Raw genomic sequence first — 72089 nt, 5'->3', positions numbered from 1 at the left:
CAAAATTATATTGATTCCCAGTTAGCTTTGAACGGGCCCCTAATTGGCGATTATCTTGTTTACCAATTTTCCTTTGGCTAGATTTACTCCCCTGGAATTTCTCCTGGTAACTACCTATTACATTAGGCTGGTCCCTTCCGTATCCCCCATGACGTCTGGATTGATTCGCCCGTGGTTCACGGGTTTCGTCATCCGCGTCAGGGCGACCCACTGGGACCTCTAATGTGCCACGTGTTTGGTCTTCCTTTTGTTCTTGAGTATTATCTATTTGCCCTGATTGATCTTCAGTTTGCGTGGAACTGGGTTCATTTAGCTCTAAGGGCTTACTTACAGGAATTTCAACAGGATCCTGCGCATTAATATCTAAAGGTTCAGTTTGGTTGGGATTTATGACATTATCTACATCTTCCTGAAAGCTTATTAATTCCTCTTCTTCAGCAATTTTTGGGAGTGTAGGTTCAACATTTTGCGCCATAATTTCAATAGGGTCAGTTGAGAAATCAAATAGAGAACTATTTACCCTTGGTGCTATCTTTTTTAAATAATCAGGTTCAATAGTGTATTTTCGCCTATAAGTCAAAATTTTATTGGCTATTTTGTTTCCAATAAATGGTATTCTCAATAAATCTGATCTTGTAGCTCTGTGTATGTTAAGTTTCGGTTGATCAGACATAAGTTTTAACAAAAATAGCTCCTAAACCTTAAGATTAGAACGAGCAGGTTTCGTTGTTAAATATATCCTGAAGACTCTTAATAGATATACAATATCCAGTATAGCTGGATTAAACACGTGGTCCTATATGTGAATATATCCAGTGATATCAGTATTTTCATGTAAAGCATGAAAACCAACAATCTGGAATTTCACTTCTGTTCGGTTTTATCACCGATAATTGGGCTGAATCCCTTTGCCAGGGGGATTCAGAGACAAACTATGACCAAATATTCTCCCCAAAATTTGAAGGAGTAATATCTAAGGTCACAACCTACTTGGTTTCAAGTTGTCTTCTCTACCCTTGATATGTGCGGCTTGAGCCTTGCTACACAGGTAAATCGTACAGCTGGCCTTTGCTGAGTGTTGAACAGTATCAGCGCCTATAAATAAAAAAGTATTGGCAGTAAAATGTGCCCAGTGAATTTATAAATTCATAGACTGAATAATTTTTATTCAAAGTGTTCTTTTCTGAATAATGTGGTTAATATGTATTAAACAACTACTTTAGGCCGAAATGTTTCGAGATTATTTACCCGGCATATCTAACCAATAACTATTCAAGATGAATTCCGGAATGAATTACAGTCCATATTAATCAAGTAAAAATACCAAGAATGTACAAAGAATATCTCACACATAAGTCCCAAGTAAGAGACATAAAATATTTATCTAGCGAGACTGGTGAATACTGTAACAAGTATGCCCATTGCAAATCCTGTGGTAAAAATACAAAAATTTAACACCAAGAACTCACCAGTGCTCAGGGCTCCTACAGGGATCTATTATAACTCCTAAGCCTGTCGGGAGTTTTATTTAAAAAACATTTACCACTTTGAGTTCCGATCAAAAATTAAAAATTATAACCACATATATAGGCAATGGAATCTTTAACAGCAACACCGTTGTCGATTTACATCAATAGATTAAATCTATATGCCATTTCCCCCTTAGAAAATTCAAGATGTGTGAAACAAACCTGATAAAATTCAAAAATTAATATGGCTGAACAAGTATTTCCGGTTTCTTGAAATTGGAAAATGAAAGCTCTCAAAAGTAGAATTTATATCTGAAAACATCCGAGCTCCACAGCAAAAATTTAATTGAAATACATAAGAACCTATTATAATAGCGAGCATAGCTCGCGAGCAATTGCGCGAAGCGCAATTGCGAGCGCGTAGCTCGCCTTACGGCAATGTGTAGGCGAATATAACAAAGGTGTGCCGAATGGGGCAAAGTGATGTAGCTGAAAAATTTTCCTCTCGTCTGGGCGCCGCCATTTTGGGTGCCGCCATTTTGTTCTACTTCCGTCAAAGTCGGGAAAATTGCTTTTTTTTTTTATTTTATATTTGAGTTACAGTCTCTATGTTCATTAGGTGTCTTTATTTTTAAAAAAAGTTATGTTACGGAAATAATTTCAATTTTGCATTTATTTTACTAAGTGCGTGTCCCTAGAGGACAGGTGCTCACAGGAAATGCTTTGTTGGCAGTGAATACAGAACTTCATTTGATTGCTGAATATTATCCATCACTCAAAAATAATGCAAGAAAGATTTCCAGTTGGTAGAAAAAAATATGATTTTCTTTTAAAAGTTCAAGCATTGGCCAGACAATGGGATAAAATGTCATAAATAAGCATAAAGCCATAAGAACGCCACAAACAGGTAATGACGTCACCGTGACACCGGCTTTCCATAAATTTTGCAACGTATGATATTCACTGTTACAGGTATAATGACACTAAATTTTTGTTTCTTTTCAAGTGAATAGGTTCTCGGAATTGTTTTAAGAAGTGAATAGTTTCTTTGCCGTTTAAGCTACGCTCGCTCAGAGGTTTTGCCTTTTTCATATTAATTAATTGAAAAAATATTTCTAACAAAATTTTTCAACTACAAGGTGACATTCACCTCAAATTGATGGCCGCCATATATGCACATATCCTTTTGAATGGATATTTCCATTCCTGGCAAAATGACCGCTACAGGCCGCGTAGCAGCGCCAGTAAAGTAGCTGTAGCTAGCTACTTGTATTTATCAATCATAAAGTTGTATTAAATACGACTTACCTGTTCGTAGTCGACTAAAGTCGGTAGAAGTAGAAGTTTTAGTAGTTTACTCGAGGAAAGCTGGTGAAAGAGTGGGGTTTGACAACTTCTCGCGCCCACGTACGTCAGTTCCGGTATGCTTGATTTAAATATAAAATATTCTGGGCTCATTGCTCACAGTATCTCGTATTGAAAAAATCCTAAATGAAAACGATAATGGGGCATGATTCGAAAACTCATTAAAATCTTGCACACAGAAATCTGTGAAATCTTCAAAATTCGGTTGTGCCGTTAATAAATAGTCCACCACGCTTTCTCCGTTATATGTCGTGCATGTAATTTTACCTATGCCTTTGTCCTTATACAATCTACCGTTAACAACAGGTATATTTGTAGACTTACAAAGATCAAGTAAACATTCACCGTAGCGGTTTGAACCAAAATCACATGACGCCCGGGGCAATCGTGCGTCAACGGTATAAATATCAGAATGTCCTAAATTTCTGTCATGATCAATAAAATCGGCTTTACAAGCAATTCGTGAATTTGTATCACCAGTAATGAAAATTTTTCCCTTATTACTAAAGAAATTTATATCATTTTCTAATTGGCTGTAAATATCTATATCGTACCTATCGTGGATTGGAGAGTTTTCGGGTGCAATATAGACCGCCGCTAAATAAATTGGCACGCCTGTGCTGAAACCGCCTATATGAATGAATAGGTTTATCATATCCACTCAGATCGATTTGAGAAGTTCTGTTTGTCCAAGTTTCACTCAGGCAAACAATGTCATTTTCACTAATAATATTAAGAAAGTCATCTGAAGATCGTTTTGCAATGGAAAGTCCCTCTACGTTCCACGATAAACATTTGAGGACCCTCTCCTGTGAGTCCTATGTATTGACGCTGTATAACTGCTTATTAATGTAAAGCTTATCCATTTTAAGGTATGCTTCTTTACCCTCATCCCTAACCTTTTTCATAATTGGCACGAGCTTCCGTCTGGTTTCAACCACCTCTTTCGGGAATTGCTCTCCGACGCCATACGGTGTTCCCGAGAGCGATTTCGACGCCGTTCTTACTTTCTCCCTGTCCGGAAAGTAAGCGAATTTTACAGACTTACCAAAAATCTTAAAACAATTCTGATAAATAGTTTCAGATAACATTTCTATATTCGAATCAATATTTTCATTATCATTCACAATATTATTCGTTAATCGATCAAAAACCTCTCGATTTTCTTCCAGTGATGCTAATAAATCCATAGACCTTCCAGAATCCCAATATATCTTATCAAATTTAATATGTTCCCTGCTATTCGAGAAAGCTGTTTTCTGACACATGATATTATATGCTATTGGACAATGATAAGAGTATTCCGTCAATTCCATAGTTGTCATTTCAGAAATATATTCAAAATTTCTTATATTTGTTAATAAATAATCGACTAGACTAGCCCCGTATCTCTTATTATTTAGACAATAGTAAGTGCATTTTCCCGGCTCCAGACGCCCATTTACAATAAGCAGATCGTGTTCTTTACACAATGCAATCAATCTGTGCCCAAAAGAGTTAATATCTTTATCTTGTGAATTTCTAACGGGTATATCAATATCATTGTTTAGCGGTATGTTTACAAATCTGTCTAACCGTAAGTTTTCAACATAATCTTTTAATTCTGCTGTTCGACAGTTCAAGTCCCCAGCAAGAAAGATTTCCCCTTGGGAACTATATTGTAAAATATCTTCACTCAAACATTCAAAGAAGTCATATTCAAACAGACACGATTGTGGAGTTTTATATACAGACGAGTCCTCCGACGGAATGTACGCAACACCGAAATAAATTACTTTGTCACTATTAGATTGCACACAATTCAACCTAAACCACAAAATACCGTTATTATTAATCTTGACTAATTCAATTTTACCGATCAGTGATTCCTTATAATATACTATGACTCCACCACTACAACGTTTCGCCTTTTTATTTGTTCTCGGCCGTGGACAACTGAAATACTCGAAACCTTTAATTTCAATGTTAGTAACTTTTGAGTGCCAGGTTTCCGTGAAAATTAATATTTCGAACTTAGAAATAAATTGCAAAAAATCACTGTCATTTAATTTGTTCGCTAAACCTTGTATATTCCACTGGAGTAAAGAAATGAACTGTTCATTTTCAGCCTATCCGTCACCATTCACTGTACCGGATGCGATTTCTGTATCTATGACTGCAGCCCCGTTTCCGGCGCGCTCTGCAAATATACCATCACTTCCGGTGCGTTGCTGATTGAGTCGTCTGCTCTTGATAATGATCTTGTCATATGACAGTATAGCATCCATGCCTTCCCGCCTAGCCTTAATGAGTTCCGGTACTAATTTGCGGCGTCTCTCTTGTATAGCTTTAGGGTACTGGTCACAATGCGATATTCGATGTTTTTAAGCTTTTCTGATGCAGCGTTTCTTATCATTATCTTATTTTGAAAGTAGTGAAATTTGCAACTACGGGCCTAGTTTTCTCCGACGAGAATTTTCCGATACGATGAGCGCGGTCGATTTTTATTCCATATGTATTTTCCAAACCTAGCGTGTTATTACAGAATTCTTGTATTGCATTTTACACAGTTCTCATTTTTGCGAGCCTCAGGAGACATTTCTTCTTTAAATCCGAAAAACAGTAAGTTATCACGCATTGACCTGGCTTGAAGATCTATTACATCTTCTGTTAATCTTTCATTATCCTGTTTCAACTGCTCATAGTCGAGCGAAATTTTCTCTCTCTGTTTTCTTTCATTTAATATAACTTTATCAATCTCTTTCTGCCTGTTTCCTAGCTCCTCACAAAACTGCGAGTCAAAATTTCTACTGGCTTTAATGTCATTCATTTTTCTTCCTTGATCATGCGACTTTGATTCAAGTTCCAGTATACGAATATCAAGCCCTGCAATTCTCTCATTAATTCTCATCACCTGTTCTTCTATTGTGTCTAGTTTTGATAACCTTTTATCCATTATTTCAAGTTTATCTAAAATCATTTGATTATAACTTGGCGGCTGAGGTAATTGCGGCCCTTGTTGCGTTATCGGTGCCTGTGTATTTTGAGGTATTTGTGGACCCATATATTGCTGTGGAGTCTGGTAGCAATGATTTGAATTCATATTGTTCATATTATTCATATTAGAGTTCTGCAACAGTGTGTATTGACTAGACATATTGGGTGCATTATAGTATACATATGATCTTTGAACACAATTGGGTGACGAAAATCCCTGACTCGGAGATTTATCGCTCATGGCAAATCTTTTTTCTACCTGAATTTCGCTCACCAAATTTGGAGAAGCCTCAGATTTGGTCCTTTTTTGTGATGTTGAGCGTCCCGTACTGGACTTATCTGATTTATTTTTACCCATTTAGTTTCTAGAAACATATCACAGAGTTAATCAATCCATAAGTGCACATTTTACGCCAAAACTGACTGTATATATCCGTATAAATCCGTTATTTCACTCCTAAAATTATCCTGATACACATTTCTCTTATATGAGTTTGCAATAGAAAATTATGTGTTTTATATACATAAGTAAAAATAGATAAACATTTTTCTTTTTAAAAACAGTTTCATTTTCCATTTTAGTATGATAATAAAATATTATTAACAAGAGTAATAAATTGAAACATAGTTTTATCTACAATTGAAATGATTTATAAAGATATTTTTACTACAAAACAATTGGTTAATGCATATATAAAAAAAAACTTATTCTTAAGCATGAAATGCATGAATAGTTAATATATGGTGACACATTTCTTTTAAAAATGAAAATGATAAGAATTTCTGATAAGAACTTATTTCAATTGCTAAAAGTAAGATATGTGAACTGTGTATGACATCGATATATACATATAAAATATTACAAATTCTAAACATCCGTTGCCTTTCATAAATATTAAACATTATTTCACAGATAAACACACTAACAGAATACAAAAGTGAACAGGGCATTTCAAATTTAAAGTGCGTAAATAATTGTTTAACATTTATTTTTAGTCATTCATATATATTTGATGAAATAATGTAATGATATCAGTTAAAGAAAGCAGGGTATAACTATAAATGCTGTTGGTTTTTATGTCTTTATGTATGATTTATACATAAAATATTTAATAGATCTTCTAACATATTATTTTGCTATATCCTGAAAACAGCTAAATAAGTTCCGTGAAGCGTATTACAATATTTTCTAATTATTCTCCAGTAAAAGGAATTAAAGTGATGTACTTTATGATGTATTTTAGGATGGATATTTACAAACTCAATACAGTGTGTGCATTTTAAATAATGTACAATTAATAATGCCACTCGTTGGATACATTACGAGAATACTGGATTCATTTACAACCTCTTCTTAGAATACAAAATAATAAACAAGGAAAGATGAACAAGAATAGTCAAATGCATTGCAGAATTTTACTGTCTGACAAGGGTACAGTTCTATTTCTGAGCTATTTTTTTCAGCATTTTTTTTTCAAAACTTAGTAAAACCTGATAATTAGTGTCAGGATATTACACCACTCCTTCAGGGATTAGGGGTATCCTCCAGGCACATGTCATAACATGTTTGATTAATCTCTGCATATCTTGTTAATATTATTTAACTGCTATGACATTTACTGCTACGACATCAGATCAAAATACACAAGTTTATTTAATTATCTATATATTCTAGATAATCAAATTAAAATGATAATTATGTGGGATGAAAAATTAAGATGACTATGATAAAAATATATCTTGTCACTTTGCAATAATTTTAAAATAATCTTTCAAATTCAAAATTATTTATATATAAAAAGTTTTGACCCTGTTTTTTATATATAAAATCTAATCTTTTTCATTTCGCTGATTGTGGTTATTGATACATTTTTTACTAAAACTTTTTATACTTATAAAAGTTAGTATGAAATTCTTAAATATTTTAGCTACATGTACTTGTGAATAGATTATAGTCTCTCATATTTCTGATTAGAAAGGTTTGCATGTTTTAATGTAGTCTGATGTTATTTTAACATGTATATGTGTATAATTATCATGCAAAGTGAGACTTAAACAAGTGAATGAAGTATTGCCATGCAATACAAAGTCCCCTACTGGAAGGCACCTAATTTTCTCTACTGCAGTATAACATCATGAACTGATATCTGTCAATGATATATAAACAAAATTGTACTATTATATACAATATGTTATAACAACACACCTGGATTAAAATGTGCATATATAAAAACCCACAGTTGTTTTCATATTGAAATGTTTTTGCCGATTATAAAAAAGTTATCATATAAGTTATTTATAGTACCAACAAAGGGAAATTAATCTTAAAAAAAAAAAAAAAAAAAAAAAAAAATCTATATAATATAAGTCCACAAGAAACTCATTACCAGGTAGAGATAGGTCAAAATACACCTAAAAAATGGATGTAACATGCATGTTGTACCACAGAAAAATGGTCTCGATTTTTCTCTTCGGCCAATAATAAAAAAGTTACAATAAAATCTATTTATAGTAATAACAAAGGGGCGTTATTCTAAAAACAAGGGTGCCTCATGGTGGTGAACATTTGGTCCAAGTTACATCAAAATCCCTCAATGCATGAAGAAGAAATGCTCCGGACAAAGTCATTCTTGAATTTGACCTTTGACCTCTAAATATGACCTTGACCTTAGACCTAGGGACCTGGTTTTTGCGCATGACAATCCATCTTATGTTGGTGAACATTTGTGCCAAGTTACATCAAAATCCCTCCATGCATGAAGAAGAAATGCTCCAGACAAAGTCATTCTTGTGTCTGACCTTTGGTCTCTAAGTGTGACCTTGACATTAGACCCTGGGCTTGGGTTTTGCGCATAACATGTTGTCTCATCCAGGGATAATTTGTGCCAACTGATATCTAAATCCTGTTTTGCATGAAAGTTTTAGACTGGACAGGAAAAAATCCTACTGACCTTTGATCTCAAAGTGTGACCTTGACCTTTAAGCTAGGGTACTGGGTGTTGCGCATGACATGTCATCTCATCATGGGGAACAATTATGCCAAGTGATATTGTAATCCCTTGATGGATGACAGAGTTCTGGATCGGACAGGAAAAAAAAATATTGACCTTTGACCTCCAATTGTGACCTTGACCTTTGAGCTAAGGGTCCGGGATTTGCGCACGACACGTCGTCACATCATGGGGAACATTTGTGCCAAGCAATATTAAAATCCCTTAATGAATGTCAGAGTTATGGACCGGACACGAAACAGACCCTGTTCATGCTATGTTAACATTTGACTGCTAAGTGTGACCTTGACCTTTGAGCTAGGGGTCTGAAAGTTGTGCATGACATATCGTCTTATTATGAGGTACATTTGTGCCAAGTAATATTAAAATCCCTTCATGGACCGCAGAGTTATGGACCGGACAGGAAAAAAGCCCTGTTGACCTTTGACCTCAAATTGTGACCTTGACCTTTAAGCTAGGTGTCCAGGTTTTGCGCATGACACGTCGTCTCATCACGGGGAACATTTGTGCCAAGTAATATTAAAATCCCTTCATGGATGGGAGAGTTATGGACCGGACAGGAAAAAAGCCCTGTTGACCTTTGACCTCCAACTGTGACCTTGACCTTTGAGCTAGGGGTCCGGGTTTTGCGCATGACACGTCGTCTCATCATGGGGAATATTTGTGCCAAGTAATATTAAAATCCCTTCATGGATGGGAGAGTTATGGACCGGACAGGAAAAAAGCCCTGTTGACCTTTGACCTCCAATTGTGACCTTGACCTTTGAGCTAGGGGTCCGGGTTTTGCGCATGACACGTCGTCTCATCATGGGGAACATTTGTGCCAAGTAATATTAAAATCCCTTCATGGATGACAGAGTTATGGACCGGACACGAAATTGCGGACGGACGGACGGACGGACGGACAGACGGACTGACGGAAAAGCGCATTCCTATAGTCCCCGAAACTGGTTTTCAACCAGTAGGGGACTAATAAACATCTCTTATCTTATCTTATCTTACATACACAGAATGAAAGGCAGCCTGTACAAATAATGTAATAACATAAGATAAGAATAATTAGTATAGTTGCAGTGGTGCTGACTTTATAATCAAGCTAGCAATCATATGCCCTCAGTAAGAACCTAATTAACACCTTCGTGTGAGAAGAAAAGAAATTTTGTAGTATTTTTGCTTTTCCTGGGCTTGTTCCATGGACCCAACATTAGTTTTAAAGATGAACACGTAGATACTTACATACTTAACGAAAAATACCGAAAACCACGATCTGAAAAACAACAGCATTACTTTTAAAGATGATGCTTACCAAATGAAAAATACCAAAATCCGAGATCTGAAAAACAACAGCATTAGTTTTAAAGATGACACAATCTGAAAAAAGAGCAAAGAAATATAAAAAAAAACGCGATTTGAAAATCAACAGAAAATAACAGGATTAGTTTTAAAGATGATACAATCTGAAAAACAAGAAAACAACAACACTAGTTTTAAAGATGATACAATCTGAAGAAAAAAAAACAGAAAACAACAGCATTAATTTTAAAGATGATAAAATCTGAAAAACAACAGAAAACAACCGCATTTTAAAGATGATACAATCTGAAATACAACAGAAAACAACAGCATTAGTTTTAAAGATAATACAATAGGAAAAACAACAGAAAACAACAGTTATGTATTAGTTTTAGAGATGATACAATAGGAAAAAAAATGGAAAACAACACTATTAGTTTTAGAGATGATACAATCTGAAAAACAACAGAAAACAACAGCATTACTTTTAACGATGATACTAAGTCTTACCTAATGAAAAATACCAATAACCGCGATCTGAAAAACAACAGAAAACAACAGGATTGATTTTAAAGATGATACTTACCTAACAAAAATATCGATAACCGCGATATGAAAAACAACAGAAAACAACAGCATTAGTTTTAAAGATGATATGTCTAACAGAAAATAACGAAAACTGCGATCTGAAAAACAGAAAACAACAACATTAGTTTTAAAGATGATACTTACCTGAGGATAAATATTGAGGATAAATATTGATAACCGCAATCTGACAAACAACAGAAAATAACAGCATTAGTTTTAAAGCTGATACTTGCCTAACTGCGATCTGAAAAACAACGGAAAACAACAGCATTAATTTTAAAGATGATACTTACCTAACGAAAATTACCGGAAACCGCGATCTGAAAAACAACAGAAAACAACAGCATAGGTCTAAAGATGATACAATAGGAAAAACAACAGAAATTAAAAGCATAGGGCTAAAGATGATGCAATAGAAAAAACAACAGAAAGCAACAGTATTGGTTTTAGAGATGATAAAATAGGAAAAACAACAGTATTAGTTTTAGAGATGATACAATCTGAAAAAAAAAACAGAAAACAACAGCATTACTTTAAAATATGATAAATCTGAAAAACAATATAAAACAACAGCATTAGTTTTAAAGATGATACTTACCTAACGAAAAATACCGAAAACCGCGATCTGAAAAACAACAGAAAACAACAGCATAGGTCAAAAGATGATAAAATAGGAAAAACAACAGAAAACAAAAGCATAGGGCTAAAGATGATGCAGTTGGAAGAACAACAGAAAACAACAGTATTGGTTTTAGAGATGATACAATAGGAAAAACAACTGTATTAGTTTTAGAGATGATACAATCTAAAAACTAACAGAAAACAACAGCATTACTTTAAAAGATGATAAATCTGTGAAACAACAGAAAAGAAAAGCGTTAGTTTTAAAGATGATACTTACCTAACTGCGATCTGAAAAACAACAGCATTAGTTTTAAAGATGATACTTACCTAACGAAAAATACTAAAAACCGCGATCTGAAAAACAACAGAAAACAACAGCATAGGTCTAAAGATGATACAATAGGAAAAACAACAGAAAACAAAAGCATTGGGCTAAATATGATACAATAGGAAAAACAACAGAAAACAACATTATTGGTTTTAGAGATGATATAATAGGAAAAACAACAGAAAACAACAGCATTACTTTTAAAGATGATAAATATGAAAAACAACAGTAAACAAGAGCGTTAGTTTTAAAGATGATACTTACCCAACTGTCTTCTGAAAAACAACAGAAAACAACAGCATTAGTTTTAAAGATGATACTTACCTACCGAAATATACCGAAAACCGCGATCTGAAAAACAACAGCATAGGTCTAAAGATGATACAATAGGAACAATAGGAAAACAACAGAAAACAACAGCATTACTTTTAAAGATGATCAATCTGAAAAACAACAGAAAACAACAGCATTAGTTTTAAAGATGATACTTACCTAACTGCCTTCTGAAAAACAACAGCATTAGTTTTAAAGATGATACTTACCTAACGAAAAATACTGAAAACCGCGATCTGAAAACAACAGAAAACAACAGCATATGTCTAAATATGATACAATAGGAAAAACAACAGAAAAAAAGGCATAGGGCTAAAAATGATGCAATAGGAAAAACAACAGAAAACAACAGTATTAGTTTTAGAGATGATAAATCTCAAAAACAACAGAAAACAACAGCATTACTTTTAAAGATGATCAATCTGAAAAACAACAGAAAACAAGAGCGTTAGTTTTAAAGATGATACTTACCTAACTGCCATCTGAAAAACAACAGAAAACAACAGCATTTGTTTTAAAGATGATACTTACCTAACGAAAAATAACGAAAACCGCGATCTGAAAAACAACAGAAAATAGCATAGGTCTAAAGATGATAAAATAGGAAAAACAACAGAAAACAAAAGCATAGGGCTAAAGATAATGCAATAGGAAAAACAACTGAAAACAACAGTATTGGTTTTAGAGATGATACAATAGGAAAAACAACAGAAAACAACAGTATTAGTTTTAGAGATAATACAATCTGAAAAACGACAGAAAACAACAGCATTAGTTTTAAAGATGATACTTACCTAACGACAAAATACCGAAAACCGCGATCTGAAAAACAACAAAAAAAAAACAGCATAGGTCTAAAGATGATACAAGAGGAAAAACAACAGAAAACAAAAGCATAGGGCTAAAAATGATGCAATTGGAAAAACAACAGAAAACAACAGTATTGGTTTTAGAGATGATACAATAGCAAAAACAACAGAAAACAACAGTATTAGTTTTAGAGATGATACAATCTGAAAAACAACAGAAAACAACAGCATTACTTTTAAAGATGATCAATCTGAAAAACAAAAGAAAACAACAGCATGAGTTTTAAAGATGATACTTACCTAACTGCCTTCTGAAAAACAACAGAAGACAACAGCATTAGTTTTAATGATACTTACCTAACGAAAAACACTGAAAACCGCGATCTGAAGAACAACAGAAAGCAACAGCATAGGTCTAAAGATGGTACAATAGGAAAAACAACAGAAAATAAAAGCATAGGGCTAAAGATGATGCAATAGGAAAAACAGCAGAAAACAACAGTATTGGTTTTAGAGATGATACAATAGGAAAAACAACAGAAAACAACAGTATTAATTTACAGATGATACAATCTGAAAAACAACAGAAAACAACAGCATTACTTTTAAAGATGATCAATCTGAAAAACAACAGAAAACAACAGCATTACTTTTAAAGATGATAAATCTGAAAAACAACAGAAAACAACAGCATTACTTTTAAAGATGATCAATCTGAAAAACAACAGAAAACAACAGCGTTAGTTTTAAAGATGAAACTTACCTAACTGTCATCTGAAAAAAACAAACAGAAAACAACAGTATTAGTTTCAAAGATGATACTTACCTAACGACAAAATACCGAAAACCGCGATCTGAAAAACAACAGCATAGGTCTAAAGATGATACAATAGGAAAAACAACAGAAAACAAAAGCATAGGGCTTAAGATGATGAAATAGGAAAAACAACAGAAAACAACAGTATTGGTTTTAGAGATGATACAATAGGAAAAACAACAGAAACTAACAGTATTAGTTTTAGAGATAATACAATCTGAAAAACAACAGAAAACAACAGCATTACTTTTAAAGATGATCAATCTGAAAAACAAAAGAAAACAACAGTATTACTTATGAAGATGATACTTACCTAACTGCCTTCTGAAAAACAACAGAAATAACAGCATTAGTTTTAAAGATGATACTTACCTAACGAAAAATAACGAAAACTGCGATCTGAAAAACAACAGAAAACAACAGCATAGGTCTAAAGATGATACAATAGGAAAAACAACAGAAAATAAAAGCATAGGGCTAAAGATGATGCAACAGGAAAAGCAGCAGAAAACAACAGTATTGGTTTTAGAGATGATACAACAGGAAAAACAACAGAAAACAACAGCATTACTTTTAAAGATGATAAATCTCATGAAAAACAACAGAAAACAACAGCTTTGATTTTAAAGATGATACTTACCTAACAAAAAATACCGAAAACCACGATCTGAAAAACAACAGAAAACAACAGCATAGGTCTAAAGATGATACAATAGGAAAAACAACAGAAAATAAAAGCATAGGACTAAAGATGATGCAATAGGAAAAACAGCAGAAAACAACAGTATTGGTTTTAAAGATGATACAATAGGAAAAACAACAGAAAACAACAGTATTAGTTTTAGTGATGATACAATCTGAAAAACAACAGAAAACAACAGCATTACTTTTAAAGATGATCAATCTGAAAAACAACAGAAAACAACAGCATTAGTCTTAAAAATGATTCTTACCTAACTGCCATCTGAAAAACAACAGAAAACAACAGCACTGGTTTTAAAGATGATACTTACCTTACCTAACGACAAAATACCGAAAACCGCGATCTGAAAAACAACAGAAAACAACAGCATAGGTCTAAAGATGATACAATAGGAAAAAGAACAGAAAACAACAGTATTGGTTTTAGAGATGATACAATAGGAAAAACAACAGAAAACAACTGTATTAGTTTGAGAGATGATACAATCTGAAAAACAACAGAAAACAACAGTATTACTTTTAAAGATGATCAATCTGAAAAAAAAAACAAAAGAAAACAACAGCATGAGTTTTAAAGATGATACTTACCTAACTGCCATCTGAAAAACAACAGAAAACAACAGCATTACTTTTAAAGATGATACTTACCTAACGAAAAACACCGAAAACCGCGATCTGAAAAACAACAGAAAACAACAGCATAGGTCTAAAGATGATACAATAGGAAAAACAACAGAAAATAAAAGCATAGGGCTAAAGATGATGCAATAGGAAAAACAACAGTATTGGTTTTAGAGATGATACAATAGTAAAAACAACAGAAAACAACAGTATTAGTTTTAGAGATGAAACAATCTGAAAAACAACAGAAAACAACAGCATTATTTTTAAAGATGATCAATCTGAAAAACAACAGAAAACAACAGCGTTAGTTTTAAAGATGAAACTTACCTAACTGCCATCTGAAAAACAACATAAAACAACAGTATTAGTTTCAAAGATGATACTTACCTAACGACAAAATACCGGAAACCGCGATCTGAAAAACAACAGCATAGGTCTAAAGATGATACAATAGGAAAAACAACAGAAAACAAAAGCATAGGGCTAAAGATGATGAAATAGGAAAAACAACAGAAAACAACGGTATTGGTTTTAGAGATGATACAATAGGAAAAACAACAGAAACTAACAGTATTAGTTTTAGAGATAATACAATCTGAAAAACAACAGAAAACAACAGCATTATTTTTAAAGATGATCAATGTGATAAACAACAGAAAGCAACAGTATTACTTTTGAAGATGATACTTACCTAACTGCCTTCTGAAAAAAACACAGAAATAACAGCATTAGTTTAAAAGATGATACTTACCTAACGAAAAATACCGAAAACAGCGATCTGAAAAACAACAGAAAACAACAGCATAGGTCTAAAGATGATACAATAGGAAAAACAACAGAAAATAAAAGCATAGGGCTAAAGATGATGCAATAGGAAAAGCAGCAGAAAACCACAATATTGGTTTTAGAGATGATACAATAGGAAAAACAACAGGAAACAACAGTATTAATTTTAGAGATGATACAATCTGAAAAACAACAGAAAACAACAGCATTACTTTTAAAGATGATCAATCTGAAAAACAACAGAAAACAACAGCATTACATTTAAAGATGATAAATCTGAAAAACAACAGAAAACAACAGCGTTAGTTTTAAAGATGAAACTTACCTAACTGCCATCTGAAAAACAACAGAAAACACCAGCATTAGTTTCAAAGATGATACTTACCTAACGACAAAATACCGGAAACCGCGATCTGAAAAACAACAGAAAACAACAGCATAGGTCTAAAAATGATACAATAGGAAAAACAACAGAAAATAAAAGCATAGGGCTAAAGATGATGCAATAGGAAAAACAACAGAAAACAACAGTATTGGTTTTAGAGATGATACAATAGGAAAAACAACAGAAAAATCGGTTACATTTGCTCCCTATTTAGCATTTGAATGGCCAAATATAAGTTCCTATAAGACACCACGTAGAACAGAGAACAACACTGCACCTTATCCTCTAATTTTCGCATACTGTTCCTTACCATCGGGCAAAAATTGTGTTTTTTTTGAAAATACGAACTGTGATCTGCATAAAACGAACAGTATTAGATAAGTATGTGGAAATATTCCTTCCAGTCAGAAAAATAGCTTACAAACTGCGGTATATTAGGTAAAAAAGACCATTTTTGCAAGTCGCACTATTCCTTATCCCGTGTTAAACGTAGGGTTTTTCATCGATTCGAATCTCATGACCAGCATTCCAGACAAATTACAGTACTGTTTCCAAAGTGAAAGGTACCGGTTGATAGAGAAAACAGTGGAGCAGGTTGATAGACATGTGTTATTGTCTAGATATCATTGAAAAAGAAAAAAAGTAAGAAAAACTCACATTTTCAGTTTTGGCCGCCATTTTGTTTCGGTGGTAAGGAGTAGATCGAATACCCACCCTTGTAGGCATTAGGTAGTTCTGCACATATGGATCATTTTTTTCTACAATGTAGATTAAACACAGCTTTCTCTAAACTTCAGAATATACTTAGAAAATTTCAATAAAAAAAAAACAGGATTATGTGCTTGACTTTTTGCTACACATATTTGAAAAAGTTGAACCTCACACAAGTTTTCATAATGGCAGTCTATGTGAAAATATTAAATTTGCTAACATTTTCCTGTGTAGAAAATTTAGTACAATGTATATATATTTCATTGAAATTTCCACAGTTGTAAAAAATACACAGTCTATAATATGATGAATGTTTTTTTTTTTTTAGATATTTTTCCATACCTAAAGAAATTCACATATTTTTAGCTATTTATAAGGCATTATTTGGAACAATTTAAGGTGTAAACCTTTTTTTATATCATATCTTATCTCCAGAAAGATACCAACATTGCCATTTTAACAGATTTACTGATAGTTTGCCATTATTTCATAAAATGATGTTTTGTTCCTGTGTGTCTGATCAGGTTTTACATTTTCTGTTTTACTGATAAATTACTAAGCTAAGGTATGTTTTTATTACCGCCTTAGCACAAAAGAAAACAGCATCCTTGGATGTGACCACGACTTGCATTTTATTTGCCGTTTTCCTTCCTTAAAATTTCGTCATGATTTGAAATTCGCCAGACGTTTCCGTTCTGTTTTTGACAATGTAATTCCAAATTTTTCAACATAAAACAAAGAGCTATAAAAATAAATCAAAGTAAATCAAAGAGCTATAAAAATATTATTATTACTTCTTTGCATAAAAATAACTTTTTTCAGAACATACAATGATAAACACCACGTGAGTAACAATGTGTAGCAACTTTAACGCCGGGACCATATTGCCGCATCGCTCGTCTTTTAACATGTGCTTGTACCATAGAAAAAAAAACAACATTTGCGTGCACAGTCTTTTTCAAATTGCATTACCAATGAAATCGCATTTTGTGATTAACTCCTTTCCAACGAACTAGTTTTGAAAATTGTATAAACTTTTAATAATTTCTGTTGTATATTTTATTTTAATGATGTATGTGCCTACAGGCGTCTATATCTATATAATGCTTCCAAAGTGGTTTTCATACTTTCTGGTATCGCTGTAACTAATATAGATTTCCAGAACAAAGGGAGGGAATCAGCACTTTTGACATGTAATGTATAGTGTTCTGTTCAAACGTATTGCAACACAAGCATGTGCACGGCAATGCAAACATACTTTTCTAGTTTCTGCCATCCGTTTGAGTGTAAGTGGAACTGACTACTCAATGAATATAGTTCAATGTTATTGATTAGATATGGTATAAAGAATCACAAATATAAGGGTGTAACCATCATATATTGGGTTAGATTTATCAGTAAATGTTTTTAATAAATGATTTAATCACTTTTGTTGTCAATGTGGGTCTAATAAGTTTACTGTTATTCATTGAGTTGCTTCTGTATTCAAATTTTATTCCGAAATACGATTCTCGTATAGACGGGCCTCCAAGGTGAAATATACCACCTGGACACGCATCAGACAGCAATACAACATGATTGCGTTGAATACAGTTAGAACTGTGATTATGATTTCAAATTATAATAATTTAATAGATCCTTGATTGAATGAACAGTTTAGCCCGCGGTCAAAATTGACAATTATGCTATATTTGTCACACACATTGTTGTATTCTATTACTTTACAGGTAATGACTTCTGCGAACGATATATTTTCGATATGAAAATGATCCAGCATGCAAACATAAGAGATAAAATAAAAAACTGAGATTTATATTAGGTATTTTCCTCCTGTATGTGGTTATAGTCCTTGATTTGATTCATATCTTACGAATTTAGATTTTTTTTGCAACTACACTTTCATCGTTTTAAAAGGAAATGTCCATTAAAGTTCCAAAGTATATTCCTATAGATTTCAGAATACTAGATATCACGTGAAATGAATCATTGAATGTTTTGCACTTGTATGTAAAAACATAACGGCATTCAGAATTCCATACGATCTCAAACCTTGTCTACTAGCAATATACTCTGTAAGCAATGCAGAGGTGCTCTGCCAGTGTGATAGCTATACATGAAAGAAAGTATCTTGAACTCAATTCTTGCTTTCACCGACAGCCAATGTAAGTGATATAATCATAGGGGTACATCACATAAAGGTTTTGGGGTGGTCTCGGGTATAGTAACCCCTATTTATCCGTGCAGTCTGGTCAAGATCCATGCTGGTCGCAAAAGATTGTCCTGGAACTCATATCTCAAATAGTACCCTTTGCTATAAAATTTCAAAGTACTCTGACTAGTAAAACCAAATCCCGCCGACAAAATAAGTGAACATTTGCGTGGAGCAGATAACCATGGTAACTAATCTTATTGTGATATGTTACTACGCTGGAGAATTAAGAAACGAAATAGTAAAAATGTATGACATTGGGATGTCCGGGCGTGCGTGCGTATGTGCTTAGTGGGATTAGGGATAATATCAAGAAAAACAAGAACCAATTAAGCTGTACTCTCGTTTGGGGGGGGGGGGGGGGGGGGGGGAAAGGGAGGGGAACTTAAAAATTTATGAAATTGCTGTATAATACTGATCTATGATACTTTACTACAATAAGTATGTTTTAACTTTTTGTTTCAAATATGAAATCTCCGAACTATCTACACAATTGCATATGTATGCATTCTTCATTTTAACAGTATTACAACGGAAAAGTTGTTAAAACGTATTTTGAATAAGAAAAAAGATGAAAGAATAATCATTATTATATAGAAAATATATTTAAAGCGATTTTCAAAATGGCTGAATTATGATGTCTTGGACGTATCTGCAGACGTCGAATTATGGTACAAAATTTACGCATCCACGGGCGTGGGGGGAATAAAATCACATGTACCGAAAAAGCTAAGTCGGTGACCCCCAGTTTTATTTGTCATTTGGACTCGGTGTACATTTTAAACACCGTTTATTGAAAAAAAAATCAAAAATTTAATTCAGGGATTTTGTAATAAGCCTAGAGAGAAAATGTTTTCTGAGAAAATATCAGTGTCAGTGTGAAGAAATTGATACCATTACAGATTATTTGATCTCAACAGACTTTGTAAGTCTATTTCCTAACAAACTAGTGATGTATTTTTCATAGAATTGTGGAGCTTATACCTTAAGTGCATACAGTATATCTGAAGAAGTTGGCAATTGCAGTTTATGAAGAACAATGTAATACCGGTAATGGTATAGACTCCAAGAATACTGGTGACATTTTCTGCATGTCGTTATATAATTGAATAACTGTTCCCAACCTAAAACAAACCAAAAAGAAAAAAACAAATTTGCTTTCTTTTAAATTTTTATTGAACGTTTTTAACATTGCACTAACTTGTACAGTCATGTATTTGTTATGTTTGATACTTTCCCTGTGCTGGGAAAAGGATTCTATATTTTGTCACTGTTTCCATGATGATCGTGTGAGACTAAATGTTAGTTCGTAAATGCAGTACACATTGTAATCGTCAAAACTACGTCAACTGACCGAAGCGTTTGATGGAGTAGACGGTGCGATGCATGTAAAGGCTGAAAGCCGAAGCTTATCGTCTCGCCTCAGTTATGAGGAAATGGCGTTGCAAGAGAATATGAGGATTGTACTACGGACAGATGCCGATGCAGAGCCCTCATGTAAACCATGGTTTTGCTTCCTAACTAGAGTGGTATCAATCGTTAGTGTCATTGAATGTAAAGCCTAGAGAGAAAATGTTTTCTGAGAAAATATCAATAATAATTATACCAATAATATTGTCAAAATGTACCGGTAAGGGGAAGTAACACTGTGTCGGTCTACTGTACCGATAAGGGGAAGTAACACTGTGTCTGAGTTTGTAATCTCACAAGTATTAAAAAATAAGAAGACATACACCATGTACACGAAATAGAGTGATCAATGAGTTTAACTGTATATTTTACAACTTTTTGTCTTTACAGATGAGTTAGTATCATTTTTTTTCTGTGCGTAAAGTGCATCTCTTACAGAAAACAACAAAATGTGCCCACAGTTACTTTGATTTAAAGTCGACGAGATACAAATATTTTGTTGATATGACATGGAAAATAATACAAATATGTCTACGTAATCAAAACAGAAGAGACGCGCGGAGTGTAGATTATTTTTCGCTCTCTTTGCCCCCAGCATTTACTGACGCGGGAGGCATAATTATAGTGATTGTCCTGTTCGTCCGTCCGTACGAGGTTAACCAAATGGGACCGTTTCGTCTAGCATCAATACCCCTTCCTAGAATGACTTGATACTAATGCAGATGTAACCTGTGGCCATTCCTCATCTCTAGACATCGCCTGACCTCAGTTTGACCATGACCTTGACCTCATTTTGGACTTTGGTTGCTTTATATGGACGATCTCTTGGTTAACCAAATGGGACCGTTTGGTCTAGAATCATTACCCCTTACAAGAATGAACTGATACCAATACAGATGTAAACTGTGACCATTCCTTATCTTCAAACATCACCTGACCTCAGCTTGACCTTGACCTCATTTTGGACTTATGTGCAAAATCTACCGACAAGGATATGCCACTGGTGGTATCAAGCGTTTATTGTTTTCTTTTGTTTTTCTTTAGTCTATTTCTGTTTTTACATGTGAGACATAATAACAATATTATTCTTCATACCTGTAATCCAACGTTTTCCCGTACTTTTTTCACATAGGAGTTTTAGGGTTTTGGTGCGCGGCCTGCACATTGTACTCATTGTACTATATACTGTTTACGCCACTAAGAATTAATGTATTTGTAATACGTTATTTTGATTCATGTCGTTCACTTCATTGTCTATGTTACGTACTTGGGATGACTAGTTAGACTGGTTGTAGCCAAATATATTATCCTCTTTAATATTTTAAAAATATTATTAGTATTGTTATTAGTATAATTAATACTATTAGAATAAAAGTAGATAAAGCTCCTCAAATTAAGGTAATTTAAGAACAAAAACGAACACTACATGTATGCATTAAAAAGAATATTCACAGAGAAAGTTCGCCATGAGATTCGAACTGGTTTCGTTTAGGATCATTAACCCTACTGCCAAGACTACTGCGCTACAGTCACCTGCCAAACATTTTATTAACTACTTTAATATAAGTATTTTGTAAACAGTTTAATGACGTATTCCGTTTATACGTTAGAAGGTCAATCTTATGGGTCAGTGGCTAACAATAGTGAACATATTTTAGGAGGCCCGTCTATACAAGATTCAACTTATTTGCCTAAAATTAGAGGAAATGGACAAAAACGGAATTCGATATCCTCTAAAAGAAACTAAGGAGTTTGTAAACCGTATTCGGTAATACTACATGTCGTTTACTTGTGCTTCATTTATATAACATTTTGTTATTACAACAATAATCGAGAATGGGGAGGATATATGCATTATAGTACAGCAGTTTTACTTCTTCGTTAAGATTAAAGATAATTTTTTTTTTCAGATATAAAATTTTTCATTCAATTGTTTGTATGTATATATAGTCTATATGAGCATGCCAATTAAGTGTATAATCTAGATACATATCTTATTTCTTTGCCCTGTAACATTATTCTAGCTCTGTGTCGTTTATTTCAAATTTTAGATCATCTTCATTGAAGAACCGATTATCATAAATTCTGTTTTCTTTGGGTGTAAGGACATGCTATTTAATGATACACCCTTCGGTTTAGTGATAAAAGTATTTATTAAGGTCATGATGTAGCATTGATACATGATATATATTTAAAAAACGCTTAAATGCAGTAGTCGGAGCTTTAGACATTTCGGCCTTCTTCAGCGGCGTTTATTTAACAACGTATACAAGAAAACAGAAGCAAGGTTACGTCACTGCCATGCGTATTCGTACAACGTCCCACGTCTGTCAGTCAGCGGAGCAATATTCTTTGCGGAACGCTCGATGTAAGTAAATGACCCTTAATCTCTAGAAAAACGGAGGTCCGTACTCCTAGAATTGTCTAGGGATCAGATTCATGCAAGAGGTGCGGATCCGTACCCCTAGACACTTCTTTCAGACAAACAACAGGTGCAACCACCATCTACATGGACTCCTTCTTCCCCGCGCTATTATCGACTGGAATCGCCTCCCGACAAAGACCACTGACTGCACCACGATAGAAGCGTCCAAGCCAGCCTGGGAACCCTCACACGTCACCACTAGATGACCAGATATTTTGTAAATAGTTTTAACCCATAAGACACCTTTTACTGCTCTTTTATTGGGCTGCACAGAATTTTATGCAGGGCTTTCGAAATTCCGACTCGGATTCCAATCCTTATACCGGATGATGACGATGATAATGAAAGCATTCTGAAAGCCCTTTCGCCGGGCCTCACAGCCTCGCTTTTCACCACATAAGTCGTGAATTTTCCCGCGCCACTTCCACAGTTGCACTTATGGCGGTAAACCGAGGACGTGTTTTCTGATTGTTTGTTTTTTGGGTTCTTTGTCTGCTGTTAGGTCAGGGCTTTTGCAATGGTTAGCGGTAAGAAATAATTTTGTTTACATTTTACCGAGGATTTTAGGAGTCATGGCTTTTTAGAACCAATTTAAACAAAGTTAGAAATTGGCCTGGAGTAGGCTAAATTTATCTAATTTGACCAATAAATGACTGAAGTGTTCAGGTCTAGGAAAGAGGTATATTTACTACAGATTATCTATAAATTGACAGATTTTTCAATTTACAGATTGTGTGTATGAAAATTTATGAAATTACATTTATTCGTAAAACTGCAGCTTGAAATTAACTGGTTTATTTACAGTACTGTATGCGCAAATAAATTAACATCATTTGTGACTTTCAGCCACTTACTGACTGAATTTTTGGCATTTTCAAAAACATCAAAGTCAGAAATGACTGAAAGTTACAATTGACCTTTATTTAATATTTATGCATACCTATCTATCTATCTTCCATATATAGTCAAACCCCTGCTGGGGACCTAGACTTTGTGCGTCAACTAGCAAGAATGTTAAAATGAGTAAAAAAAGTAGTAGTAAAAAGAAAGAAGGAGAATGGTTAAAAACAGGTTAAAAATAGGGCAGGTGTATTTAAGGTGAGATGTGCTCAATCTGGCTTACAGCCTGACTGAACACTGGCCCAGACGAGTTGACAACATCTGAGGGCAAGGCATTCCAATGATATACTGTTCTAGGGAAGAATGAAACTTTATGGTAGTTGGATGAGGGTGAAACTTGAACGAATGCCTGGGAATGAGTGGTTCTGGTTCTGGAAGATCTAGTGTTGGGTGTTAGGTAGTCCGGTAGTGGGATGGCGACCTGGTTATGCAAGATGTTATAAAACATAACCAGGCACTGGTCAATGCAACGGAGTGCAAGGCGTCGCCAATTTAGGGAAGTCAGCGTGTTGTCTACTCTTGATGTACGGCCGTAATCGCGCTTGGCCCAGCGTGCAGCCCTGCGCTGCACAGACTCGAGCTGATCAATAAGAGTTTCAGAGTGGGGGTACCACACAGTGGAACTGTACACCAGCTGGGGCCATACAAGTATTCTGTATGCTTGTGATTTTAACCCTTCTGAGTGTACTTTGATGTTACGTCTTAGGAAACCCAATGTTTGATTTGCTTTTTAGCTCGACTATACGAAGTATAAGGAGAGCTATCCTACTCGCCCCGGCGTCGGCGTCTTTCCGCGTCCCCACCTTGGTTAAAGTTTTGGTGCACTTTCTCTTTTTTCAACTTATCTCTGTAATTACTTGATGGATTTGATTCAAACTTGAAATACTTATTCCTCATCATCATCCACATCATCTGACATAAGGGCCATAACTCTGGCACCAATATTTCATGAATTATCCCCCCTTTTCACTTAGATTTTCAGGTTAAAGTTTTGATGGACGTTTATTCCATCTCTGTTATTACTGAATGGATTTGATTCAAACTTAAAATGGTTGTTCAACATCATCACCCACATCATATGACACAAGGTGCATAACTGTCAGTCTCTGGCACCATTTTTTCATGAATTACTCCCCCTTTTTACTTAGAATTTCAGGTTAAAGTTTTGATGCACTAAAAATTCACTCTGTCTCTGTTATTACTGAATGGATTTGATTCAGACTTAAAGCAGTTGTTCAACATCATCACCCACACCATATGACGCAAGGTGCATAACTCTGGCACCAATTTTTCATTAATTATTCCCCCTTTTTACTTAGAATTTTAGGTTAAAGTTTTGATGCACTTTCACTCTGTCTCTGTTATTACTGAATGGATTTGATTCAAACTTAAAATAGTTGTTCAACATCATCACCCACACTATATGACACAAACTGCATAACTCTGGCACCAATATTTAATGAATTATGCCCCTTTTTGCTTAGGTTATACTTCTGTAGTGTTTGATACATTTTATCTTTACCTCTCTTATTACTTTAAGTTGATATTTTTGACATAGACTCAGGCTATTGTGCAATATCTTCATCCACAATTGGAGTTATTAAACACTCCAGTGACAACTCTAGTTTCCTCAGATGTACCCAGTTTCACTATCCAGCATCGAAATAGGCGAGCGCGCTGTCTCCTGTGACAGCTCTTGTTTGGTGATGTTGTCAATGTGGTCATTCCATGTAAAGTTGTGTGATATAGTTATGCCAAGGTATTTTGCAGATGGTACTGTTTGTAAGATGGTTTTGTGTAAAAGGTACTATGTTGGTATAGGTGTTTTACGCTTAGTGATCTGTATTACTAGGCATTTAGACGGATTGAATTTCATGTCCCATTTTGTTTCCCAGAATTCCAGTTGCTGTAAGTCTTGCTGTAGTAGACTTGAATGGGAAGAGACAGTCAGAGAAAGGTAGATGGCCGTGTCATTGACAAAGAGTCAAACTTTAGTGTTTAGCAAAGTCAGGTAGATCGTTGATATAGATAAGAAATAAGAGAGGCCCGAGGAAGAATCATAACTCTGGCCTAGCTGAGTAAAATCAGAAAGAGAACACCTGTTGCAAAATTTCATTATAAGGCGATAAAACAATCCTTTATAACGTTTTATGACTTTAGGAAAAAAATTTTAATATATATGTAACACAAGCATTTTATGTGTATTTTTCACTATGTCAAGGGCCATACAGTAACTCAAATCTGGCTGAGTGAAATCACAAACAGAACACAGGTGGACAACTTCACATGCTGTTTACAATTAATATTTTATAACTCTTAAGGCAGGGCTCTGAAATATTGAGGAAATCTCTTGTAAAAATTAATGCTGTACTAAAATTGGTTGAGAAGCATCAGTTGTCTCGTTACAAAAAAAAATTTAGACGTATGTGTGTATAGCTGTGTACGAAATTCAGATCTGAATCCACTAGCCTGTTCGGGCTACCAGATAGGGAATTTTCCAAGCCCAACACCAATTTCACTAGCCCGAACTTTAACACCTTAAAATACTTAAGTTTTGCACCATATGACATTAAATCGTTCTACAGACATTTCTATGCATGTTTGAAGGAATAAAAAAGACATATGTTTGCTATGTTTTCAAAAAAATTTAACTCTAAATACTCCAGTCCAGATCAGCATCACCAGAGTCCAAAAGCACCGGACATGACACTCCTTGCCAAACGAAATCTAAACTCTAACGACCGATTTTTTTAGGATCTGCACTCGCCAATTACTGTTACTCTGACGGACAATTTGGAAGATGTCAAAATGAGTGCTAAATACACACAAACGCTGATAGCATAATTTAAGCTCCGCCTACTTCAGGTACTTGTGAGATTTTCGCGAGAAGTGTGAAAGCTAAACAAATTATCCGTTACACTAGAGGTAATTGTATTCAGCCAATTAGCGTTGCGGTTACGTCTTTGACACTTGGCGTTTGAGGGAATCTCTCATAAAAATTAATGCCGTACTAAAATTGGTTGAGAACAGCATCAGTTGTTGCGTTACAAAAAAAAAATTTAGACGTATGTGTGTATAGCTGTGAACGAGAGCTATCCTACTCGCCCCGGTGTCGGCGTCTTTCCGAGTCCCCACCTTGGTTAAAGTTTTTTTTACACTTTCTCTTTTTTCAACTTATCTCTGTAATTACTTGATGGATTTGATTCAAACTTGAAATACTTATTCCTAATCATCCGCATCATCTGACATAAGGGACATAACTCTGGCACCAATATTTCACGAATTATTCCCCCTTTTCACTTAGATTTTCAGGTTAAAGTTTTGATGCACTTTCACTCTGTCTCTGTTATTACTGAATGGATTTGATTCAAACTTAAAATAGTTGTTCAACATCATCACCCACATCATATGTCACAAGGTGCATAACCCTGGGGCACCAATATTTCATGAATTATCCCCCCTTTTCACTTAGATTTTCAGGTTAAAGTTTTGATGCACTTTCACTCTATCTCTGTTATACTGAATGGATTTGATTTAAACTTAAAATTGTTGTTCAACATCATCACCCACATCATATGACACAAGATGCATAACTCTGGCACAATTTTTCATGAATTATTCCCCTTTTTACTTAGAATTTCAGGTTAAAGTTTTGGTGCACTTTCACTCTACCTCTGTTATTACTGAATGGATCTGATTCAAACTTAAAATAGTTGTTCAACATCATCACCCACACCATATGACGCAAGGTGCATAACTCTTGCACAATTTTTCATGAATTATTCCCCTTTTTACTTAGAATTTCAGGTTAAAGTTTTATGCACTTTCACTCTATCTCAGTTATTACTGAATGGATCAGATTCAAACTTAAACAATTGTTCAACGTCATTATCCTTATCATATGACACAAGGTGCATAACTCTGGAACCAATTTTTCATGAATTATTTCCCCTTTTTACTTAGAATTTTAGGTTAAAGTTTTGATGCACTAAAAATTCACTCTGTCTCTGTTATTACTGAATGGATTTGATTCAGACTTAAAATAGTTGTTCAACATCATCACCCACACCATATGACGCAAGGTGCATAACTCTGGCACCAATTTTTCATTAATTATTCCCCCTTTTTACTTAGAATTTTAGGTTAAAGTTTTGATGCACTTTCACTCTGTCTCTGTTATTACTGAATGGATTTGATTCAAACTTAAAATAGTTGTTCAACATCATCACCCACACTATATGATACAAACTGCATAACTCTGGCACCAATATTTAATGAATTATGCCCCTTTTTGCTTAGGTTATACTTCTGTAGTGTTTGATACATTTTATCTTTACCTCTCTTATTACTTTAAGTTGATATTTTTGACATAGACTCAGGCTATTGTGCAATATCTTCATCCACAATTGGAGTTATTAAACACTCCAGTGACAGCTCTAGTTTCCTCAGATGTACCCAGTTTCACTATCCAGCATCGAAATAGGCGAGCGCGCTGTCTCCTGTGACAGCTCTTGTTTGGTGATGTTGTCAATGTGGTCATTCCATGTAAAGTTGTGTGATATAGTTATGCCAAGGTATTTTGCAGATGGTACTGTTTGTAAGATGGTATTGTGTAAAAGGTACTATGTTGGTATAGGTGTTTTACGCTTAGTGATCTACAGTCATTGATTCTAAATAAGAATGTAAATTTGCCCTCATTTTGTGTCTCGGACAAGTATAGGATAATCTGACTGGTATATTTGGGTCTATTGGGTTTTGTTATGCAAAACTACAATACATCTAAGCAGACAAACACTTACTTTGTACTTTTGATGTCAATATTAGGTGAGATATTCCATTTATCAAAACAAAATAATGAAAATGTTCATGTCGCCACTTCAAAGTATTCAATTTGTCTGTGTGTAAATAACAGGGAAAACTTATTTCCGGTGCTATTTAGTGTTTTTTTGTATTTAGCATTGTCAGAGTAGGAATAAAAATATCACCAGAGAAATACTTCATGTATATCTTGTTTAATAAAATCGTAAACACGTTGTCTCCAAAATGGCTGCAAGATACGTTACATGGAAATCTCAGTGCAAAAATATAATTAAGAACGATCTATTGTGCCTCCAATAGTGATTTCCGAACTAATGAATCAATTTGCTACCCCGAATTGATATCGTATACATCCACCAATAACACCTGATCTTTTTAAAATGGGTCAAATATTGAAATCGGCACTGCTACTTTAACTCATGCAAGATACGTTACCTGTAAAAGCAGTTAAAGCTTTGGAATGAAGCAGAATGGTCAAGATTTAAAAGTATTGCTGACTCGCTGTTCACATAATATTTAACAGAAACTTAATTTTAAACAGTATGAAGTTAATTTTCTTTCATAAAACCTTAATCAACTTTAATCTCGCAAGATACGTTACTGCAAGATACGATACAGTCTAGCAAGCACTTAGACACAACAATATATTTATGATGTAATCGCATCGATTTCTGACAGTACTAAAAACATGATTCAGTGTGTCAATAACTTCGTAATTTTGGAAGCCATTTTACCATTGTTTTGTGTCTGTATACTGCTCTCTGCATCATCTGAAATCGGGGCAAGTCAATTTTATATCTAAATAATGATATTATTTTGGCAGATTTTATTTCACCAACTGCTGTTTATGTCTTTATGAAACTGTTTTACTACGACAAACAACAATTTCAGAAATCGAAAAGAAATGTCTGTGCCATTTGGACGTGCAGTTATGGTAACGTTTCTTACACATACAGTAACGTATCTTGCTGTTTCGAAATATTGTCCTTACATCATAGTTAAATCGTAAAAATAACATTTCCATGGCAGAAAAACTTTTCTTTAACAATGGTTGAGGTATCTTACGCACAATTTATTTTAAACAAAATGGTTTGTCCAAGTATCGCGTCCATTTTAACATAGGCATTTCATGCATCATGTAGATATAGCCAGTTCTTAAATGAACAGTTGATGTTTTGAAGAAATGTCTACCATTTTTCCTTATATAAGAGGAACATGTTGCAGATGTGTATTTGCACTAGCACAATGAGCATGTATTTCTAGTTAAAGTGTTTGATTTTTTACCCAATGCTAACAATTGGACTATATGTGTAGTGGTAACGTATCTTGCTGATAGAACGACTGAAATCATACAATCCTATCTTTATATATATATATTACATTTTTGCGCACTGGACAAACAACAACAACACGATAGCAACAATACAAATACAACATGTATAATGATAATTATAATCATCATCATCATCATCATTATAATAATACTTACTATATTTGTAATATAGATCTAATAATAATAATAATTGTAATAATAATAATAATAATTCATAATTAATACTATTATTATGATTTGTATTTTTATAATAATGATTAATACTGATGATAAATATTAAAGATAATGATAATTATTGTTATGCGTGGAAGGTTCACCGGATCTACGGTAACAAACGTGAAGGTGATACTTCCGAGAAAGGTATATCCCTTTTTACTTGTAAATGACCATAGAAACAATTGCAAACATACTGAAATCAGATTTAGGCACCAAGACTCGAAGTATTTTATATTTGGTAAGAATAACTATTTTTATTTTTATGATATACCTCTTCTTACTCAATCAATTCTCTGAAACAAAAAGTGTCAAAAGTCACGAAAGTACTTGTTGTTAAAAACCACAGTTATTATGCTGCAAACTGTATAGACCTAAAAAAGTGGCAGCTGATCCGGACCTGTATTATTTACTGCTCAATAATCATGTCTTCGCAAACTGACACACATCAATTTGTCTTTGTCTGTGTTTTCAATAAAATCGCGATGTTGAGTCATTTGGGGTCGCAGCTTACAACGGGAAGTGATACTTGGCCAAAGTGATGGATACCGATGAAGAGGAGGCACACATTAGTTTTAGGAAACTAAATCATGAGATGGTGTTTTGTACAAATTTTGTACACGAATTTTGGGTTTCCTTTGCTGATATTCTAGTCACCGCAAATGAACACAAGCCAGCTGAAAATTTTGAGATTTCATTTCTCCTAGACAAAAATAAAAAAATAATGTTATTGTAAACAAGTTGCTGGCCGCAACTAGAGTATGCAAGATACGTTACCAATGAGTTTCTCTGTGTTCCAGTATATCTGCGATCTGAGTATATATAAGTAATTAGGGTTCCGGTATATAACATCTGCTTTGTAGTTTATCAGGTGTTGAGATTTAATTGTTTTTGACTTCTCAGTAGAATGTTTGAATACAAGACAAGATACGTTACATTTGGTATCTTTAGTTTAGAATTAATTCTTGTTCCAGTTGAGCTTATTTGTGTTAAAATTATCAATAAACTGTAGCCTACTGGTTTTATTATGACATAATTTTGGTGTTTAAAGTTCAGTTGATGTCAGAAATTTAGCTTATGCTGAACTGTTAAGTCAGTAATACTTTTAACTGTAGATATGTTTACTGTTTTGAAATAATATCTACAAGAAACGTCTGTAAAAATTTTTTCAGTAAAAGCAAAGTTTAAATCAGTACCTATGGGTAAAGAAAATATTATACCAACATGAATGATAAGATATAGTACTCTGTAAATAAGTACCATTCCTTTTATATGTACATAAAACATACCCAAGTAGTTCAGTAACGTATCTTACATGTTAAAAACATTAATTTCATTCAGACTAAATTTTCTTAAACACTATTTCTGATCAGGATCAACGGCAACTAGATTCATATTACTGATAGTTTCAAGAACATATTAAGTGCACATATACGTAAAAGCAAAGAAATTATTTTTTTGGTGCCAAGCAGTTGTTATTTTGTCATTCTTATGTAGAATTAATGCTGTATTACTAGGCATTTAGACGGATTGAATTTCATGTCCCATTTTGTTTCCCAGAATTCCAGTTGCTGTAAGTCTTGCTGTAGTAGACTTGAATGGGAAGAGACAGTCAGAGAAAGGTAGATGGCCGTGTCATTGGCAAAGAGTCAAACTTTAGTGTTTAGCAAAGTCAGGTAGATCGTTGATATAGATAAGAAATAAGAGAGGCCCGAGGAAGAATCATAACTCTGGCCTAGCTGAGTAAAATCAGAAAGAGAACACCTGTTGCAAAATTTCATTATAAGGCGATAAAACAATCCTTTATAATGTTTTATGACTTTAGGAAAAAATTTTTAATATATATGTAACACAAGCATTTTATGTGTATTTTTCCAGTGCTCGCGCTGCCAATCGACATTATCGCCAAATGGCGATTATTTTATTGAAGTGTCGATTAAAACGCAATTTTTGGCGATAGAAAATGGCGATTAATTAATAAAAATGCTACAAAAAATATTGCAAAAAATTGTTGGAACATATGTAGTTTTATCGACAAAAACGTGCGAAGTCGGAAGCAGGAAGCGTATATGCCCAGAGGCATAATTACCGCTTCTAAACGGTGACACGCTAAATGGATTTGTTTATCGCCAACACGCGTACGAGGTATACTTCACTAATTGATCCGCATGTGTGCACTAATGATCGTATAGAAGTTTAAAGCAACAATTATCATCACTTTGTCCTTGATCATTTAATCGCCATTAATTACCAAACAAACAAATTAATTAAACATAATTCCTTCAGATTCTATGTCCGACTCGAGACTTTTAGACAGCAACAAGTGCGTTTTTGCATTCCGTCTGTCCGCGGACAAGCACAAATTAACAGTAGGGATTTACATTACATTAGCTTACACATTCTTTTTTACCTTAAAGTTTAGAAAGTATCTTACCTTGACTGGGTCAGTAATTTCCTTAAATCCACTTAATTTTACTCATATTTTTCAAAACCGAGACTTACTTTCTGTGACTTAAATAACTTAAATTTACCCAAATACACCTGCCATCAGAAACTGGGTTTAACCTGTTTGACAACTGTTTCTTTTAATGTGTGCCCACACCAGCAGATCAAAGAAGACACCAGCAGATCAAAGAAGACCTGTATTCCATGTGATGTCATAGTGATGTCACTGCTATTGACATGTATTTAATTCAGAACCAGCATCAATACACACCTGTTATTTAAAGTGACTGTGACTTTGAGTGCATTATAGCACTGGGAGTTGATTTATTTTTTGCTGATATGGAATTAACTTTTTTAAATTGTATTTATATTCAAAGGGTTTTCTTAGTTTGGGCAATCATTGCAAGAGTGAAAAAAAAAACACGTTAATCTGCAGTTTAATCACATTAGGCCATTATTTTTTTATTTTTTGGTTTACGAACTGCCAGGATGACACATGGTCGTAGGAGGAGGGAAAAAAAATAAAATTAAAAAACAGAATCAGAATTTTTTTTCTCGGTAGGAAACGGGCCTTTGAAAGGAATATGGGTAAATTCTACATAACATCACACAGGCTGCATGTGTTAATCTTCTTTCCCACTTATGATGCTTTTTCCTGCAAATATACCTGTGACCTTGGTTATATTTGATTAAAAATGAGCCTTGGGGCTTGTCATAGCAGCTTGAGAAAAAAATTTGTCTAGGTATTTCTGTGAAATTACATTAATATACAGCTGGGCAGGTAGCTGTAACATTTTTCTTGAAAGGACTGTACTATACATAAAAACTGCATATATTCTCACAAACTAAATGATTGGAGACATAGAAGTCATATGTTAAAGACTGACTGAAATTAATACCTTCTGTTAAACCAACAGATGGAAGAATCTAATATTCCCCACATTTGAACAACACTGTCAGATCTTAAACCCATGGATATATGATTTTACACTCAGCAGCTTTCAAGCATCTTGGCTGTTTATGGACCCAGTCTGAAACTTAGGGGTACAGCTATATGACAACATACACTGCACTGTGCCTAATAAGCAATTATCTTTTTAAGTGTTAGGAATAGGAAGTGTCTAGCCATCTGGTAAACAGACACCTAGCCTATGTCTGTTAACTGGAATCCTTGCCTTTCCTCATATGGTTTTCTTGGTATTTGTTAATTTATTTTATGATAGGCCATGTAACACAACAGTTCATCTTTGCAATGATCTTTGAAAATTCTGTTAGTCAATATTTGTCTTGCCACATCTACTGCACAGCTACATTGGAAAAGAAAGTAATTACATCTATAATCAACATTAATCTGATGTTAATATATAACGTACAATAATTTCATTAAAAATACGTCATTCATAACTTATAAACAAATAGGTTACCGGACGCCAAAAAGCTGTACAGGCTAAACGTTTGCTTACCGGGCCTTACAATTACACAGTTTTAATGTCCCCTGTACCAATTTATATCATCAAACAAAAGTACTGTCATCATTGTGTATTTAAATGATATTTTTCGGGAAAAAATGCTTTCAAGTTCGCGTAATAAGCGGTGCATAGAATTACCGTAATAAGCATTGCGCTATTGGAACGACAGTTACCATAAACGTAGTTGTATACTAAATACAGACTGCATATCACCGACAATTGGCCATTTTTTCAGGAAAGCACTACATCGCAACTTTGAATGTTCTTGCATTTTCATTAAAATTACTTCAAAACTTTGGAAATAATACAGCCTGGGCGCAGCCATTTTTAAACGTTTCGTAAATTGCGTAACAAGCATGCTGATTGGGCGCAGTATATATCGGAAATTTTAATTGGACGTTTACGTCATGCATAAGATATGAAGTTTAAAAATAGAATTATAGGAATTCCTAATGTTGATTTGGCTCGTTCGCCGTGACGGATATTCGAAGAACGAGACTTTTTTTTTTCTTTTTGGAATACGCGATGCATTTTTTCTTCTGCAAGCTTTCATGTCATAGCGGAGGAAATAAAAAAATCACGTTTTTCCAATTTTATTTTTTTTCTGAAAACACGTTTTTTTGAGTGGCGGTTCCGTAAACCGAAAGATCAAAAATAAAAGGCCTTAGATTCACAAGGTTTACAAGGATAAGAAAACAGAATCACTGACATTTGTCTAAATACCCTGTTTTATGTTTTTCATTGAAATGCGAAAGCGCATGTGAATTATGCGCGCGCCAAGTTTGTCTATTTTTTTCCCTGAAAAAAATGTGGCTATTAATTTATAATGGCCAGGGCTAGCACTGATTTTTCACTATGTCAAGGGCCATACAGTAACTCAAATCTGGCTGAGTGAAATCTCAAACAGAACACAGGTGGACAACTTCACATGCTGTTTACAATTAATATTTTATAACTCTTAAGGCAGGGCTCTGAAATATTGAGGGAATCTCTCGTAAAAATTAATGCTGTACTAAAACTGGTTGAGAAGCATCAGTTGTCTCGTTACAAAAAAAATTTAGACGTATGTGTGTATAGCTGTGTACGAAATTCAGATCTGAATCCACTAGCCTGTTCCGGCTACCAGATAGGGAATTTTCCAAGCCCGACACCAATTTCACTAGCCCGAACTTTAACACCTTAAAATACTTAAGTTTTGCACCATATGACATTAAATTGTTTTACAGACATTTCTATGCATGTTTGAAGGAATAAAAAAGACATATGTTTGCTATGTTTTCAAAAAAATTTAACTCTATAAATACTCCAGTCCAGATCAGCATCACCAGAGTCCAAAAGCACCGGACATGACACTCCTTGCCAAACGAAATCTAAACTCTAACGACTGATTTTTTTAGGATCTGCACTCGCCAATTACTGTTACTCTGACGGACAATTTGGAAGATGTCAAAATGAGTGCTAAATACACACAAACGCTGATAGCATAATTTAAGCTCCGCCTACTTCAGGTACTTGTGAGATTTTCGCGAGAAGTGTGAAAGCTAAACAAATTATCCGTTACACTAGAGGTAATTGTATTCAGCCAATTAGCGTTGCGGTTACGTCTTTGACACTTGGCGTTTGAGGGAATCTCTCATAAAAATTAATGCAGTACTAAAATTGGTTGAGAACAGCATCAGTTGTTGCGTTACAAAAAAAAAATTTAGACGTATGTGTGTATAGCTGTGAACGAAATTCAGATCTGAATCCAGTAGCCTGTTCAGGCTACCAGATAGGGAATTTTCCAAGCCCGCGACACCAATTTCACTAGCCCGAACTTTAACACCTTAAAATACTTAAGTTTTGCACCATATGACATTAAATTGTTTTACAAACAAGTTTGTCTGTTGTGTCAGCAGGTGAAATTTCAGTGTATTCTGTTGATTGATTAAAATATGTTCACCAATTCACCATTCTCCAAAACTGAAAATGACTGTCACAAAATCAAAACTACAAAGGGTGCAGAAAATTCGGATGAAGCCAAAATGTAGTGACCTCAAATTTCAGAGTGGATTTAAAGGGTATCAGTAGTTGGACTACATTATAGACTTCAATGTTAGTAATGTAACATCTTATTACAATGAACTAGATCTACGGTCGAAATTTGTTGTCCACAAGATATTGAAAAGTCCACACATTTTTAGCTCGACTACACGAAGTATAAGGAGAGCTATCCTACTCGCCCCGGTGTCGGCGTCTTTCCGAGTCCCCACCTTGGTTAAAGTTTTTTTTACACTTTCTCTTTTTTCAACTTACCTCTGTAATTACTTGATGGATTTGATTCAGACTTGAAATACATATTCCTAATCATCCGCATCATCTGACATAAGGGCCATAACTCTGGCACCAATATTTCACGAATTATTCCCCCTTTTCACTTAGATTTTCAGGTTAAAGTTTTGATGCACTTTCACTCTATCTCTGTTATTACTGAATGGATTTGATTCAAACTTAAAATAGTTGTTCAACATCATCACCCACATCATATGTCACAAGGTGCATAACCCTGGGGCACCAGTATTTCATGAATTATCCCCCCTTTTCACTTAGATTTTCAGGTTAAAGTTTTGATGCACTTTCACTCTCTCTGTTATACTGAATGGATTTGATTTAAACTTAAAATTGTTGTTCAGCATCATCACCCACATCATATGACACAAGATGCATAACTCTGGCACAATTTTTCATGAATTATTCCCCTTTTTACTTAGAATTTCAGGTTAAAGTTTTGGTGCACTTTCACTCTACCTCTGTTATTACTGAATGGATCTGATTCAAACTTAAAATAGTTGTTCAACATCATCACCCACACCATATGACGCAAGGTGCATAACTCTGGCACCAATTTTTCATTAATTATTCCCCCTTTTTACTTAGAATTTTAGGTTAAGTTTTAATGCACTTTCACTCTGTCTCTGTTATTACTGAATGGATTTGATTTAAACTTAAAATAGTTGTTCAACATCATCACCCACACCATATGACGCAAGTTGCATAACTCTGGCACCAATTTTTCATTAATTATTCCCCCTTTTTACTTAGAATTTTAGGTTAAAGTTTTAATGCACTTTCACTCTGTCTCTGTTATTACTGAATGGATTTGATTCAAACTTAAAATAGTTGTTCAACATCATCACTCACACCATATGACACAAGCTGCATAACTCTGGCACCAATATTTAATGAATTATGCCCCTTTTTGCTAAGGATATACTTATATAGTGTTTTGATACATTTTATGTTTACCTCTCTTATTACTTTAAGTTGATAGTTTTGACATAGTCTCTGGCTATTGTGCAATATCTTCATCCGCAATTGGAGTCATTAACTCTTTGGGGCCGAAATGCGACTAAAGGCGCTATATTTTCTACCCCTGTAGCGTCAAAATCCGACTATACGCGCGCTATCAGGACCCCCCAGGACGGCGATTGACGAGTATAGTAGTGGCACCGAGATCATGCTGATTGCATCACGTACTTGTTAATTTTTGATAATCCTGATAAAAGCAAAATTATTTTGCATACCGGCTATTATTTCTTTGATGTTATAATTATTAATTATGCTAATAATTTGTTTCCTTGTTAAAATAAATGTTTGTAAATATGCAGTAAATGAAATAAAAAAGACAAACTCCGCTGTATTTCGTTTATACTGTATTTTAAAAGATTAAAATAATATCGGCTGCCAGAGATTTTTCTTACATTGAAGAAAATATTCATTATGCTGATTTTGATGTATCAGTTCTGTCGGATGATGATTCCGACGATGAAATTTCATTATCAGAGAAATATAGGGTCGGAAAATGTTAAGTTTTAGAAAGCTGAAATATTCGTACACTAATATTGCATTAAATTTAAATGGATAGAAATAACACAGCAAAACATGTTTCATACATAAAACTGTGTGTAAATAAACGCTTTTTGTAGATTTAACAATTTTCAAAAGATGGGTGTAAATATTACACCTTAATTGTCCCAGTGCGTGTCAAACAACATTTGTGTACATGTTTAGAAATTAATTATACATCAAAATAAACCACCAATATTCACTCAAAAACGGGTGTTAATTTGGAGTAATGCTGATGTAAATACTCGTGTTAATAATGTATTTCTATTTACTGGAATTTAATGTGCTTACATGTTAAAGAAAGTAATAAAATCGGACATGTTCAAATATTTATTAAATGCAATAGGGGTTTAAAAATGGTGAATGTTTCGAAGTGAAATTATTATTCTATAGATAAATTATGGATGAAAGTGGATATATATAAATATTTGTTCAAACTTGGAAGTATAGTTTGATTTACACCCACGTTAATAATATTTCCGTGCATGATTTCAATTGATTGCCTGCGAGTGTGATTATGATAAAATCAGATAATGTTCTTCGACGTCAGGTGGTAATTCTTATCTCGCCGCAGCATGTATATTATGATATCGGCCTCAGGGAGTTAAACACTCCAGTGACAGCTCTACTTTCCTCAGATGTGCCCAGTTTCACTATCCAGCATTGAAATAGTCGAGCGCTCTGTCTCCTGTGACAGCTCTTGTTAGCTTACCGGAGCACAAACTTTGAAAGTGCTCAAGGTGAGCTATTGTGACCAGTCTTTCACTGGCTTGTGGACACACTATCTTGCCGACTTTAAATAAAATTTATATTATTGTATTGTATTGTAGGCAAAATTTCACATGCTGAATAATATTCTTGTAAATTGTTTCTTAATTCAGAGTCAAATACTTATCGAGACAAATGCAACACAAAATTAGGCCCTTTTTATGCCTATTTTCCAGTAAGTCAAGGGCCATAGGTGTGGTCCGACTCTTAGATCCAAATTAAAACCACTGGTGCACTGCTTCCCATGCTGAATAACAATCCTGCAAGGTTTGATGACTCTGGGTCAAATACTTTTTGAGATACGAATGATACAAATTGGGATGGACAGACAAGGGCAACTCTAGGGCCCCCATGCATACCCCCCAAAAATGTTATATTTACTCAGTGGCAAAAGGAAGATCAACCATAAATACTTGGCATGTACGCAAGCATGCCATGCATGTACCAGGGTGTGGATAATATCACTTGAATAATAATAATAATAAGAACTTGTAATTATTGATTAGAAAAGAAGTGGCACTTTAAGTTCTTACTGATTGCTATGTCATACTTAAACCGAATGAAATGAACTTATGAATGTAAACTTCTGTCTTTTCAGGTGTGAAGGACATGTCAGCTGTCTAGGTCGTTGGGGGAACTGCCACTGGTATGTGGTGAGGAGGTCCGCATGGTTGTGGATGAGACCCAGTCACTAGACGAGGCCTTTTCTGCTGACCAGGTGTCAAATGGGGTTCCCTTGGTGCCAGCCTATAGGACATACCTTGGGGATGGGAAGATCTTCAGTTTCCAGAGTTGGCTCTGACTGAGGCAGGACCAGTGGAGGTTCTACTACCAGATATAGTTCTTTCCAAGGTGGGTCTTGCTTTTCCGCAGATTGAGCCTGTTCTTCCAGATCTTCTTGACTAGGTTGTATTCCAGTTAGTGTTTCTCTCATAGAAAATGCTGACCTTCTAACTATTAGTTATTTGGTGTACTAAGCAAGAGTTAGTAAGATTTCTTTAAAAAAAGTTTTAAAAGCACTGCTTAAAATCATTTGTCCTAGACCTTTGATTCAGGATCCAGGAAAAGCCCGCCCGCTTAGCTCAGTAGGTAAGAGCGTTGGTCTATGGATCTCCGGGTCGCGAGTTCGATCTTCGGGCAGGGCGTATGTTCTCCATGACTATTTGATAAACGACATTGTGTCTGAAATCATTAGTCCTCCACCTCTGATTCATGTGGGGAAGTTGGCAGTTACTTGCAGAGAACAGGTTTGTACTGGTACAGAATCCAGGAATACTGGTTAGGTGAACTGCCCGCCGTTACATGACTGAAATACTGTTGAAAAACAGCGTTTAACCAAAAACAAACAAACAGGATCCAGGGACACCAGAACTGTCTGCTGTTCAAAAACAGTACTTGACCCATTAAAACACTTTTTAGCTTGACTGTTCGAAGAATAAATAGAGCTGTCACTTTGGCGTCAGCGTCATACCTTGGTTAAGTTTTTCGTACCAGTCCACTTTTTGACAAAGTCTTCGAGATAAAGCTTTTAAACTTTCAACACTTGTTTACCATCACCATGTCCAGTTGTAGGCAAGAGTACCTAACTCTATCAAGGATTTTGGATCAATTATGGCCCCTTTAAACTTAGAAATCTTGGTTAATTTTTTCGTACCAATTCACATTTTGTGTAAAATGTTTGACATATGGCTTTGAAACTTTTATCGCTTGTTTATTATAACAGTCTCTATCTGTAGAGAAGAGTACGTAACTCGCAACTATTTTGACTGAATTATGGCCCTATTTGGACTTGGAAATTTGTACAATTCGTGTACAAGTCCATGTTTTGTCAAGACTATTTGACATGTGGCTTTGAAAGTTTGCACAATTGTTCATCATCATGATTTATATCTGTAGGCAAGAGTACATAACTCTTTCAACTATTTTGACTGAATTATGGCCCTTTTTTGATTTGGAAATTGTTTCAGTTTTCGTACAAGTCCATGTTTTGTCAAAACCATTTGACATGTCGCTTTGAAATTAGGTCAGTAGGTCTAAAAATAGAAAAACCTTGTGACCTCTCTGGAGGCCATATTTTTCACAAGATCTTCATGAAAATTGGTCAGAATGTTCACGTGACGCGCCTAGCTCGAAAAGTACTTGATACAAACTGATGAAACCTTGCATGAGTGTTTATCATTATATAAACTTGCGCACCTCCTATTTTTCGTCTGGCTGCGCCCCCTGTTTTCAGAGTTATGGTCCCTGAAATAGACAAAAATGCACATTTTCACCTTGTGACACGCCTAGCTCAAAAAGTATTCGATATAAATTGTTGAAACCTTGCATGAGTCTTAATCATGATATGAACTTGCGCACCTCCTATTTTTCATCTAGCTCCACCCCCTATTTTTAGAGTTATGGCCCCTGAAATAGTCAAAAATGCACATTTTCACCTTGTGACATGCCTAGCTCAAAAAGTATTTGATATAGATACATGAAACCTTGCATGAGTCTTGATTATGATATGAACTTGCGCACCTCCTATTTTTCATCTGACTTTGCCCCCTATTTTCCGAGTTATGGCCCCTGAAATAGTAAAAAAAAGCACATTTTCACCTTGTGACATTGTTAGCACAAAAAGTATTTGATATAGATTCATCAAAAACTTGCATGAGTCTTAATCATAATATGAACTTGCACAACTCCTATTTTTATTTGGGTCCGCCCCCTATATTTAGAGTTATGGCCCCTGAAATAGTTAAAAATACACATTTTCACCTTGTGATGCACCTAGCTCAAAAAGTATTTAATATAAATGGTTGAAAACTTGCATAAATCTTTATCATGATATAAACTTGCACACCTCTAATTTTTTGGCTGGCTCCATCCCCTATTTTTAAAGTTATGGTCCCTGAAATAGTAAAAAATGCACTTTTCCACCTAATTATGTGCCTAGCTCAAACAGTATCAGATGTAAATTCAGGAAACTTTGTTGGAGTCTTTATCGTGATGTGAACTTGCACAATTGGCATTCATCTTGAGAATCTTAGCTCTTATTACAGAGTTATGGCCCTTGAAATAACCAAAATAGTGGATTTTTTGTTTGTGATGCTCATAGCTCAAAAGTAAAGGGCCTAGAATAATAAATTTTTTTCATAAAACGATTGTTGGGGCTTACCCCATTAAGCGCAAAATTTGAATTTTTGGCCCCTTCATTTAGAAAAAATGACCAGTGGGGGGCACACCCTGTGTCCTACGCACATTTAGTTTGTATTCCTTTTAGTGTATCTTTAAATTAGAGATTTTTATACCCCGTTTAAAAAAAGGGACGTTTTATGGGAACCCCCCCTGGCGGGCGGGGGGGGGGGCGGGTCCACGGGACTTTGTCCGGACTTCTTCTACATGCATGGGGGGGTTTTGGGTAAAATTTGGGCACGTTGTTCACCTCATAAAGCGGAGTGTCATGCAAAAAAACCAGGTCCCTAGGTCAAGGTCAAGGTCACACTTAGAGGTAAAAAGGTAAAATTCAAAATATTTGCCGGAGCATTTTTCTTCTGCATGGAGGGATTTTGAATAACTTGGACAAATTTTTTACCCCCCATGGGGCGGGGGGTTTCTTTCAGTTTCAGATTTTTATACGCCCAAAGGACGTTTTTATGTAATGCGCTGGTGTCCGTCGTCTGTCCGTTAGCAATTTCGGTCCACCTATAATTCTTGAACCCCTTAAAAGATTTCAAGGGAAACTTAAAAACCAAATGTTCACCCCCCGGGGAGCCCACGGAGAAGCGCATTTTTTTGGATGTCTTGCTTCAAGGTCAAGGTCACCCCTTTGGGAGCAAAGGTCATTCGGGGTTTTGTTCATGTCCCTCTGTAACTCTTAAACCCCCTTGAAGGATTTCAAAAAATTTGACACAAATGTTCAACCACACCAAAAACAAAATCAGAACGCATGTTCCAGACGACCCCCTTCCCAATTTAAAGGGTCACACTTAAGGGTCAAAGGCATTATGACTTTGCTTGTGTTAATCCCTTGCATTGCATGCTCTTGTTTTTTTTTGGCTGTTTTTTTTTTGTCACTTACAAATTTTTTTTTTTTACTTCCCTTTTATGTTACTAAAAAATACATTGTAGTTTATTTTGAAACTTTTTATTATTGGCCGAGGAAAAACCAATACCACTTTTCGTTGGGTACAACAGGGGAGGTACCTCAAATTTTTAGGTGTATTTTACATACCGTACCGAAAAGGATTTTTTTTTGGGGATTTTGAATTTTTTTGGGACTTAATTTGTTTTTTGAATTTTTCCCTTTTTTTGTTTCACTCCTTTGGGCACACCCCCAATTTCTTTAAAATTTTTGCCCATCCTATTATGTAATCCTTCGGGGATATTGCTTGGCGGAGTCTTTTTTGTTGTAATTTGTTCGGAAAAACATTTGTTTTTTTTTGGGGAGTGGTTGGTTTTTTTTATAGTTTGTTTGGAGATGGTTTTGTTTTGTTCAGAGCTGGGACATTTGAATGATTTCTTTTTCAGACAAAGGAACTGTGAAACAGCTGCGGAAATTTAGCAAAAAATAGATTAGTTTTTTTGTTTTTAGATGATAATTTGACATGTTTTTAAAAAATTACCTGTTTGTGTTACTGCTTTTTAGGTTGCATGTTGACTGCAACAGACTACTAACACAGGGTTGGATGCCCCAACTGACACTGCTCTAAAGGTAATAGACACATTTTTTTACATCCGTTAAAATTGTTTAATCTAAATTTTTACGCTACTGAGTGTAAAATTTTTTTCTGAATAAAAAATGAGTTGTCCCTTTTTCAACCAATTAAAGGGAAAAAAGTTTTATTGCAAAAATTTTTTGTTTGTGTCGTTTTTAATTTTTTTCTATTTTCGAGGGATCTGCATTGGGAGAGCTATCGTTTGTTTTCAGTTTTGTACTATTCAAAAAGTTTGACATGTTTTAAAATCGAATAAAATGATTAAATACCATTTTTTTTCGTTATATTTAATTGCGTGCGTGGCGGCATTTTGGGGAAAGAGGGCGGGACGGCTTTTTTTTCCATTGCTGTGTTGGATTTTGAAGGTATTTTTTTAGTTTTTTTTTTTGGGGCAGTTGGTTTTTTTTTGGAGTGGTTTGCTTTTTTTCAGAGGTGGGGCGTTCGGATATTTTCTTTAAAACAAAGGAAACTGTGAAGCGCTGCTTGAATTCAGCAAACAAATAATTATTTGTGTTTTAAGTTGATATAATTAGCATGTTTTTTTTAAATTTTTTGTTACTGCTTTTTTGGGGTTGCATGTTGACTGCAGAGACTACTAAAACAGGTTGGGAAAGCCCCCAGCTGACACTGCCCAAAGGTAATGACACATTTTTTTTTTATACCCTTTTCCCGACAATTTAATAAAAAAATGGGATTAAAAGTTATAAAACATTGCAGTTTTTAAATTTAACTATAATTTATTAATCTTAATATCAAATTCGGTTGTGAAGGTGTTTTTTTTTTTGGTTATTCAATATTCCTCTTTTTTGCTGTTCCCCCAAAATGGGAAACCTAGGGTAAGTATTAGCTCACTTTTTCACTTTCGTCCCCTCAACGCAACAATGTATCTTATTATAAATTTATAAAAAAACCAACTTTTTTTGCTTTAGGGGACGACTAATGACAAAAAGGGGACTTTTTTTGTCAGCCTTGTCCTCGTCCTTTTTGGGTAGGGAACTCTGCAATTGAGACCATTTTAGGTGTCCATTTCTCTTTCAGCAGATAGGGAACTAAATTTGTAGATAGGGAAACTCTCAAGTATAAGGTTTATTAAGTAGCAGCGGATAATGCGTCTGCTTTGGAAAGGCATTTGAAGCCTGTAACTATGCAGCCGGATAATGCGTCTCCTAGGAAAAGGCATTTGAAGCATGTAACTGTGCAGCCGGATAATGCCTCTCCTATTGAAAGGCATTTGAAGACTGTCAGTATACAGCTGGATAATGCCTCTCCTATGGAAGGCATTTGAAGCCTTAAGTATGCAGCCGGATAATGCCTCTCCTATGGAAAGCTATTCGAAGTCTGCTAAAAAATAATATAACTGGTCTTTAGAATCAAATGGGTGGTATCAAGAACAGTAAGTAATTGCAAGTTGTGAAAGAGGATCAGGACATTATATCGGCCAGGCTCACATTTTGGGGGACTGTGAAAATTGTTTAAGCTAAATCTCTTAAGCTACTGAATGTTATAAATTCTTTTTCTGAATAAAAATTGAGTTGTCTTTTGCAACCGGAATTACAGAGATAATGTTTTTATTGCAATATTTTTATGTTTGTGTCGTATAGATTTTTTTCTATTTTTAGGGATCTGCAGTTGGGAGAGCTGACAGTTTTTCAGTTTTGTACATATTTTAATGTTATGACATGTTTTAAAATCTGAATAAAATGATTAAATACCATTTTTTATATACGTTATGATTTAATTGCGTGCGTAGGCGGCATTGTGGGAATGAGGGCGGGACGCGCGTTTTTTTTCCATTGCTGTGTTGGATTTTTGGAAGGTATTTATTTTTGTAGGTTTTTTGTTTGGAGGCAGTTGGTTTTTGTTTGGAGATGGTTTGCTTTTGTTCAGAGGTGGGGCGTTCGGATGATTTCTTTTAAGACAAAGGAAGCTGTGAATTCAGCAAACAAATAGATTAGTTTGTGTTTTAAGTATGATATAATTAGATATGTTTGTAAATTTTACCATGTTTTTGTGTTACTGCTTTTTAGGTTGCATGTTGACTGCAACAGACTACTAACACAGGTGTTGGATGCCACAGCTGACACTGCTCTAAAGGTAATAGACACATTTTCTTACATACCATTAAATTTGTTTAAGCTAAATCTTTTAAGCTACTGAGTTAAATTCTTTTTCTGAATGAAAATTGATTTGTCTTTTGCAACCGGAATTACAGAGATAATGTTTTTATTGCAATATTTTTATGTTTGTGTCGTAAAGATTTTTTTTCTATTTCCAGAGTGATCTGCAGTTGGGAGAGCTGATCGTTTGTTTTCAGTTTTGTACATATTTTAATGTTATGACATGTTTTAAAATCTGAATAAAATGAATAAATACCATTTTTTATATACGTTATGATTTAATTGCGTGCGTAGGCGGCATTGTGGGAATGAGGGCGGGACGCGCGTTTTTTTTCCATTGCTGTGTTGGATTTTTGGAAGGTATTTTTGTAGGTTTTTTGTTTGGAGGCAGTTGGTTTTTGTTTGGAGATGGTTTGCTTTTGTTCAGGGGTGAGGCATTCGGATGATTTCTTTTAAGACAAAGGAAGCTGTGAATCAGCTGCTGTGAATCCAGCAAACAAATAGATTAGTTTGTGTTTTAAGTATGATATAATTAGACATGTTTGAAAGTTATACCATGTTTTTGTGTTATACTGCTTTTTAGGTTGCATGTTGACTGCAACAGCTACTAAAACAGCGTGTTGGATGCCACAGCTGACACTGCTCTAAAGGTAATAGACACATTTTTATATACCATTTATCCTTTGACAATTTAATAAAAAACTGGTATTATAATATATAAACATTGCAGTTTTAACTTTTAACAGTATAATTATGTACATCTTAATATCTATAATTCCGGTTGTAGAAGGTGTTTTTATATGTGTTATTCAATATTCCTCTTTCTTGCTGTTCCCCCAAAATGTGAAACCTAGGATAAGTATTAGCTCACTTGTCACATCGTCCCCTCAACGCAACAGTTGTATCTTATTATAAATTTATAATAAGATCCAACTTTGTTGCGTTGAGGTGACGACATAATGACAAGGTGAGCTTTTGTGATCAGCCTTCGTCCGTCGTCCTTTGGATAGGGAACTCTGCAATTGCAGAGCCATTCTTAGGTGTCCATTTCTCTTTCAGCTAGATAGGGAACTAAATTGTGTAGATAGGGAAGATCTCTCAAGTATAAGGTTATGTAAGTATGCAGGCGGATAATGCGTCTCCTTTGGAAAGGCATTTGAAGCCTGCTAAAAAATATAACTGGTCTTTAGAATCAAATGGGTGGTGTCAAGAGCAGTAAGTAATTGCAAGTTTTGAAAGAGGATCAGGACATTACATCGGCCAGGCTCACATTTTGGGGGACAGTGAAAATTGTTTAAGCTAAATCTCTTAAGCTACTGAGTGTTATAAATTCTTTTTCTGAATGAAAATTAGAGTTGTCTTTTGCAACCGGAATTACAGAGATAATGTTTTTATTGCAATATTTTTATGTTTGTGTTGTATAGATTTTTTTTTCTATTTTCAAAGGGATCTGCAGTTGGGAGAGGTGATAGTTTGTTTTCAGTTTTGTACATATTTTAATGTTATGACATGTTTGTGTTTTAAGTATGATATAATTAGACATATTTGTAAATTTTACCATGTTTTTGAGTTACTGCTTTTTAGGTTGCATGTTGACTGCAACAGACTACTAACACAGGTGTTGGATGCCACAGCTGACACTGCTCTAAAGGTATAGACATTTTTTATATACCATTTATCCTCTGACAATTTAATAAAAACTGGTATTATAATATATAAAACATTGCAGTTTTAACATTTAACAGTATAATTTATGACATCTTAATATCTATATTTGTGTAGAAGGTGTTTTTAATTGATTATTCAATATTCCTCTTTCTTGCTGTTCCCCCCCAAAATGTGAAACCTAGGATAAGTATTAGCTCACCTGTCACATTCCCCATCCCCTCAAACGCAACAGTTGTATCTTATATAAATTTATAATAAGATCCAACTTTGTTGCATTGAGGTGACGACATAATGACAAGGTGAGCTTTTGTGATTACCCTTCGTCCGTTGTCCTTTGGATAGGGAACTCTGCAATTGCAGAGCCATTCTTAGGTGCCCATTTCTCTTTCAGCTAGATAGGGAACTAAATTGTGTAGATAGGGAAGATCTCTCAAGTATAAGGTTATGTAAGTATGCAGGCGGATAATGCGTCTCCTTTGGAAAGGCATTTGAAGCCTGCTAAAAAATAATATCTTGTCTTTAGAATCAAATGGGTGGTGTCAAGAGCAGTAAGTAATTGCAAGTTGTGAAAGAAGATCAGGACATTACATCGGCCAGGCTCACATTTTGGGGGACAGTGAAAATTGTTTAAGCTAAATCTTTTAAGCTACGAGTGTATAAATTCTTTTTCTGAATGAAAATTGATTTTGTCTTTTGCAACCGGAATTAAGAGATAATGTTTTATTGAAATATTTTATGTTTGTGTCGTATAAAATTTTTTTTTTCTATTTTCAGAGCGATCTGCATTTGGGGAGAGCGATAGTTTGTTTTCAATTTTGTACATATTTTAATTTTATGACATGTTTGTGTTTTAAGTATGATATAATTAGACATGTTTGTAAATTTTACCATGTTTTTGTGTTACTGCTTTTTAGGTTGCATGTTGACTGCAACAGAACACAGGTGTTGGATGCAACAGCTGACACTGGTCTAAAGGTAATAGACATATTTTTTATATACCATTTATCCTCTGACAATTTAATAAAAACTGGTATTATAATATATAAAACATTGCAGTTTTAACTTATAACATTTATGTACATTTTAATATCTATAATTCCAGTTGTAGAAGGTGTTTTTTTATTGGTTATTTCAATATTCCTCTTTCTTGCTGTTCCCCCAAAATGTGAAACCTAGGATAAGTATTAGCTCACCTGTCACATCGCCCCCAACGAAAACATTTTTGTATCTTATTAAAATTTTTTAAATAAAATCCAACTTTATTGCGTTGAGGTGACGACATAATGACAAGGTGAGCTTTTGTGATCATCATTCGTCCATTGTCCTTTGGATAGGGAACTCTGCAATTGCAGAGCCATTCTTAGGTGCCCTTTTCTCTTTCAGCTAAATAGGGAAATAATTGTGTAGATAGGGAAGATCTCTCAAGTATAAGGTTATGTAAGTATGCAGGCGGATAATGCGTCTCCTTTGGAAAGGCATTGAAGCCTGCTAAAAAAATAAACTGGTTTTTTAAATCAAATGGTGGTGTAAAGAGCAGAAAAAGTAATTGCAGTTGTAAAAGAGGATTAGGACATTAAACATTGGACAGGCTCACATTTTGGGGGACGTGAAAAATGTTTAAGCTAAATCTCTTAAGCACTGGGGTTTAATTCTTTTGTGAATGAAAATTGAGTCACAGTGCAACCGGTAATTACAGAGATAACGTTTTTAGCCAATATTTTATGTTGGTGTCATATAGCTTTTTTTTTTCCCTCTTTTTAGAGGTATCTGCATTTGGGGAGGCTGATTGTTTTTGTTCAGAGGTGGGGCATCCGATGATTTCTTTTCAGAAAAATGAAGCTGTGAATCGATTAGTTTGTGTTTTAATTATGATTAATTACACTTTTTTTGTAAATTTTACCATGTTTTTGTGTTGCTGAATTTTAGGTTGCATGTTAACTGCAACAGACTACTAACACAGTTGTTGGATGCCACAGGTAACACTGCTCTAATGGTAATAGACACTTTTTACACAGAAAGCTTCAAGTTTGGAAAGCTGATGGTTGGTATGTGTGTGTTTTCGCTTTTATGTATTAAATGTTTTAATACCTGTTATAAAATATGAATACATCAATATTCCATTTTTGCGTTTTTATGTTTGTTTTATGTATGCTGCGATAGTCTTTAATTTTATCTTTTTACACAGAAAGCTTGGTGCTATCTACCTTCCAGATTGTTTACATTAGCAAGCTGATGGTTTGTGTGTGTCTTCTTTTTTTACAGGTATGTATAATGTAATATTTTAATGTATGTTTTATAATGTGAAAAGAAGGTAAAGATGGCATTTTTTTGGTGTTTTTTATTTTTGTTTTATGTATGCTGTTATTTAACTTTTTTGTCTTTTTTTTACGTAGCATGAAATGGGCATGCGGATGATCGGTATTTGTGTACTTGCTGTCTTACAAGTATGTATATTTTGATGTGTTTTTTGTTGTTGTTTTTTTATAAATATACATAGATGTATAAATACCATATATATATTTTAATTTTTGTGTTTTTTGCTTTATCTGTGATGATGTGTGCATAGGTTGCATTGTGTGAACGAGGGCAGGACACGCATTTTTTTTTTTTGGTTTGCTGTGGTTTAGGTCTGTATAATTAGGTTTTAGGGTAAGTATGTTTTTTGTTTTTGGATAGGGAACTCTGCACTGACAGAAAAATTCTTAGATACCTTTCTCTTTCAGCTAGATATCGAATAAATGGCTTAGATAGGCTTCAGACGGGCAAGGTAATGGTTTGTACTTCTGTTTTACAGGTCTGTATATTTTGATGTTTTAACATGTTTTATAATATGAATTGACTGTATAAATACCATTTTTGTTTTTTATTTTAGTTTTATGTATGCTGTTGCAATTTTTTATTTTGTCTTTTTACACAAAGCTTCAACTTGATGTGTGGTGTGTTCGGGTTTTTCAACAATTTCAGTCATATAAACGACGGTAAGTTTATGGTTTGTAATTTGTATGTTTTAAAGTATATTTTAATGTTTTACCACACATTTCAAAATATGAATATGTACATTTTTAAAGTTTTTTAAAATATGTTTTAAAGTATGAAAAGGATGTATAGATACCATTTTGTGTATATTTTGATTTGTGTATGTTACCAATTTACACAGAAAGCTTCAAATGGGCAAGCTGATAGTATTTGAGTACTTATTAATGTCATAGAGATTGCATTTAACCATTTTGATGTACATTTGTTGACTATAATATTTAATTCACAGACAAAGTCTGATGGTGCTTGATTTATTTTATGGTCATTATTAGAAGTGAAGTTCAAGCATGCATGACATTGGACTATTCTGGCTCAGAAGAACCTGGGGCACTTGTCACCAATCCCAGAAGGAGCAATTACTAGAGTTTGCGAAGGATGAAGTTGAGGTATGTGTACAATTTTTATCTTTCAGCTAGATATCGAACTAAACGGCTTAGATAGGTTTCAGACGTGCAAGGTAATGGTTTGTACTTCTGTTTTACAGGTCTGTATATTTTGATGTTTTAACATGTTTTATAATATGAATTGAATGTATAAATACCATTTTTGTTTTTTATTTTAGTTTTATGTATGCTGTTGCAATTTTTTATTTTGTCTTTTTACACAAAGCTTCAACTTGATGTGTGTGTGTGTTCCGGTGTTTTCAACAATTTCAGTCATACAAACTACGGTAAGTTGATGGTTTGTATTAGTATGTTTTATGTATATTTTAATGTTTTACAACACATTTTAAAATATGAATATGTACATTTTTAAAGTTTTAACATCCGTTTTAAAGTATTGAAAAAGGGTGTAAGATACCATTTTGTGTATATTTGATTTGTGTATGTACCAAATTAAAACAGAAAACTTCAAAAAATTTGGGAAGCTGATGGTTAGTATTTGAGTACTTAATTAATGTCATAGAGATTGCATTTAACCATTTTAAAGTACATTGTTTGACTATAATATTTATTTCACAGACAAAGTCGGGTGGTGCTTGTTTTATTTTATGGTCATTATTAGAAGTGAAGTTCAGCATACATGACATTGGACCCATTCTGGCTCAGAAGAAAACCCGGGGCACTTGTCACCAATCCCAGAAGGAGCAATTACTAAGTTTGCGAAGGATGAAGTTTAGGTATGTGTAAATTTTTGTGTTCAGCAGATTTGACCTCTGGTCCCTGTGGTAAACCTAGTTCAAATTTCTCATACTGTTCCTTCAGTCTCAACATGACCATAAAAATAAAAAATACAAATATATAACGGAACTTTCTGTAGCTGGACTTTATAACATATTAAGTATATCATATCTCATTTAATGTCACTTTGATTATGTTTCTGTGTGCTGATCTGAGTTATAAGATTGATCAATACTAGTGATTTGTTCAAAGACATTTTATACATTTATTAGTCCCCTAACTGGTTGAAAACCAGTTCGGGGACTATAGGAATGCGCTTTTCCATCCGTCATTACGTCCGTCTGTCCTTCCGCAATTTCGTGTCCGGTCCATAACTGTCATCCATGAAGGGATTTCAATATTACTTGGCACAAATGTTCCCCATGATGAGGTGATGTGTCATGCGCAAAATCCTGATCCCTAGCTTAAAGGTCAAGGTCACAATTGGAGGTCAAAGGTCAATAGGGTTTTTTTTTTTTTCCTGTTCGGTCCAGAACCTGACATCCAACAAGGGATTTTAATATTACTTGGTATAAATGTTCCCCATGATGAAACAGCATGTCATGCGCAACACCCAAAACCCAAGCTTAAAGGTCAAGGTCACACTTGGAGATGAAAAAGTTAATGGGACATTTTTCATGTCCGGTGTATAACTTTGTCATGCAAAACAGGATTTGAATATTACTTGGCACAAATGATCTCCACTATGAGAGGGAGTGTCGTGCACAAGAACCTGGTCCCTAGGTCGAAGGTCAATGTCACACACACATGCAAAGGTCAGATACAAGAATGACTTTGTCTGGAACACTTCTTCATGCATGGAGGGAATTTGATGTAACTTTGCATAAATGTTCACTATCATGAGACAGATTGTTATGCGTCAAGCACCGGGTCCCTAGATCTAAGGTCAAGGTTATGCTTAGAGGTCAAATGCCAAATTTAAGAATGACTGTTGTTCAGAGCATTTCTTCTTTATGCATGGAGGGAATTCGATGTTACTTGGCACAAATGTTCACCACCATGAGGCACTCTTGTTCTTTAGAATTATTTCCCTGAGTTGTGCCTTACTTATTACAGGCCGTAGGGAAAAATCGAGACCAGTTTTCTGTGGTACAACATGCATGTTACATCCAATGTTTAGGTGTATTTTGACCTATCTCTACCTTGTAAATAGTTTTGTGGACTTGTATGGATTTTTTTTTTATACGCCCGTTTGAAAAACGGGACGTATTATGGGAACGCCCCTGGCGGGCGGGCGGGCGGCGTCCACAGACCTTGTCCGGAGCATATCTTCTACATGCATGAAGGGATTTTGATGAAACTTAGCACAGTTGTTCACCATCATGAGACGGAGTGTCATGCGCAAGAACCAGGTCCCTAGGTCTAAGGTCAAGGTCACACTTAGAGGTCAAAGGTCAAATTCAAGAATGACTTTGTCCGGACCATATCTTCTTCATGCATAGAGGGATTTTGATGAAAGTTGGCACAATTGTTCATCATCATGAGAAGGAGTGTCATGCGCAAGAACCAGGTCCCTAGGTCTAAGGTCAAGGTCACACTTAAGAGGTCAAAGGATACAAGAATGAAAACTTTGTCCGGAGCATTTCTTCTTCATGCATAGAGGGATTTTGATATAACTTGGCACAAATGTTCACCACTATGAGGCGGAGTGTCATGCGCAAGAACCAGGTCTCTAGGTCTAAGGTCAAGGTCACACTTAGAGGTCAAAGGATACAAGAATGAAAACCTTGTCCGGAGCATTTCTTCTTCATGCATAGAGGGATTTTGATATAACTTGGCACAAATGTTCACCACCACGAGACGTAGTGTCATGCGCAAGAACCAGGTCCCTAGGTCTAAGGTCAAGGTCACACTTAGAGGCCAAAGGTCAGATACAAGAATGACTTTGTCCGAAGCATTTCTTCTTCATGCATGGAGGGATTTTGATGTAACTTGACACAATTATACACCATCATGAGACGAAGTGTCATGCGCAGTTCCCTTCTTTCGAATTACTTCCCTTTGTTGTTACTATAAATAGTTTATATTGTAACTTGTTCATTACTAGTCGTAGGGAAAAATAGAGACCACTTTTCTGTAGTACAACATGCATGCTACATCCAGTTTTGAGGTGTATTTTGACCAGTCTCTACCTGGTAAAGATTTTTGTGAGGACTTACAATTTTTTTTTTTTTTTTTTTTTTTTTTTTTGTTTTAAGATTAACTTCCCTTAGTTGTTACTATAAATAACTTATATTGTAACTTTTTTATAATTGACCGTAGGGAAAAACCAAGACCACTTTTCGGTGGTACAACATAGATGTTACTTTCCAATTTTAGGTGTATTTTAAGGTATCTCTACCTGGTAAGGAGTTTTTTTGAGGACTTAGAAAAACAAAACACTTAGTTATTACTAAACAACCACAAAATTAAAATTCCATTTGCAAATACAGGTGCTAGAGTAAAGAAATTTGCTGTGACGGGCGTATATTGTGACATTCTTGCACTCTTGTTATTACTATAAATAACGTTACCTTTTTGATAATCGGCCAGAAATGCTGTATGAAAACAACTATAGGGTTTTATATATACAAATTTTAATCCAAGTCTTTTGTTTATAACATACTGTATATATATAGTACAATATTGGTTATTGGAATGCAACAAGTAGTGAAGCATATGCCGACTGGGTGATTTCACGTGACTTTTTACCGATATGCGATTGGCTTATCGCATTTATGGAACGCCGTTTTTGCGATATAGCTGGCACTCTATATGATATATAGAGAAATGTTTGTGACCTGAATTCCTCATTCATTATTTCATATAATTTATTCAAACTTTCAGCAATGATCAATATTGATACTTTGTTGTGCATAAGGGTTTTTGTGTTAATTGCTCTTCAGTTTCCTGGATTATGGTCCTGTGTTGTCAAATAAGTTCAGGTGAAGCGTGAATCACATTTGTGAAAGCTGTAGTAAAGTATTTCAATAGTCAAGGAATGTGACCAGTTAAGCTAAAAGTTACGTTATACATGAAAGAGATATAGTTATTTGTGCTCAAAACAATAACTTTCAGACTTAAAAAATACATAGTCCATAGACCTACTTGTAAATCATGTTGAATGGAGTAATATTTCCTACATTAAAGCGTAATGGTATAATAAAAAAGTACGTTATTCACCTGTAAGTTACTGTCAACAATTTCTGGTCTGTATAACTTCTGGCCGCAGGAAATCTTTCGACTTGTACATCATTGACAGATATCAGTTCATTATGCTATACTGCAGTAGAGGAAATTAGGTGCCTTCCAGTAGGGGACTTTGTATTGCAAGGCAATACTTCATTCACTTGTTGTAACTGTTACAGGTACTAAATTTTTAGTTTGCATATAATGTACAATCTATTTTAAATGTTTCAGGGTGATGAGGATGATGATAGTTCAAGTGGGAAATAGTGGTTGACATTATGATATAGAGAATGGAGCAAAAGCAGATTGTATACTGGTCAGAATAAAGATGACTTGAGATGAAAAGACTAAACAACAACTAACTAATAGATGGTGCGTAGTCTCAAATTTTGAGTGTATTTATCACTCTACAACATAAAGCTAAAGATGTGAGAACAGTGTCAAATGCACCCTAGGTTGAAAGCCCAAGATTTGTCTCCTGCAGTTTTTAAGAAAGATTGGGACATAGAATGTGCATACTAATTTTACACTGTCCAGTTGATAACTATCCTTCATCAATCGAATAAATGAGAAAACCATGGTCACCAGAGGGGATGGTCACACTGCCCTATTGGTAGGTAGAGGAAACTTTGAAATATTTTTTATCAGAAACCACCTGCCAGATTTTTAAATGATTTTACACAATGGTAACTTTTGTGCCACTCTACCAAGAGTGTTCAAATTATTTAGTTTCATAAATGAAGAGAAGGCGCTGTTTGAGGATTGGTTACTTTTCTTTACATGTAATAAGTGCAATATTTAATAGAAATCTTTTTTAAATTGTTGGTCAGATTTTAAAATAATTACACACAAATGATCTTCATGTTAGTTACAACAGTGTCCAGGTTACTCCGTCAAAAATATGACTGCCAGGGGGCATGGTAATTTGGATTCAGCAGAAAAACAGCATCTAGTGGTAATAATAAAATATCCCCAGCCAAAGGCGGGATAAAGTTTTAGGGTCTTCCTTCCACTTGTCTGGAGCCATGTCTAGAATGTGGTTTACAGTAATTAGCTTTGCTAGTTTTGTACCTGTTAAAAAGTGGAAATATAATCACTCTTTCCCTTTCTGAAGTGTAACCAAACAACTATGGCTATATTTGATGTATTTAAGGCCCCAAAAAGTAGATTTAATTTGTAAAGAGTATAATACAAAGACGGAATATCATTTACTACAGGTGTTATGAGACATTTTTGTGATTGGTTGGCTGATTATATACTTGCGCTGGTGAAATTATTAGCGAATTTTGTCAATTTGCGAAATTCGCTAATATTTCCACCTCGCTAGCTTAACCACTTATACAGTATGTTCTTTTGTTTACTTTCAGTTGAAGAAAAGTCCAGCTGCAAACTGTCAAGACATACAGTAAGGATGTGGATCTGTGGTAACTAAAGGTAAAGTCTCTGTGCATTCACAGAGAGAAATCATTCATTCAAAGTGATACTGTAGAATGTTGAATAACTTAAAAAATCAGTTTCTTGGTTAAAATCTTTGTTTAGGCCCACCTTTTCTCAAAAACTGTAAGAGCTAGTTTTGAAACTTTTTTGTACTAGAAAATCTGAACTATAACTCTTTTCTTGTATCTTGTCCAGCTATTTTTAATCCCCCGCCACAAGTGGTGGGAGGTTATAGGTATGGTCTCCTTCTGTCCTTCCATCCGTCTGTCCGTAACACTTTCGTGTTCGCTCCATATCTCCTAAACCCCTTGAAGGATTTTCATGAAACTTGGGTCAAATGATCACCTCATCAAGACGATGTGCAGAACCCATGAGTCAGCCATGCCGGCTCAAGGTCAAGGTCACAACTTGGGGTCAAAGGTTTGAGCCTTCCATTTTGTGTCCGCTCTACATCTCCTAAACCCCTTGAAGGAATTTTATAAAACTTGGGTCAAATGATCACCTCATCAAAACAATATGCAGAAATTATGAGTCAGCCATGTTGGCTCAAGGTCAAGGTCACAACTAAGGGTCAAAGGTTTGAGCCTTCCATTTTGTGTCGACTCTGTATCTCCTAAACCCCTTGAAGGATTTTCATCAAACTGGTGTCAGATGATCACCTCATCAAGAACTTGTGAGTCAGCCATGTCAACTCAAGGTCAAGGTCACAACTGAAGGTCAAAGGTTTGAGCAGTATATCTCCTAAACCCCTTGAAGGATTTTCATGAAACTTGAGCAAATTATCACCTCATCAAGACGATGTGCAGAATTCATGTCAGTTCAAGGTCAAGGTCACAGCTAAAGGTCAAAGGTTTACCCTTTCACTATCCATAGCAGTGGTGGGGGATTTAGCTGTCTTTCAGACTGCCTTGTTTAGGTTTACAGTAGATGTTTTGGAATTCAAAAATTTAAAAGGGTGATTTTTGCCCATAAAGAATGAAGGATTTCTAATGCTACCTGATTTATGCACCTGTCAATATTTTGCCCGCCCAGGGGGGCGGCGGGCCGACCCAGGGGAATTTGACATTTCAAAAATTTTGTTGTCTAAATCCCCACCCTAGGGACAACCTTTTTTGTCTAAATCCCACCCTAGAGCCTGGTTGGTACATCAAATGTTTGTCAAATTCCCGCCTGTCGGGAATGGTCTTCTGTCTAAAGTCCCGTGTATGCCCGCCGCCCCCCCGGGCGGGCAAAATATTGACAGGTGCATTAGTTTGTCTTTGATTGATTCACACTAGCACTTTACTTCATATTAAAGAGAAGTGACTGTATGTGAATCTGAACAGTGACAGACTGGAAATCTGGAGGTCCCAAGTCCTCAGAAAAGCAGAGGGGAAAAAGCTTCATTTTCTTTCAAATTCTGTTATTTACATATGTGACTCGTAACTGAAAAATAATTGTATTTTGCTATTTCTAGAGAGAAAAAAAGTCACGAAAATTAATATTTACATTCGCCCTATTCTTTTCCATTGAAAAATTCGACATGCATTTCGTATGAACAGCAAAAGGAATGGACCAAAAGTTAAGTCAACGCTGCTTAGTGATAACGGATTGCTGTTTTGACGACGTCCGCATATAGTGGGGGAGAACAATACTTAGAAGAAGTCGGTGTTGCTACAGAAGTAAAAGCTTTTTGTCCAGCCCGCTTGCAGAAGCGAAGACATAGCTGTCCAGATGGCTGTTTGGTGTATGTGCGTGCGTCCGTCTGTCTGGATTTGTTTGTCCGGACCATAATTTTGACATGCATGGAGCAATCTTGTTTATATTTGGTATGAATGTTAACCTCAGTGAGACGGAGTGTCATGCGCAAACCCCAGGTTCCTATCTCTAAAGTCAAGGTCACACTTACTGGTCAAAGGTCAAATTCAAAAATGACTTTGTTCTGAGCATTTCTTCTTCATGCATGGAGGGATTTTAATGAAACTTGGCACAATTGTTCACCAGTTTTGATAAAGTCAAATATCTCTGTTACTATCAAAGCTTTTGACTTGAAACTTAAAATACTTATTCACCATCAACGTCTACACCAGGAGAAATAATTCCCATAACTCTGATTTGAATTTTGACAGAATTATGCCCCTTTTTAACTTAGAATTCTTTGTTAAAAATTTTGATAAAGTCAAATATCTCTGTTACTATTAAAGCTTTTGACCTGTTATTTGCTATCAAAGTCTACACCAGGAGACACAATTCCCATAACTCAGATTTGAATTTTGACAGAGTTATGTCCCTTTTTAGCTTGAATTTTTTTACTGGCAAATCTCTAATTCAGAGTCGAGCATTGAGAAAAGTCGTGTGCGCTGTCTTACGGACAGCTCTTGTTAAAGTAAGTTACAAATGTATTAACATTGACTGAGCTTGGATTATCAAACACATACGAAAAACCATGTGTGTCTAACAGTCTTTTTACATTTGAAACCCAGTTATATACTGGTTTTAAGATAATATTTTCAGTTTGGATGACTTTAAACCAATATTTAATACAAGTGATCAGTAACAAAAATTTCAATTACTGACATATTTGTATGACACAACTTTATTAATTGAGATTATGACAGTGTAAACATTAATTTTGGTGTTCAGAAAATGTTATGCTATTAAAAAACGACTAAGGCAATGAACTTGTCATCAAACTTTATTCAAATAACATAACTGGATGAAATTTTGCGACAGAATAAAATATAAAAAGGCAATATTTATGTACAAATCTATTAATGATGAAACAACACCTGACAATTCGAAAGAAAAATTTCAAAATAAAATCATATTGATAATCACTACCTATGCTCAAACAGTAATAACGAACTAAAAGTGCCAAAACTTAAATTAGAGTTCTTTCATAAATCTTTTGCCTATTCAAAACTGAACAAACTGGTAACAGTATTACTGTAAAATCATTACCAGTATTTTCATTTGCCTCAGATTTTGCAGTTTTTGTCTCAAAGGCTATTTCATTTGATGTCATTGAATTTTAGTTTCAATAAGAGCAAAAATGACAAGTTGATTTGTTTGTTAGGATTTTTTTTTTTGCGGATTGACACAACCAAGAAATCTATAAATAGTAGTCTGGCACAAATAATGACATGATGTCACATCATACAGACACCCTTGTGTCTCTCACAGATATTCTTGTATACTCTGCTATCCTGCATGATTATAACACCCTGTTCACCCCCTAACATCTTCTATTTTTTTGCACACTTCAGTGGATCATGACTATCTTTCCAGATAATGACCTTAAACTTTTCCCAATCAGCCGATTTGGACCAGTCACTAAAGGAGGAGGATGAAGTGGCACTTCTGTTTTGCCAGGCAACAGCAGATCTGAAACCCATCATACGCTGGTACAAAAAATGGCCTCTCCCTGAAAAGAATTAAAGATATTTACAGTGCTTGATTCAAGAGTATTGTTGCATTGTTAAATAATTAAGTATTAATGCATGATGTTACTGTGCTGAGTATTTTTGCACATCATGAATAAGTGAAGAAAATTTCTAGTGAAATTTTTTACCAGTTGTTAGCTCACCTGAGCCAAAGGCTCATGGTGAGCTTTTGTGACAGCTGAATGTCCATCGTCAGTCGTGTGTCGGTCAACATTTTCTAAAAAAATCTTCTTGAAAACCACTGAGCAGAATTACACCAAACTTCACAGGAATGATCCTTGGGTGGCCCCCTTTCAAAATTGTTCAAAGAATTTACTTCCATGCAGAACTCTGGTTGCCATGGCAACCGAAAGGAAAAACTTTAAAAATCTTCTTGTCCAAAACCACAGGGCCTAGGGCTTTGATATCTGGTGTGTAGCATCATTTAGTGGTCTTCTACCAAGATTGTTCAAATTATCCCCCTAGGGTCAAATATGGCCCTGCCCCGGGGGTCCCAATTTTTACATAGACTTGATATAAGAAAAAAAGTTTAAAAATCTTCTTGTCTGAAACCACAACACTTAGACTTTTGATATTTGGTTTGTATCATTGTCTTATGGTACTCTACCAAAACTGTTCAAATGGGTTGAAAAGAGGCCCTGTCCTGGGGGTCCCAAGTTTTATATAGACTTATATAGGAAAAAGCTTTAAAAATCTTCTTGTCTGAAACCATATGACCTAGGCTTTTGATATTTGGCATGATGCATTGTCTAGTAGTCCTCTACCAAAATTGTTCAAATTATGCCCCTGGGGTTAAAACAGGCCCCGCCCTGGAGCCACTTAGTTATTATGTGAGTTATGTAGGGAAAATACTTAAAAAATCATCTGATCCTATTTCCAAGACTGTTTAATTATAATGACCTGATGACCCCAAGTAATATGATGTCACTTGACTGTGACCTTGACCTACTGACCTACTTTCTTGGATTTTAAGATACAGCCTTGAAATTTTGATGACATACACAGTTTTGCACACAAATCGTAAGACTGAATTTCATTGACCATGAATGTGACCTACAGACTTTCATTGACCTTTTATCATCAGTTTGACATTTGAAACATGTAGCTCATATTACTAAGGTGAGTGATCCAGGGTCATCATGACCCTCTTGTTCATATCTGCCATGTTGTTTTCACTTTGGCACCATTGCCATTATTCAGGAACAATAAATGTTACGTCACAAAAAAGTCTTAATTGACAGGAAAAAAAGTGACATGCAAGTTTTATAACTGTTGCTAATAGGCGCTTTATTTGTAGCAGCTAATGATATAAACAAAAATACAGAATGAGATATGGCCATGCCACCATGATGAAATATTGTATTTCCGATCCTAATTCCTTAATCTTTGAATTAATTTTTTCAAAAAAATTTATGAGTTCATTTTAGAAAATTGTCTGCACAGTTTTATTACCATTGTAATTAACAAATAATGAAGGCCTTTGAGTGGTTTATCGTCTGGTTTACCACGGTTCAGAGTTCAGATGCCTAGGTATTGAACCATGAGGGCGTTAGCCCGAGTGGTTAAATACTAAAGCATCTGAATGATGAATCATGGTAAATTAGATGATAAATCACAAGAAGGCCTTGATTGTTATCATTCTGACATATATGTAAGGGTGTAACGATATATCAAAATTCATTTTATCACGATACATTAGTTTAGCGATACGCGTATCGTATCATAGGCCTGTCTCACGATGCAGAAACAATAAGTGAAAATTAGAAATATTGAATGATATCTTTCATACAATCAGTGTTAAAGATAGTAACTAAAGAAATACATGTATCATTTATTACAGTTTCTTAAACTTTAAAGCAAAATTTCAAGTACTTTCGAAGAGTACATTGAATATTTTTCATTTTGTCACATGAATGCTTACTTACGGTACTCAGTTCGTATCTCAATATAATGTACCGTATCGTTGCATCTGTATCACGATACATATTGTATCGTGAGACTAGCTAATCATTACACCCCTACTGACATGCTCATAGACATATTTTAATGAATATACGCTGGACTTTATTTACCCCAGGAGTAATGTATTGGATGTCATGTGGCAATTTGACGTCATAATGCTTTCTTACCGGTCCTTGCTTCAACCATTGTTTATCGCAGAATATACAGAGCTTAAATTCCTTCTTTGTTTAACTGGAAATCAAATAGAGTTGTGTTAGAATGGGTATTTTTTACCTGCTGCTCATTTTTACTATTTTTTATGACCAAATCAGATTCGTAAGTATTGGTCTCGTATAAATTTGCCATGTAAAGTCAAATAAACTGATAGACCTTGAGGTTTCAAAAAAATTTAGAATCTTATTAAATGAAATCGTGTGTTTTTGCCCCAAAAATGTAAACTTTTACAGCAGTAAAAATAACCTGTTATACAGTAATTTAAATGAGCAGAGGCTAAAGTAAGCTGATGTTTGTTGCAATTAATTTCTTTCCTTTGTTTTCCAGGTTTGAAAATTGCAGAATATGGGGGCTTGGGCAGTAAAAATAGGAAACAACAATGACTGCAAAATTGTAGAATGTAAGCATTCACCTCTCTGTTTCTATTTGTAGCATTGTGATAATGAAGAGAACAACAGTCATTATGTAATATGTTTTTTAAAACATCTCTCAAATGATGTTTTATGATACATTGTTTGTGGGGTAGGGGGGATAAGAACATGCACTTTTCTTCCTATTATGATAATGACATTGCAAATCTTTTTTTATGGATTTCAGCTGAAGGAAAGAGTTTTATAAAATCACCACCAGACTTGACCGAATTCCCAGGAGTGCCAGAGAAGCCTATTGTCAGTGATGTCACAGATATGAGTGTTCACAAGTCATGGAAACTATTCCTTGATACAGACCGGTGTATCTCCAGTTGATTGTACTGATTAGAGTACTTCGGAAATGGCTTAAAATTATCAGAGGTACATTCAAATAATTTGATTCACTCCCTTTGTAGCCTTTTTGTGAGTCAGAACTGAAAGAAAGTACACATAAACTATCAAAGACATAACAATTTGATGTATTTGATACATAGGTAACACTTAAAAGCCTACCAATTATGTGATTGGTAAATATTCATTGCTTGTTCATTTTTAGTTAAAATTCATTGCTTGTATATTTTGGTTAAATTTCATTGTTTGAATATGTAACTTAAAAATCATTGCTTTTATTTTAAGCTCAACTATTCCAAGAATAACCATTCGAAGAATAGTCTAGCTATTCTACTCACCCTGGCGTTAGCGTCACAACTTGGTTAAAGTTTTGCATGCAAGTACATATGGCTGTCATTTAAAGGCATATAGCTTTGAAACTTATTTCTTTCTTTTTCTAAGTTAATTACCAACCTCACTGGGTCAAGTCTCATAATTCTGACATTTATTTTGGGCAAATTATGCCCCTTTTGGATTTAGAAAATTCTGGTTAAAGTTTTGCATGCAAGTTACTCTCTCCAAAACTAATGCAGATATTAAATTGAAACTTCATATGTGTCTTCGGGGTTTTAAAAGTAGTTGATTGCATCAAGTTCCATAACTCTGACATGCATTTTGGCCAAATTATGACCCCTTTTAAACTTAAAACTTCAGGTTAAAGTTTTGCATGCAAGTTACTATCTCCAAAACTAAGGCAGATACTAGATTCAAACTCTATAGACATTTTAACATTTTGGATAATATTCCTGCTTCTGGGACAATGATTCGAACAGTGGAGCATTTGCTGTCTTATGGATAGCTCTTGTTTTTGATTAAATTTCATTGCTTGTTTATTTTAAATAAAGTTCATTGCTTTTATATTTTCTTTTTCAGTCCTGGAAGGTTGCTAGAACCTGTTATACCAGTACAAATATAACTATTGATTGACTGGTTCCAAACACTACTTGTGTTTTCCTTGTCAGAGCAGTAAACAGCCATGGAAAAATGGGGACCCAGTCCACTGTACGTGATTATTTAAACACTTGGTAAATATTGTTTGAAGGTGTCCAATTGTTTTTTTTTTTGGGTTGTGCATGCAGCTTTTAATACCCCATTTCATAAATGATTGATTGGTTTATAATTATACGCCCGTTTGAAAAACGAGACATATTGTGGGAATGCCCCTGGCAGGCGGGCAGTGTCCACAGGAGTGTCATGCGTAAGAACCTCAAGAATGACTTTGTCCAGAGCATATCTTCTACATGCATGGAGGGATTTTGATGAAACTTGGCACAGTTGTTCACCATTATGAGACGGAGTGTCATGCGCAAGAACCAGGTCCCTAGGTCTAAGATGAAGGTCACACTTAGAGGTCAAAGGATACAAGAATGAAAACTTTGTCCGGAGCATTTCTTCTTCATGCAGGGATTTTGATATAACTTGGCACAAATGTTCACCACCACAAGATGGAGTGTCATGCGCAAGAACTAGGTCTAAAGTCAAGGTCACACTTAGAGGCTAAAGGTCAGATACAAGAATGACTTTGTTCAAAGCATTTCTTCTTCATGCATGGAGGGATTTTGATGTAACTTGGCACATTTATACACCATCATGAGACAGTGTCATGCGCAGTTCCCTTTAGAATTACTTCCCTTTATTGTTTCTATAAATAGCTTATATTGTAACTTTTTCATTACTAGTCGTAGGGAAAAATCGAGACCACTTTTCTGTTTTAGGTGTACTTCAAGGTATCTCTACCTGGTAAGGAGTTTTTTTGTGGACTTAGAAAAACAAAAGAATTACAATGATTACTAAACAACCACAAAATTAAAATTCCATTTGCAAATACAGGTGCTAGAGAAAAAGAAATTTGCTCTGACACTGACATTCGGGCACCTGTTTTTTTATTGCAAAGCTAGTAATCTTTTTATTACCTACTAATTTACAATTTAAATGTATAATTACCTAGTATATTTTATTCAACTTGAGTGATATTAACGGTAAATAAAGAATTTTATTTGACAACACACAATGATGTCACACACCTGATATGAAATTTTTACGTCACTATGGAAAAACTTTTGCTTGTAACTTAACTGAGTTTGAAAGTGAGTATGTTACAATGATGATATTATTGCAGAGAAAGGTCACAATGTGGTACCAACAATATATTACCCTCCCAGTAACTGAGATAGAAGAAAGATTACTAGACATTCAGATGTCCTTGTGTAAGGAGAAACTGTCAACTCCAGCGCTATCAGATTAAGTTGGATGGTATGTTAACATTGATAGCTATGTTAGAGATGGTCTCCCTATGGTTGAAATAACATGAACTAGCTCAAAAGCTGCCAGCCCGCTTAGCTCAGTAGAGAGAACGGGGATCGTAGGGCTGTCAGCTTGATCCACATGCAGGCAAGGCATATGTTCTCCATTTCAGTTTGATTAAAGACATATATGAAATCTCTGTTTCATGTTGTGAAGTATGCAGTTATTCGCAGCATACAAGTTATTATTGATACAGAATGCCCTTAGGCCAAAAAAAAATATATGTGTGGTTCCTGTTACATGGCCAAAAAAGTACCTGTAACTCTGATAATTTTCAGGCACAGGCATTCATCTGATGTAGTAATATTAGAGTGACCTTTTTCCTGGCCTGTGTTTTGGACTTAGTACAGTGTAATATTCAGAATGAATAAACAAACTTAATATACGATATATCTTATATATACAACTTTAACTTGTATTACGGGTACTTTTCTTACCTGAGTCCCCAGGTCCTGTGATAATTAATATGTTTCACATGCCAAACATTCACTTTGCAAGCTATGTTACTGTGAACATAAAATTAAAAGAATGAAAGAAATATACAGATCAGGAGAAGAAAGCAATATTGCAGCAAGTAAATTTCATGAAAAGAAGGTTAACATGCAGCAGAGAGTGATAAATAACTAAAGGGTACATAAAAAGCACCGGTATGTACTGATGCTGATACACCATTGTTTCAATACTAAAAAAAAAAAAATATCCATACCTGCCTACCCTGTTTTTTTTTTGGCCATGTAACAAGAACCACACATAGATTTCAAACTGTATATATATTTAAGAAAATACACACAGGATCAAAAGTTTCAATCATGATGTTACATCCAAAGTTAGGGTTGGCAGGAAAAAATAGGGTCGGTCGGGAAACTGGAACCACACATATTATTAGTCCCCTACTGGTGAAACTGGAACCACACATATTATTAGTCCCCTACTGGTTGAAAACCAGTTTCGGGGACTATAGGACAAATGTTCCCCATGATGAGACGACTTGTCATGCACAAAACCTAGACCCCTGGCTTAAAGGTCAAGGTCACAATTGGAGGTCTAAGGTCAACAGGGCTTTTTTCCTGTCCGGTCTATAACTCTGCCATCCATGAAGGGATTTTAATATAACTTGGCACAAATGTACCTCATAATAAGACAATGTGTCATGCACAACTTTCAAACCCCTAGCTTAAAGGTCAAGGTCACACTTAGCAGTCAAATGTTAACTAAGCATGAACAGGGTCTGTTTTATGTCCGGTCCATAACTCTTGACATTCATTAAGGGATTTTAGTATTACTTGGCACAAATGTTTCCCATGATGAGACGACGTGTCATGCGCACATCCCGGACCCTTAGCTCAAAGGTCAAGGTCACAATTGGAGGTCAAAGGTCAATAAGGTTTTTTCCGGTCCGATCCAGAACTCTGTCATCCATCAAGGGATTACAACATTACTTGGCATAAATGTTCCCCATGATGAGATGACGCGTCATGCGTAACATCCAGTACCCTAGCTTAAAGGTCAAGGTCACACTTTGAGATCAAAGGTCAGTAGGATTTTTTTCCTGTCCAGTCTATAACTTTGTCATGCAAAACAGGATTTAGATATCAGTTGGCACAAATATTCCCCTGGATGAGAAAACATGTTATGCGCAAAACCCAGGCCCAGGGTATAATGTCAAGGTCACACTTAGAGACCAAAGGTCAGACACAAGAATGACTTTGTCTGGAGCATTTCTTCTTCATGCATGGAGGGATTTTGATGTAACTTGGCACAAGTGTTCACCAACATAAGATGGATTGTCATGCGCAAGAACCAGGTCCCTAGGTCTAAGGTCAAGGTCATATTTAGAGGTCAAAGGTCAAATTCAAGAATGACTTTGTCCAGAGCATTTCTTCTTCATGCATTGAGTGATTTTGATGTAATTTGGACCAAATGTTCGCCACCATGAGGCACCCTTGTTTTTAGAATTACGTCCCGTTGTTTTACTATAAATAGATTTTATTGTAACTTTTTTATTACTTGCCGTAGAGAAAAATCGAGACCACTTTTCTGTGGTACAACATGCATGTTACATCAAATTTTTGGGTGTATTTTGACCTATCTCTACCTGGTAAAGAGTTTCTTGTGGACTTACATTATATAGATTTTTTTTTTTTTTTTTTTTTTTTTTAAGATTAATTTCCCTTTGTTGGTACTATAAATAACTTATATGATAACTTTTTTTATAATCGGCAAAAACATTTCAATATGAAAACAACTGCGGGTTTTTATATATGCACATTTTAATCCAAGTGTGTTGTTATAACATAATTATTATATATATAGTACAATATTGTTTATACATCATTGACAGATATCAGTTCATTATGTTATACTGCAGTAGAGAAAATTAGGTGCCTTCCAGTAGGGGACTTTGTATTGCATGGCAATACTTCATTCACTTGTTTTATTTAGCCTTACAAATCTGAAATGCTGTAGGAAAAAGGCATTCAGCCTAAAACAAACGAACAACCTTCTACCTTGAAATAAAATGAACTGGCTCAGCATGTCACTGTAGACATACTGAAGCAAAGTTTGTTTCTTTAAATGATGTCTTGTGAATTCTCCAGTCCCTTGCTAAACTATGCACAAAGTTGAAAACTAAAATAAGGAATATCTTTAAATATAACTACTAAGATAGACCTGGGGATCGATTATTCTAAACTGTTATTAGTAATACGGTAATTTACAATAATTACATTGTGAAATGTTCAACTAGATTACAGTTTAATGTTAAAATTTATATTTCATTTAATTTAGATTCAGATACAAAATAGATTTGCAGTGAGCTAAATGGGAAAAGCATGTGAATTAAATATGAAATTTGTTTTCAGGTGATTACAGAAAGTTGCAACAGGGTTCATGAGTCTCCTACTGACCATTTTTCCCAAAATCACAGGAAAGCTTTGAATATTATGAAATATGTGTAATGGCCTCCAATGGGGCACTTACATCGTCATGCAGTAAACCAGTAAAGACACAGACTGGTGAATCAGGTATGATTAAATTTAAGATATTCCAGTTATTTTATTCTTTGCTAGGTTTTTTTTATTAGCTTACCTAAGAAATGATTATGTCGAGCTATTGTGATCATGCTGTGTCCATCGTCAATTGTGTTTCCATACATCCATCTGTCGTCAGCAGTTGTGTTTAAAAGACATCTTCTCCAAAACCACTGAATGGATTTTGATGAAACTTAGCATGAATGTTCCTTGGATGGCCCTCGACCAAAGTTGTTCAAATGGTTTTGCTTGTTTGCGCATAGGGACTGTCAGAGCTAAAAATAGAAAAATCTTCAAACAACATCTCCTCCTAAACCAAACGTCCAATTTTGAAATAATTTCACACAAATGGTCCTTGTTTGACCCTCTACTAAGATTGTTCCAAATTATTTTGATTTATCAAGAAACATGGCCACCAGAGGGAGTGGTTTTTAGTCATATTACATTCTTGACTATGCTTTCTGTCAAAGAGCTATAAAAATAAATAGATTGGCAACTTGGAAGGCATATAGAGCAAATCTCGCCAACCTCCCGTGACAAAAAAACGAGATCTCGTTTACCGGAAGTGGCGCTTTCTCCACGCGCCATTTTGTATGCGAAAGCAATTATTCATCGGTAAAATAATCATCACCGTATGACCACGCTTCTTTCGATGGCAAAAAAAAAAACGTGTACTTCGTGTCTTAAGACCATTTCAAATTAAACTAATTTTGTTTTAGAAGCTAACATATATTTTAAATGTAGTTTTAAAGGTACAAAATTGTAACTCCATGCTCGCCGATGTTTGTTTTTAGTAAGATAACGCCGAATCACGCTCTGACACGAGCTCACGCGAGATTACAGCCAGTTGCCATTCTGTGTATTTTATACTTCTTTGTTTCTGTATAACATTTGGTATCATTTAATTCTGTGGATTCCATTGTTTATTTCAACATATCATTTCACATGTTGTTGTCAGAAATGTTCATTGTATTATTGTTTTATAAATGTGACTGCAATGCCTCAATTAGGTCCAGCTTATTCAATAAACTTGAAACTAAAACAGAAGAAACATTGTTACAAATTTTTAGGCTAATTTGCTGTACAACAATGACAGTTACCTGTTTGTGGAGAAGTTTCGAAAAATTGTAGATGAATTGATCTCCAACTGCATTAAAAATGAAAAAGAAAACAAAAGTAAGGAACAAAAGTTTCTTAGATAACATTAAATGATTGGAGAAAAAAAAATATCTTTGGTAACTATGAATTGTAATAAACAATGTTGTTTACACTGATGAAAGGCATGTAAAAACAATTTTAAAAAAGACAGTACTGTTTTTATGCCCCAACTTTGGCAGGGTGGGGGAAAACATACACATTTGCCCTTGTCCGTCCGTTCTTCCGAGAATGTTGTGTCATGCCTAGCTCCAAAAGTATAACAATTTTGTCAAGCTTATGTGTGTATAGAATTGAATGACTAATAGGACCTGTATCTCTTCAAAACATATTCTTAAAGCTTGTGAAAAATGTTGTTTCATAGTTATGTCAAAAATCTTGACATGAGCCTGTTGTGAAATTAAGAATAAGGAATTTAGGGTGGGTCGGGATACCGAAAACAAACAATTTTTTTCTTACGCCTTAGTAAGGTTAAATTTCAAATGGACTATTTTAAACCTGTAAGTGCATATGTTTAAAACAAAGAATTAGAATAGCAGAAAATAGACTTATTGAGCATAACTATAAGATGGTAAGTTAAGCTAAAATTAAAATATTTGATTTTTCCACCGAATATTGAGACTTTTTTTATGCCATATTGACAAGTACTTCTGGACAGTAAAAGCTTCATTGTTTTAACTGTATATATTTTCAGTGCTCTTACATGCACATGTAGGTCAACTTTTCTGCATATATAAGTTTCAAAGCTATTGCTTTTTAACTTGAATCAAATGATAACTTCTGTAAGATGACTTTGAACTGGAAGGTGCATATTTCTACCCTGAAGTTTGCATGGGTTATTGTTTTTATGCCCCCGGCATCTACTGATGCGGGAGGCATATAGTGATCGTCCTGTCCGTCCGTACGAGGTTAACCAAATGGGACCGTTTCATCTAGCATCAATACCCCTTACAAGAATGAATTGATACTAATGCGGATGTAACCTGTGAACATTCCCCATCTTCAGACATCACCTGACCTCAGTTTGACCTTGACCTTGACCTCATTTTGGACTTAGGTTGCTTTATATGGGCCATCTCTTGGTTAACCAAATGGGACCGTTTCGTCTAGCATCAATACTGCTTACAAGAATGAATTGATACTAATACAGATGTAACCTGTGACCATTCCTCATCTTCAAACATAACCTGACCTCAGTTTGACCTTGACCTTGACCTCATTTTGGACTTAGGTTGCTTTATATGGGCCATCTCTTGGTTAACCAAATGGGACTGTTTCATCTAGCATTAATACCGCTTACAAGAATGAATTGATACTAAAACAGATGAAACCTGTGACCATTCCTCATCTTCAAACATAACCTGACCTCAGTTTGACCTTGACCTCGTTTTGGACTTAGGTTGCTTTGTATCGACAAGGATGCCACCGGGGGGCATCAAGCGTTTATTGAAGGCAGCTCCTTGTTTGTAAATGAACTGAGAAAAGATAGTTGCGTCATTTTTGTGTTTCAACTTTTCTTCATATTTTATAATACACTCATGACTCTGAAAGATGAAATCATGAGATGCAACAGTGTAGTTAAGTACATGTAATACACTTTTGTCAAGTAATTTTCTTATTTCCCCAGTGCTGGATGAGAACCTAGACTAGACTACAGTTACAATATAAAGTTAGTAACAATATAAAGTTCTGTGAAAAATTAACAGAAAAGTCTTCTTCGCTAATTTACAGTACTTTCAGTACTTTGATTATGTACTTTGATTTACATTTGTAACTTAAAGGCACTCGCTACAGTTTTTCTGGACGGGTCAGTATTTACCCCAGCATTGTGCCAATTTGGTTTGGATGTAGCTCACTGCAGACTTGGTGCGGTCTTCTGCGCATGCCCGGAAGTGATTATCTAATGTCGCGTACGGCAAAAATTCGCAAATTATTGTATGTTCGCATGCATTTAATGTACAAAATGTATAATATTCTGACTAAAGGTAAGGATAAGTATCACCATGGTTACAAAATATATACATTTAAAGTACTTTAAGTTCAAATTGCTTCAATCCAACATATACTGGAGTCTTTTATTTATACCAGCGCTCAAACTCTGCATTGAATCACAGCTGTTTCTAATCCCGTACTGTACCTGTACCGTACATTCGTAAACTATAGGTTTTGTTAATAAAAAAGGGCGGGGGATTAAAAATATTAGAAACTAGGTCAGTAGGTCGCATCGTTCTATGCCATCAAAATGCTTCAGAAACACCTTAAAATCCGCTTATTAAGAAATCTGCCATTTGATAATTTTATATATATATTTCTAAGTCATTTGCTCAAACACTGAATGAGTATTTCGTACCAACCTGCGTTGTATAAATGCCTGCCACATCCCACCTTGTTGTAATTTGATTTAAGCGAAATCTAATATGGTGACCTATCAATTTTCTTTTTGTTTTAGATTAGGTAGACATAACCAAAGGTATGTGCAGAGTTTGATTAAATTCTGTTATGTGAAACTCGATAAAATAGCAGAAGTACCAACTTAAAATTGACAAAAATATGCAAAAATAGCTCTTGGGTCTGCTGAACAAGTATTCCTTTCTTTACAAAATCATGTTCTTTTGATTTCTCTGAGCATGTTTCATATAGATATATTGTTTTCCGTTATAAAAATGCTTAGATAGTCAAATTTATGCTGATAATTGTACTTTACTGAAATATATTTTAGGATTACAGAAATTTTGAAAAATGTTTAAAATAACACCATATCTAGGGGCAAATTAAATTGAAACAAAGCTGGTGACCTAGTATTTTTATTTCATTTTTCAATACATCATAACATGATCTTTTAATACAAAGCATTTCATCAAAATCTGTTATTGAGAAAAAAATTACGAAACTGTAGCGAGCGTCCTTAAAACAATATGCATTAAGAGTATACACATGTCAAGTATATAATAATAATTCTGGTATATCCATGATAATTTTTTATCTCTTAAGAGTTAATGGCAAGATATTTAGAACAAGAAAAGTAAACACTATCTCTTCTTTTTATAAAGATTGGTTTGTCTCTATTTTTACAAAGATTGGTTGTAAATACCAGTTTGTGACCTTGCCATGGATCATTCATGGACAATTTAGATATTTGCCAAGTAGCGTCTTCTCATGAACCTAGACAAAGATTATTCAACAAATCATTTATTTAGCATT

The 72089-nt window shown here is 34.8% G+C and overlaps 4 long non-coding RNA genes across 4 annotated transcripts; 3 read left to right on the top strand and 1 right to left on the bottom strand.

The window, feature by feature from the left end:
• The first annotated feature begins 23272 nt into the window (after nt 1-23272).
• LOC123535235 (uncharacterized) lies at nt 23273-45837 on the top strand. Its single transcript, XR_008371731.1, has 4 exons — nt 23273-23392; nt 39295-39548; nt 45424-45490; nt 45672-45837. It is a non-coding gene; the product is annotated as an uncharacterized LOC123535235 (long non-coding RNA).
• Nucleotides 45838-50488: 4651 nt separating this feature from the next.
• LOC123531266 (uncharacterized) lies at nt 50489-56006 on the top strand. Its single transcript, XR_008371936.1, has 3 exons — nt 50489-50603; nt 54798-54938; nt 55934-56006. It is a non-coding gene; the product is annotated as an uncharacterized LOC123531266 (long non-coding RNA).
• Nucleotides 56007-58661: 2655 nt separating this feature from the next.
• LOC123555422 (uncharacterized) lies at nt 58662-62983 on the bottom strand. Its single transcript, XR_008371934.1, has 3 exons — nt 62225-62983; nt 61498-61618; nt 58662-59406 (listed from the first exon to the last, which is right to left on the bottom strand). It is a non-coding gene; the product is annotated as an uncharacterized LOC123555422 (long non-coding RNA).
• LOC123555421 (uncharacterized) lies at nt 61927-64655 on the top strand. Its single transcript, XR_008371935.1, has 4 exons — nt 61927-62000; nt 62198-62391; nt 63274-63402; nt 64520-64655. It is a non-coding gene; the product is annotated as an uncharacterized LOC123555421 (long non-coding RNA).
• Nucleotides 64656-72089: the final 7434 nt, after the last annotated feature.

This window comes from Mercenaria mercenaria, chromosome 7 (genome assembly GCF_021730395.1).
Source record: "Mercenaria mercenaria strain notata chromosome 7, MADL_Memer_1, whole genome shotgun sequence".
Lineage (NCBI taxonomy): Eukaryota > Metazoa > Mollusca > Bivalvia > Venerida > Veneridae > Mercenaria > Mercenaria mercenaria.
The sequence above is the reverse complement of the archived record's forward strand: the minus strand, read 5'-3'. Positions and strand labels throughout refer to the sequence as shown.